A 72089-nucleotide genomic window follows, 5' to 3' on the forward strand; every position below is an offset into this window, starting at 1 on the left:
AAAGGGTGGTGACTGTGAATAAACATGCCTACAATCACATACCATTTCACCAAAACATTTAGTGTATGTTGCGGTTAAGCAATCCTTGAAATAATAAGTAAAGATCTTTGTTATCCGTCCCAAATATCTCTTCAGCTTTCCTCAAAGTTTCCTGAAGAGAAAAACAAAAATCATGTGTCCAATTAGCAAACAACAAAAGCAAGAGAGATCTGAACTGAATCAATCTAAAACATGCAACTAATTACCTCTCTGGATTGCTTTTGAGCATTTAATTCCTTTATATTTGCCAAAAACGCGCTAAATTGTTCGTATGATAGACGACTCCTAAATTACAAACAAATCCAAAAAGTCTGTAAAGGGCCCAACTAACTGATAAAAATCAATTGCTGCACAAAAAAAGAATCAAAATAAGAACTCACCTAGCTTGACGGAAGAACTCCTTTCCATCAATTCGTGGAGTGCGTGCTTAAATTTTTTTTATGAACAGTAGAGGAAAGGTCGATCAGAAGGGGAAAGGAAATAATCTAACATAAATTGTTAAAGAAGAATGTGCAATTAAATAGAGTGGAATCAAATATACGTAACCATTTTATTGATATGAAATTTTTTTAAAAATAAATGGTAGCTGCAATGGAGTTGGTGCTAACAGCTGTTGACAGTTAAAATCAAAGTACTGCCAAAGGACCACCAATACTGTTTAACGTGCACAAAGCTCTCGAAAATATAACTGAATTTGAAATAACTTTTTCTAACCTGGCCCTGAGCGTCCACGAGGAGGGGAGTTTGCAGCTGATGACTGCTGGCTTGATGGGTACCATGAAGACAGTGAACCTCGTCCCTCATATTGGCTTTTCGTGGGAGATGTAGCACCAGAAGTTTTCTGAGGAGATCCAGCAGCAGAATATCTTGTTGGGGATCCAGTCGTGGAAATGATTTTCGGAGTTCCAGTAGGAGTAAGGCGTGGTGTAATATACGGCGTCATAGAAAATCTTTGCCCAGCTTGCTTTGAGGCTGTGGGCCAAACAAGCAGCATAGATCATGGCATGAATAAAAAATATGCAAGCAAAAGCAATGCCAAACAAAGCCCTAGAATTTAGTTCAAATACCATCATAAGTTGTATATCCACTTTCTATAGAGCTGCTTCGCGAATGGTGAGCCATGTGGCCATTTAATTCCTCATCTACAAGTGGCAAGAGCCAAGAAAATTTTGTAGAATAAGGAAAAGAGTTAACAGTTTACTTGAAATAACATAAAATGAAAATCTTAACCGAACCAGGTTGTAAGTACCTTTCACAGAATAGGATTTGGGAACTAATTGGTCACATGTCACAATATCAACAGTTTCAGCTTGCTGTTGAAACGAGAACACTACAAATTAGTTTCTCAGGAAAAAATATATCTATATATATATTTTTTGCAAACAATTGTTTAAGGAGGAAAACAGCAACAAAGTCAACATAAAGGTTATGAACAACTATATTCAGTACTGAAATCTTACTGATAAATTATCATCATTTAGTGACTGCATCAATTGTCTCTTGAACGTCTCCAACTGTCAAAACAGCTAGGGTTAAGTTGTGCAACCAATAGATATTACAGAAACTAGAAATATATGGTTCTGACACCAGCACCAAAGGAAATTTGACAGAACCATGCACCCTGACTCAACTCCCTTGGCTAGAAAATGTGAATGTATCTTTAGTTAACTCTATGGCTTAGACATGGCCTTGTTACATATTCTTGCTAACGGCAGAAGGCAGAATATTTAAAATACATGGATGTTTCAAAACATGAACTACAGACACCATCACTAAACTGAAGAGAAGTGGGTCAGCTTCTCCTTTGGGTTTCACTTGGTAATGAGTTATTATTATTTCCGAAAGCGCAAAATCATAAGCATTTCCCTCTTAATCAGTATCACATTATATTTAGTAATTATCTACCTATAGAGTATGAGACAATAAATATGCGTTTTAAGCTTCAACTTCTCACAATATGTATGGTATATTATACTAGCCCAAAACAAAAGTATATGCATGAGTTAAAAGTAAACTTAGATCTCAAATTTACACAACAAATCCTGCACTTCAGCATGCAGAGATAGTTTTAACCTTAACTTGTAGATTTTAGGTTTTGATCATGTTTGTACTGAGACCCAGAGACATGAATGCAACAAAATCTTAACCCTCAAATGAACCCAAATCAAACCATTGGTAAAAATCTTGAAAGCTGACCAAAAACAATAAGGATATAATATTCAAGCTTGTTATGTTTCTATCCATTTCAAACATATTTTCTGACACTGAACATGCATGCAAAGAACAAGAAGAAAACACAAAATGCCTGATGAGAAAACATAGATAATACATCGATTTCATAGGTGGCAACTAAGAGCCCATAGAATGGAACCAAAATGTTACTAAATCCTAAATTAACATGCATTCTGATCAGAATTTCCATCATTGTTCTGATGAGAAAGAACCTTACATAAGTTATACATAAAGGCCGCTTCAAAAAATCTTATTTTAGAAGAGGTGAGCCAAGGTTCCATTAATAGGTTTCACCCTGTCCACAGGACTCTCTTAATTATGAAACGTAGTAGCAGCAAATTGATTACACAATGAAGGAATTGTTTTCTATTCTCCAAATGGACCATCTCAGAATAATTGACAAACAAGTAGATAAAAACCCAAATTAAGGCAAGAAAAACACCCAACATGAATCTCACCTTCGCCAAATCACGCCCTAGTTTCTTCGTTGTCATGGCCAATGAATCTCTCTCCTTGGAAAGCTTCATCTTTAATTTAGAATTAAGAAAACACAAATTCATTCAAAAAGAACCAACCATCAATAAAATTAGAAAGGGGAAAGAAAGAGTAGATACATTATCATCACGAGCGATCTTCCACCGCATATCTACTTCATGAAAGGCCTGTTCGAGGTGCGAGCCCTTCGCTTCGAGCTCCAATATCAATTGATCCTTCTCATAAAGCTTCTGCCTTAACCTCCCAACCTCCGATTCAAGCTTCGACACGCGAGATGCGATTGCCATCGAAGTGATCTTCCTGGCGAGATCAAGCTGATCGTAGGGATCAATGGGAATCACCGACAATAACTCATCGGGTAGATGAAAGTCCGGTCCGGTTCCGCTGCTCTGGGTGCTGCTGCTCTGCGACATCACCAATTTCAAACCCTAATTCTCTGTTTCTCTCTTTATATATACACAATAAGAGAATTAAGCTTGAAGCTGAAGAGTTTGAAAACAAATTGATTGAAATTTCAATTAACAAACAAATAGATGTACAATGTACAGACACACTCTCTCTCTCTCTCTCTCTCTCTCTGTGAAACCCTAAATATTGATTCAATGCAAGCGAATGAGAAGGAAAGAGAGGGAAGTTGCAGAATCGCAAATGGAGAAGACACATCACATCGATCGATGTGTGTTGTGTGTGACGTATAAATACAAATATGATTTATTATTTAATAAAAAAATTTATCGCTTTCCCTTGCATGTATGTGTTTGTTGTCTTCATTAATATAAGTGTTTTTGACTTTTGTGGGGTTGGTTGGTGGCTGAATTTTTGAAATTTTTTTGAGTTTCCCTCCAATTGTAGGTACATCATATGTATCTTTGGGAAAAGTTCTATGATTAATGTGTCAAATTATTTGGTCATTTACTTAAAACTAATAATATAATAAATAATAATTGATTTTTTACGATAATTATTAAAAAATTATAAATATTTTAAAATAAAAATATTTAAATAATAATAATTTCAACTACATATACAATCAAAAGTAATTTTAAAACACTAATTGAATATTTATTTTGAAAAAAAAAAAATTTGTAATATTTTCAATCAAATAAATTTAAAAAATGCTATAAATCCCAAATAAATTACAAAATTTTAGACAAATTACAAATAAAATCCCAAGGTTTAGCGTGTTTTGCAAATTAAACCCCAAGTTTTTAATTTTGACAATTAGAACCCTGTAATTCATTCTGCGTCACAATATAAGTTTCCCGTCCATCTTCGTTTCATGAAATAACAGAGAAAGTCATTTTTGACGCCTAAACCAACCCAAAACGATGTCATTCATTATTAGACCCATATAAAAACCCCCAAATCCGAAATTTCACCAATTATGGCTACAATTTGCCACAATTTCTTCGATTTAGAGCAATACGAATGACAAATCCACTATTGAACGAAGCTCCATTTCAACCATTACGAAATATGAGTGAAGGAAACAGTTGGAGTGGAAACAATTGGGGTGAATCGACTTGTTGCAGTTGTAGAATGAGAGCAAGAATCCAAACTTCATGGACCCATGCGAACCCAGCTAGAAGGTTTCTTGGTTGTCCAAATTATAGAGTAAGTTTTCCAGTCCCGTGAATAATATGAAATTTGTGTATATTGTTGTTTCTTAAAACCTGACTTTGATTAGTATTTTGTAATTTATTTACTTTATTTATTTAATTTATTATTTTTTTTCTTTTCTAGAAAAACGGGGCTTGTGGTTTGTTACGCCCTCACTTTAAGACATAAATCATTAATTTTCAAGTTTCATGAACATAAAGAAAATAATACATTTTCATTCATCAAAGTCTTCTTTACAAAAATATTACATGTTATCAACAAAGTAAATGTCCTACGAGCTTACAGCTTTCCAAGTTATCACTTGGTTACAACAAAAGAAGGGTTCTAACTCTATACATGAAAAGCCTTCGACTTGGATTTACATTTAACACAAAATATAAATAGCAAAATGGAGCCTTTAACTCCTAAACCTCCCATGCTAAGACCTTGAAGGCGGCATATCACCTGTACCTGAAAAATGGTGTCCCAAGTAGGGTGAGCCAATGCCCAGTAGAGATATGCTAAACAACATATGAGAATTAACTAAAACATTAACATTTGATAAATGTTTAACACTTATGAACTATCTTAAGCTTTTTTCGTAGTCAATCAACATTATTTGGATTCACTTCCGGTTATTACCCAAGTTAATTCATTGACATAATTCATTATAATATAAACAATTCAAAATGAGACTGCAACTCATTCGTCAGCACTTCAATCATAAACATTTTTCATACACTTCCATAACTTGCTATTTTACGGAATTACGTCCAAGGGAACCGGCACCCAAATATAAACAAGATTTCAGGACTTTTATCCTGAACACTCTGGCCAACTTAATTATCCATGAAGTCTATCCCCTATCTCCTCCCAAACAATGGAGTACATCTCATATCTCCTCCCAAACAATTATACATATACAATGTATTTAAATACGTTGTCATATATAATAACCATTTCAATCACATATACAATGTTTATTTCTAACCGTCATACTCAATGACATATTTAAATCGATTAGTTTCAATTTACCTAATCGACATGCAATGTCTACAACAATCATGGCTATCCTCCACCGATAGCCCAAACAGATATATCTAAACAGATAAATAAATGTCTCAACAGATAATTTATCACATTTTCCATAGGTGAGTGATTCATCAATCCAACTACACCATTTAATCATAATATCCTCAAATTTCATGATTTCCAAACCAATTTAATGTTTCCGCATCATTTTCATTATTTATGTAAATAACCTTTATAATTCAAATTAGGACATTTCTCCATTTTTCTCAAATAGTGCACCAAAGACCAAATCTCACCATTTCAACTTTTATACATCATTAACCCCATTTTCAAGGTCTTACATACACATACGGAGCCCAAACAAGGAAACCCTCTCTTTCACAAGTCCAAACTCAAACCCTAACTTTACCCAAACCAACTATTTATACAAAATGACCAACATTTATGTTAAAACCTATATAAAAGAGTAGAATATCCCTACCTCAAGAAGAGAAGACGAGCCAAGCAAGAGATGAGCTCCAAAGATGACGAAACCAATTTCCTTTCAGATGAAAATAGAGATCTTGAAATGCTCCAACTTTTTATCAAAGGAAGGAGAGTGAGAAGATCACTAGATCTAGGTCAAAATGTAGAGAGAGAGAGAGTATTTTAGAATGAGAAGCTCTCAACTTAGGGTTTTGGAAAGTTTTAGAGAGAGAAATGACAGAAAAAGTGATTTAAAATGTCACTTTCGCAACCTGATATACGTACAGTCCACTCGCGCAGAGAGTTTGACGCTCGAGCGTTAGACACAAAAATTAGACTCGTTCGAGCGCGACAAAGGTCGCTCGAGCGCCAAGAGACAACAGCAAGGCACAACCCGCTTGAGCGTAATGATACCCGCTCGAGCGTAGAATACACTCGTCCAGTATTTTATAGATTTCAGATAGTCGCTTGAGCGCCAGAAGAGCCGCTCGATCTCAGACCCGCTCGAGCGTAAGGAACTCCGCTCGAGCGTGAAAAACACTTCTGCAGTATTTCTTGTAGGCGCACAAAGTACTGAAAGATTGCAAACCCCGCTCGAGCGCAAAAGGACCCTGCTCGAACGGAAGACCAAAATTTTAGGCAACAAGGTTGCAGACCATCAACCAACCAACATGTTTTGAACACGCCCAAGACATCCCGAAACTCAAATTCAAAGAGTAAGAGGAGGAAGAGACATAACAACAACCTTAAACCACAAGGCTCGAGTCTGAAACTCCATAACAACCGAGCCAAAAACCGGGATCGCTATATGGTTTCTTCTATTGGTATGATCCACCCACTTGTCCTCGTGGTAGACAAGTGTTGCCGAAGTTGGTGGACAAGATTGCAAGTTTATAGGAAATGGTAATTTAGATTGCAAGATTGAAAGAGGATGTTCAAACTTATCGCCGTAGAGAGAAATGGATTATAGGTAGATTGCTTGTTGCAGTGATTGTAATTGGAATGTTAACAGTGAGCAGTTAGGGAATGTAGATTATTTAGTTAGCTAGGTAGTTAGCATTTCTGGTTTAGGAAATGTAATGCAACTATGCACTTGCCAATGTGAACTTAATGTATAATTTTGAATGAAATGATAAATCCTTGTTTTTTTGTTTGTAATGTGTGTTTGAATTGTGGTAATGTTTGTTTGGTTGTATATATTTTGTAATGAATTTGATGCATTTGCAAAGCCTGTGCTCTAAATGTGTTTGACAAAATGTCCAAGTGAAGGAAAAACATATAACAAGGTTGTAAAAAACATTGTTGAACCTGTTTCAAACCAATAGACAACACAATCCAAGCATGAATAATAACCATTCAATTGGTCAACCTGTTCCACCTATTCAACTTGTTCCAGGCATGTCAAAAACATATTAGTAACCATTGTTCAACCTGCTCCAAACCAATATACAGCACATTTCAAGCATATATAATAACCATCCAATTGGGTATATCATTGATGTCAACTATGTATAATAACCATCCATATATTGCTCCAAACCAATATACATCTTTCACTATTACAAAAAGAAGCAGTTCACCATCCATAATCTGTCTTCAGGTCACATGACCATTACAAAAAAAACTAATTCATAATTACAACATTCAGTTCACTATGTCTCTATTCACTCTAGCCTAACTACCTAAGGCTTGTTCAACTTCATCCCTTCTCATGGTTACTACTGGTGTTGATGTCCTCCTTGTTGATGCCTTCTGTGGTGACTACTGCTGTTGTCCATGTTGTCTACCAGTTGATGCTACCCCAGCTATTGCATCTAATCTGAATCCCATGAAAGTTTGTCGACTACTCACCTGTTAACAAAAAAATTGTTAAACCACAGTTTGAACATATATGGAGATCAATTACAAGTAGAGCATACCAATACATTACTTACATTATTTGATGAACTTGCAGCTCTATCATTTTTACCCTTGACAAGCCCATTGCATGTTCTTTGATTATGACCATGTACATCACACTTAGAGCATTTCAAGCTGGTACACTTCCTCGACAACTTGAATAGGTTCTAAGGCTCGTCTATGTCTCTAATTCTCTACTTTTGAGGCCTACCAATTGGCCTTTTCAACTTAGGAAGAAGTAAAGGCTCACAACCTGTCTTAGGCCACTGATCTTAGCCATTAAGTGGATTTATCAGTACTTCATAAGTTCTCAAGTAGGTCTCTTTTTTGAAAGTCACATGCACGTAATCCTCAACTCTCTCTTTTTGAAAGAAAATAGCAGTCACAGCATGAGACAAGGGATTCCAATTAGATCCCACTTGAAACAAGTGCATGTCCTATTCTCTAAGTTGACAACACAACCACTTATTCCATATCTAACTTCAAATAGAGCACCCCCTGTTCAAGTAGGTATCCATACTCTAGATTTTACCTTTGACCACTTAATCTTAGTTTGTATATTTGCATATATTGGCCCTTGGTACTTCATCATTTTGTCTCTACATTTATGTAGCCTCACCATCAAAGCCCTCCTGATCCACTCTAACATGGTGAGGATGGATCTATCTCTACCCAATTATTAAAAGACTTTGAAATATTGTTCAACAATCTATTACACTTTGTTCTGGGATTGAATGCATGCCTACACCACTGAGCTGGATTAAGTCTCATCATCCAATCATATGCTCTACTGTCTATACTATGCAACTTAGTCATATGCTTCTCCCAATCAACCCTTGTATATGCCTTTGCAGCTTTCCATACACAATTCTTTAGCTCTTTCCCTCTAAACTCCTTTTTAAAATTTGCATAAAGATGTCTGACACAAAACCTATAATGGCCTTCAGGGCATAATTCTTCAAGAGTTGGAACCAATCCCTGCAAAACATAAATGTCAAAATCATGAATAATGAAAAACATCAAGGAACATAACAGAATAATGAAAAAACCATTAAACATAAATATACCTTTTGTTGATCAGTGCTGAAGGTCCATCCATGCTCTGCGCTTGTGCCAATACATTCAAACAAATTCTCTACAAACCAAGTCCAAATTTCTTTATTCTCACTCTCAGCCACTGCATAAGCAATTGGATACATCATGTTGTTTCCATCCCATCCCACAGTAGCAAACAATTGTTTTTGACAAGGTCTTTTCAAATAACAAGCATCCAAGCCAATCAATGGCCTCACGCCAGTTAAAAACCCTCTTCTGATTCCATCAAGGCATACAAACATTCTCTGAAACCTAGGCTTAATTTGAAGTTGAGGCCTCCACACATTGATGTCAACTCTTGAACTTGGATTGGTCCTTATCAACTCAATAGCATAATCCCACAATTTTGTATATTGTTCAGCATTTGTTCCCTCAAGTTGCACCAATGCTTGTTTCCTAGCTCTGTAACATTTCATTTTGGATACTTCTTGTCACACCCCAAACTTGCCCCTAAAAGTTTGGGCATGACCTATTCAGAAATGGACTTTAAACCTGTTATACATAATATATGGGGCCTCGTCGGAAGCACAAAATATTAAAAGAATACTGAACCAAGCAAACTCCATTGAGCTACTTCTAATATGCCAGGATCTCATACATCACATGCACCATAATAGGCAGATAAAGTTTAAAAACATACTTTAGCAGTACCTATACACAAACACATATACATACCCAGCCCTATAATTGGGCATGTACAAACTATTGAAGTTATATACATTCAACCTTAGGTGGCCAATCAAAAGTAAGCCAACATTCAACAAACTTCACAAAATAAGTGGCCTTGGATAGTGCCTGGACATACGAAGGTTGACAAAAGAAACCGGGCGTCATGGGTTAGAACTGACCACCTGGTTGGTTACCTACAGAAACAGACATATAGAGAGTAAGCCAGGCTCAGTGAATAGTAATATTTAAATGAAACAATGCTTAACTTGAAACATGACATATATCAATACATATGGAAGTGCAGAGATCACATGGTTAGCTTGATTCTGTGTTCATTTCATAACGGCCTTAGGCCCAGACTTGAACATAAAAGCTTGAAACATCACATCTTAAATCATAATGGCTTAAAGCCCGTGAACATGGTGGCATAAAGCCCTTAAATATGCTTATACGAACCCAAGAGGTGTCTCACACGGATTCTAGAGGTAGCTCACGTCGTAGCACTTAGTTCCGTGTAGCACTTTGTTTCATATCATAACAACTCATATTGAATGGCCGTAGGCCCAGAATCTTATAGAAGGAAGGTATTCCATCTTTTCCATTTCTCTTTTTTTTTTTTTCTTTTTCATACATACACACTTGAAACATTAACATAGTTGCATACTTGAAGATTAACATAGTTGCATATCGTGCATAAACAAAATGCTAATAAGAATCATTAGCTATATGTAAAGCGGATAGTGATACTATTACTCATAGTGTTGAGATGACGCGTTACTTCCTCCCAGAGTGTGTCCTGCACACATTCAAAACTTATACATTAGTTCATTTTTCCTTCTCAATTTACCTTCTGTTTCACTTCACTTCGAAGGAGCGTATCAATATAAAAAAGGCCTCAAATATATATTTCGACAATATTAGAGGATTCTACACGTAAAACGGAGCAAACAGTGTTTTTCAGCATGAGCCGCACGTGCGACTGTGAGCCCCGCACGTGAGGCAAACTCCCCTGCACGTGCGGCAAACTCCCCCGCACGTGCGGAAAAATTCTCCCGCACGTGCGGAAAAATTCTCCCGCACGTGCTTTTTAAGCAGAACCAAACCTTCAAAATTCAACATTTGCCGCACGTGCGGCAGTGACTCCCGCACGTGCGGCGATTCCCCTGTTTTGGTCCGAAATTTGCAACAAAAACACAACTTTTGGTACATCATTTCAAGGCTCACTTTAGCATGTTCAATTGATAGTCAATAACATAAAATCCATGTTAATAGAACCCTCAAATACATACATTAATCTAGTTAGAACTAGTTCTTAAATTCTCACCCACAATCTAATTTCCTTTTTGCATCCGAAATCATACAACATCATAACTATATATATATATATATATATATATATATCTATACTCTTCATGACTTTCATGAGTAAATAAGACATAAAACTAGTTTCTCCACAAACATGCATAAGCAACTCAATTAAACATCACTCAATTGAGGAATTTACTTTCATCTCTACACACTCTAATTTACCCAATCATTCAAAAAGAGATAATTTGAGAGAGAACTCAACAAGAGAGGGATTCCAACAACATACATACCTTGAATCTTGAATTTTACAATCCCTCACAAGATTCTAATCTTCTCTTCTTGAGGATTTCCCCTTCCTCTCTAGTTTCTTCTTTCCAACAATATTTGAGATAATCACTAGGGCTAAAACAATTGTCTAAGGAGGAAGCATACATAGATAAATATAGGTGAATAAGGACGAAATTCAATTGTTTAAGCATTCCAAATTGAAATTTCACAAAAATGCCTAATATTACATAAAAATTATGCTGATCACATATATGAAATCATTTTCAGATAATTAAGCCCTTAAGGCCTCCAATTTCTGATTCAAACCTTCTAATGTAACAAATACTTTTCTTGTTGAACAGATAGACATCCTTAAACATATGGTTCACTTACTTAACTTTAATTCCTCATAGGATTTCACAATAAGCATTCAAAATCATAAAAGAGAATCCGAAAACATAACAGAGAACATGTACGAGGGTCGGGTTATTACACTTCTACAACACAGTCATCTTTCACAATGTCCTTAAATTCATTTATTTTCCAGGTAAGGGTGGTCTTGAATTTGTTCACATACTTAGATACCAAAAATGCACTAGTTACTTGTCTGTTCTTGTAACCTCTATTGCAAGTATGTGTTGGTTTGTATGTCTTAATTTGTAATGTGTTCTCTCCACTCATCTTAGAGGCATAAAACCTCCATTCACACCCATCACTACAGTTGACTTGAACCTTCCATGTCTCACTTTTAGTGAATTTGACATCATAGCCCCCTTTCACTGTATATTTCCTCACAGCATCTTTAAATTCAATGGCATTATTAAATAACATTCCAATTTTAAATTCAAAATTAACCTTATGAACCTCAGGCCTAAATTCAGTGTACTTTGGCTTCCCATTACCTTCCTCATCAGATCCTTTAGAGGTTAATAATTCCTCTTCAGATGAATCCTCATCATTCACAACATATTCCTCAAATGCATTGCCTCCTTCTCCATTTGGTTCCTTCTCTATATTACCATCAAACATGATATCATCATCAGTAGGGCCATCCTCACCCTCAGTACTAGCTAAGAAATCATTATCTGATCAGTCATCATTTTCCTCATCTTCACTGTTTGCTTCATCTTCATAGTCATGAGATTGAGGATGTTGAGCATTTTCATCAGCATTTACAGGGATATCAGTAAGGAACAAAATAGGGTGAGGGGTGTCTACATTGTGTGGCACATGATGCTCAACAAATAATTGTAATGTATTTGCAGAGCCTAGATATTGAAACATTTCTAAAACTTCTTGGTTAGTTCTAATTTTCTTAACCCTCTAATCAGATCTTCTGTGGGATTCCTATAAAAAAAACTATTTGTAATCACATATCCCTAACTTCTTCACCATATATATCAGTTCAGGCACATAAAATGTATCAACATCAACAGTATCAAACACATGTACTTTATCCCCAAAGTAACTCCTAGGCCCACCATCACTATCTATAAAATACCCACTATAATGTAAAACCAATTTCATATTTATATCATCCATTGTTGCATTCACAAATAAACAAATATATCACCAAAAAAAAAAAAAAAATGCATCAAAAATCAATGGACTGAACAAGTGGCATGAGACCAAAAATGGAGACAAAAAAATTGATAAATCAGTAGTCCATCACTCAGTCAATGCAGTGGTCCAACCACTCAGTTAATGTAATGGTCCATCAATGGAGATAAAAAATTTCATAAAGCATCCAAGACATTAAAGTAACCAACACACACACATACCATGCAATAAAGTAAGATACAAACACAGAGTTTGCTATTACTTTATTCACAGAATCAGAAAAAGAAAAAACAAAACTTCATGTACAAATTACAAGAAAGAAACAAAACAAATTGTATAAATCACTTACCAACACTCCAAATAACAGTAACCAGCAGTACTTCAAACTCTGGTCCAGATTTTCTTCCAAATCGCAACAACCCTTTTGTCTTAAATCGACGAAATCGAAGAAATTAGGGCAAATTGTAGCCCTAATTTGTGAAATTTAGGATTCGGGGGCTTTTATATGGGTCTAATAAGGAACAACGTCGTTTTGGGTTGGTTTAGGCGCCAAAAATGGCTTTCTCTGTTACTTCATGAAACAGAGATGGACGGAGGGCTTACATTGTGACACAAAATAAATTACAGGGTTCTAATTGTCAAAATTAAAAACCTGGGGTTTAATTTGCAAAACACGCTAAACCTTGAGGTTTTATTTGTAATTTGACCCTAAATTTTTTAGCAAACCTCTCACATGGGTGTGGGACCTACACAAATCACATGTGCATGGGTGTCACACCCATGTAAGAAGTTTGGTAGAAAATTTGGTAATTTATTTGGGGTCCCTAGTATAACTCAATAAATTTTTATGTTATTTTTTATAATAATAATTTTTTTGAATTGAATTTTAAAAAAAGTTTGGTCACGAGTTTTGAACAAAATTTTTAATAGACTATTGAATTGTGTGTTTGTTTATGAGTGATAAATTTTTGAATTAAGTTTTGAAATTTTTTTCTAAAACTCATAACCAAAAATTTCCCATTTCAAAAATTTAAAACTCAATTCAAAACTCATAAATAAACAAATTTTCTTTTTTCAAATCAAAATTCAAAACCTCACAAACTCATGGTGCAAATCTAGCCCCGGCCCGACCCATGTCAGGCTTCGTGGGCTCCTACCAAAATTCGAGTCGGGTTACGAGCCAATAAATTAGGCCCAAGCCCAGTGATATTAAGGCTTGGGCCTGGCCTCGGGCTTGGGTCTGACAAATTTTTTTTGTTTTTTCAATTTTTTTTTATCCAAATTTTATTATTTTTCACTAAAAAAAACACCTGGCCTTGGGTGGGCCTTAAGCGGTCCAATGGACTGAGCCACGGTCCGGGCTTCAAAATGATGGCCCAGGCCCAGGCCCAGGCCCAAATGGGCCTCAACAGGCCAGGCCCATCCCGGGTTTCAAGCTGCCCACAAACTGCAGGCCATTTTTGCCCTCCTACACATATTCAAATTATAACTCCGCACTCAAATTATAATTTCAAAAGCAAACCAAACGCTACTTAAAAATGTAAATAATATGACTAGGAATGGCAATGGGGGGCAATGGGGTGGATATTAATTCCCCATCTCCATTCTCCTATAATAAATTTTTTCCATTCCCCATTCCCCATTCTCCATGGGTACCACCCTCCCCATTTTTTAATGGGTATGGATTTTCCCCAACCCACTTTAATCCCCATTTTTATTTTTTATATTTAATGTTAACAACCACTTTTTATTTATTTATTTATTTTTTTTTAAGGTTCACAACAAAAACTAAATATACCTTCAATCTTTTTTTTTTCTTTTTTAATATATTTAATGTTAACAAATTTTTTTTTTTTTTTTTTTTTTTTTTTTTTTTTTTTTTTTTTAAGGTTCATAACAAAAGTTAAATACACCTTCAATCTTTTTTAATATATTTAATGTTAACAACCTTCTTTTTTTTCTTTTTTTTTTATAAAGATTTTAGCTAAATATACCTTCAATCTTTTTTTTTTCTTTTTTAATATATTTAATGTTAACAACTTATTTTTTTATTTATTTTTTATTTTTTTAAGGTTCACAACAAAAGCTAAATATACATTCAATATTATTTTATTTTATTTGGTTTAACAACAAAATCAAATACACATTAATTAATTAATTAAAAAGTTTGTTTTATAATAATCAAATATATAATTTTGAGACAATCAAATAAGTTTTAGTAATTGAAAAAAAAATGTGGAAGAACGTGGAAGATTAAAAAAAAATTACAACCATCTCTCTCTCTCACTCTCACTCTCTCCCCTACATGTTATAAGAACTTGATTACAATGTTATAAGAGCCTGTTTGAAGAAATAAAATGTGAAAGAACCTGTTTAAAGAAAGTGTTATAAGACTCATATTAAATTGTATCAGGGCATAAACAAGGAATTGTTTGTTGATCTCTTAGCCACGGACATTTTAGACATTAAACCATATTTCTCTTAGCAAATTTGAACCATTCATTTTAATTTATCCAAAATCTAATTATACCTTTAACAAATCTGAACCACTCATTTTAAGATATCTATGCATTACCACACCCAATCCATCCTCCATCTTCTTCCTTTAGTCCTCCACGAATTTTGTTGTTTGTTACTTTTAAAAAACAAAAAATATTTTTTCAATTAAATTTTTACTAATTTCACAACACTATCACCACTATTCTCACTTTCACTATCACACTACCATCACCATAGCCACTACCATCATCACTGCCGCCATCATCCCACCACTATGTAACAATCTCTACTTTCACCTTCGTTCCACCACCACTACTACCAAATATAAAAAAATATATTTTTAATTTTTTTTATAAAAAATATGTTTCATTGAACAATATTTTCTATCTAAATAAATGAAGCATAACATTGGGAAACAAGCTGATTTCAGTTAAATCTGTTCATAACTAAGAAAAATTCTTTTAATTTAAAAAAAAAATTATTTAGTAAGACTTTGTATCCCTTTTTTGTTTTTCTAGCAAATAAATCTTTGTACTCATCATTTCTAACCAATCACGACTCATGCTTGTTTTGATTCTCTACAATTTCCTTATTTTCAAATACATTCATATATATATATATATATATATGTTGTATAAATTGTGTGATAACATAAAACAAATAGATTCATACTCGTTAATTGAAATTTCAGAACAAGCAAACCATTCTGAAAATTACAATACATAACAAAATAAAATAACATACAAAAGCAAACTGAAACCTACACTAGACAGCGTCCTTAATTTTTTTAAATAAATTTAAAAAATTCTAGATATGCATAAAATTTGACAAGAATAATGTGACAATGTTAATTAATGTGTATTTGATTTTATTGTTGAGCCAAATAAAATAAAATAAGATTGAATGTATATTTAGCTTTGGTTGTGAATCTTAAAAAAAAAAAATAAATAAAAAAAATGGTTGTGAACCTTAAAAAAAAATATAAAAAAAACAAAAGAAAAAAGATTGAATGTATATTTAGCTTTGGTTGTGAATCTTAAAAATTAAAAAAAAAAAAGGTTGTGAACCTTAAAAATAAAAAATAAAAAGATTTGAGGTATATTTAGCTTTGGTTGTGGATCTTAAAAAAAAAAAAAAAAAATTGGTTGTGAACCTGAAAAAATAAATAAATAAATAAATAAAAAAAGATTGAATGTATATTTAGTTTTGGTTGTGAATCTTAAAAAAAAAAAAAAAAAAAAAAAAAAAAAAAAAAAAAAAACATATGGGGAAATTAGTGGGTACCTATCCCCAACCCATCCCCTGTGGATATTCAAAGAATATTACTTACCCTACCCAATAGATAAGAAAAAGAGGAGAAAACCCATGTATTTGGGTTGGGTCTCCATGGATACCCACAGGGTAGGTTATCCATTGCCATCCCTAAATATGACAATTGAATTTTATTGTAGATTAATTGAATTAAAAATCACATTCTAAATCATGAATATTACAAAACAAAATAACAAAAGATACTATAAAAATATGATTTTTATTTTGCGTCTCTATTCTCATCGACCAAACGGAGAAAATGAGGCTACGGAAATGAAGAGAGAGAGGAGGGAAAAGAAAGTGCCATGGGGACAATGGGTTTATAATTTTTTTTATTCTTCATTTTTAGTATTTTTTTTTCCAAATTCCCATTTTTTAAATAAGTTTTCCAAAAAATAATATGATACAGTATAAAGTTTGGATTAATACATTACATTACTTTATGTCAATCCCAAAAGAATAAAATTAGAAATATCATTCTTAATCGCTTACTTAAAATGAAAATAAATAGACACCATAAGATGATATGAGTGCACTTATATTGTAAATTGTAAACAAAAGAACCACTATTTCAAAAGGCACCATAATTGCATTTTCTTTTTCTCTTTTTTTATTTTTATTTTATATCAAAGTGATGTGTAAACAAAAATGTTTTTCAAAATTTTCAGGCTAAACACACGTAGAATTCACTTTTATAACTCAAATGTCTTTTCCCTCCCTTAATGAGAATGCTAGTTATCATATCTAGCGACCTATGAACTGGGTTTCAGACCAATGCTCAGTCCAACCCATATATTTAAGTAATTTCATTTATGACTAAATCAAATAAATGAAGAATGAACTAGGTCCTTGATTCAATCTTACTCATGTTAGAATTTTTACAATAATTGGATGTGTTACCGTAAATTTGAATTTGGTGTTAGTCAAGATTCAAGAATAATTGCCCATTGACATCACAAAAATTTTACTTGATCTATGTACCTACTTTTAAGCCATGCTTGTACTTGAATTTGAATAAGAATTTGTAAAGAAAGGAAAAAAGAAACAAAACATTAGCTTTTATTTTTGTCATTTTTCTTTTCTCATTTCTCATTTCTCTACAAATCCTTACTAAAATTTAATATCCAACATTCGATTCTGTCAATAAAGTGATCAGCAAACACTCACTCTACAAACCCCTCCAGGTGTATGATGCGACTCAATGCCAACATTTCATTTTAAAACAAAAAATCCATAATGGCTTTTATTTACAAGAATGACCTCATATCTCATCATATGCACACAATCTTCTGTCATTGAAGAATTAGGGCTTTCTAATTTCTCAGACACCATCCTGTCAAGGAAAGGGGTGGAAAAAATTGCAGAGAAAGGTGTTTTGTTAACAAATGTTCCCAAGCACAAGAAAATGACAAAAATGAAGAACACTAAATTTCACAGATTTCAAAACATCTTACCCATTTTAAAAACACTTTACAGATGTAAACCAATGCCCAGGAGGCACTGGTTAGTATTTTCCATACAAGAACTAAGAAAATAATGATAATGTGAATCTTCAGCTAACCTTGACATTCCAAATCTCACAATTGTGTTTGTGTCAATCAAAAGAATGACATGAAGTTCTCCAACAGAAACATGATTAGAAATGCATTTTCAGAACAAACTGTGAATATCAGTATGTACAGCACATACAATTGAAAAGAACATCAAAACTGCCTCTATTTAAATCATTAAAGTTCCTCAATAGATTATCATCATCATAATTGTCACCTCATCATCGAATTGTGTTTCACGGTCTAAAATATTTTGAAGAGATTAAAACCAGAGAAAACAACAGCCAACACCACAAATCCACTGAACTTGGATAATCACCATAGTTCCTTTCATACAAATTTCCCAAAGCCAGCTTAGGGAAAGCACAAACCAAACTATCAGCCTGAAAAATTAACTCCATGTTTTGTACTTAAATAATCCTGACCATAGAAATCATTACCTGTTGGCGGCTGAATCAAGAGAGACTTGAACACTCCAGCAAGCTACAAAGACACGCTCCGGCAAGCAGTAACCACCTTCTAGACATGACTTTCCGGTACATGCCTTTTTTGATCCCGTTCTGAGTATCCAATTCTGCCCAACCTGTTTCTATCTTCTGGAAATACATGGTGATTATGGTGGTGGGCCCCAGGAACTACATAATCATGCCGCTGCTGCTTTCCCTCCAGTGGTCTGTCTGGTGGGCTTCCCGCCTTTCTCTTGCGATTGCTCGACTTTGGTGATCGATATCCATGGCCAGCATCATCGAATCCCGCCAGCTCACCTTCTTCCACATTCTCAAAATCTTGTCCATGTGAGGACTGCCCTTTCATTCCTTGATGTGTATTCTCATGATCTGGCAAGTTCGAAGATTTGGACCAGCTTTGCCTCCTCTCCCGCTTGACCTTCTCACTCTCCGCAGCCATTTCAATACCATCTTCCAGTTCCCTCTCGATGAGATCATCCTCGTCCATCACGTCTGTCTTCCGACTTACATCACCACGAGACTTTCTCCGTTTCTCTAGTGCTGCCTTTACCTTGTCTTTGTCAATCTTTTTCATAGCTTCTTGGGGTGACTGGCCAAGTGTACCATCTCTCAGCTCCACATTTCGGACATGGGCTTCTCTTGTTTCACGTCTCCCAGCATTGTTCCTTTCTTGATCTTCTTCACTGTGTCCTTCCAAACCAAACCTAGAATTTTGGACTTCCTCCATGTTTTCCTGGTAATGTGACTGCTCTGATTCATGGTGTTGATTAACAACCTCACCATCACCTTTTTGGTCTGAAACACTCTTTATCTCGGTGCTTCCATAGTCATTGCTTCGATTTTGGATGGTTTTCGAAACCCCACCATGACTATCAGCGTATGAATGATCAGGGACAGACCGAGATGATGCTGGCTTCAAGGCTCCAGGCTTTGAAGTTGTACCTCCACCCTGAGAATTACTATTATTTGTTGCATGTTCATCATTGTCATAAGGATCTTTTGAAGGGGCTCGATAACTAACCGCAGCACCAGAACTTCCTTCTACTTCACTTGCCTGAGAAGCCGGTAATCTGTTTTGTTCATACAGTTCTAGCATTTGATTGCTAACCTCTGTACAGAATGAACAATTAGAGTAAGATGTCACATCCAATCTCCAATCAATCATATGAACAAGCCATAAAAATCATATAGCACTCCAATTGCAGTTAAAATTCCATGGATAAGTAGCATTGTACCATTACTGTGTTACCACAGGGTATACAGGAATTTAGAAAACAGTAATTTAAAATAAAAAGGATCAATTATATAAGAAATAAATAAATGTAAAAATCAACAAAGAATTTGCATAAAATTGTCAAACATACATTTAAAAAACAAAAGAGCTCGAGCCTTTATCTTAAAGATATATTATGAAAGATTTCTTTTTCTATACAGAAAATAATAATGGACCCTAAATAAAGAGCTCAAATAAACTTTTCCGCTCAAAGTTACACAAACCATTCAATTAAAAAGAGTTAATAGTTTAGTGTTAAATTGCATAATGTTTCCTAAAATTGACATAAGCAAGAAACAAAAATCTAATGAAACTATATTGAAAAAAAAAAATAAAAAATAAAAAGGTCCAAAAATAAACACTGAAAAAAAACAATAAATTTAATTATTGAGAAACTTGAGAGAGAATGTTTATGCTTTATACATATAGTACCATAAAATTGATGCTTGATACATATAGTTATGTAGAGATAGAGAGAGTAATGAAGGATGACGAACTATGGAAACTTTTCAAAATAAATAAAAGTAAAATTAAGTGATATATAAATACATATTTCATCTCAACTGACAAACATCACCACCAGTTAAGAAGAAAATATGATAATCTTATTTCTTAGACCCAAAAAGGAAATACAAAAGAAGTGAATACATAACATTAAAAGAAGAAAAAAAGGAGACGCTGTCTGTTCAGCGTCCACATGGTGGTGATTTAGGCCATATATGTATGTATGACGAGACTTTATCCAACTAAACAAGGAAGAATAGTGGGGAACTATAGGTGTGCAATATTGCTTTTCAAAGGCAAGCAAGCAACCAACCCTCCAATTGGCGCGGGGTGACATCAAACTCCTGCCACCACTTCTCACCGTCGGATGGGAGCTTTACTTTGAGAAACTTGGCAGCAAGGAAAATGGCACCTGCTGCAATGTGGTGGGGCATAAATTGCAAGCAAAGAGATGTCCGCAGCCTGCATGCCGCTTTCCCAGGTCAAAAAGAGACAAGGAAGAATGACCATGGATGGGCATTATATAAAAAGAACAAGGAAGTTGTCATTACCCATCATTGACAAAATTCCATGCAACTTGAGCAAGGGCATTTTGAGCAACCTTGAATTTCTTTATTGCCTCAACAAGGGGCTTATATGGATGATGCACATTAAGATCAAAACCTAGAGTTGCAAGTACAATCCTCTCTCCCAATAAAATTAGTTCTTTTTGTTGTTCATATGCCTCCTGCATGATGGATGTCAACATGTTAAATAAGTAAATAACTATGAAGTCTAAACAATTAATACTTTAAAAGATCACCAAATTTACTTAAAAATTAAAAAAGGGGCTAATTTCACTTTTATCCCCTAAACAAGTGCCATTTTTTCTATTTCATGCTTAACCTATCAACTTCATCTATTTAGCCCCACCTAGAGCTTTTATTTTAGTGAATATTGTCAGATTGGAGACCGCCCATCCAAACCAGTAACAGTGGAAGTCTTACCTAATGGGCAAAAGGGGAATTTTACAATTTGTACAACATAAATCATACAATTAAACACTGAACTTCTTACTCACGCCAGTCACACTATATTAGACAAATTATACCTTCAACCAAACATCCTTCGTCTTCTTCACCCAAATAGTGAGTAAAAAAGTGTTTCACTATATGGTTTAAGTTGTTCAAATTTTGAAATGACATTTTACCCATCAAAATAGGCTTTTTACTAATTTGGACAATCGTCTCCAATTGAACAGCATTAGCTGAAATCAGACACTTTAAGGACTAAATAGATAAAATTGATAGTTTAGGGATGAAATAGAAGGAAAAAAATGGCAATAATTTAGGGGATAAAAGTGATATTAACCCTTAAAAATAAGGTAAAGGAAAGATACATATGGCAATCATGTTATATTCTACTAGCAACTTAGCAAGTGCCATTAACCTTTGTTGTGCTATACGCATTATAAGAAGAGGGTACAGAAGATGGGCCTATAAAATATGGATCGTGACAAAACATGCAAGCTCAAGTGGAGAATATGTGAATAAGAGACAAATAAAAAATTAGAATAAGTAGAACAAGCACTCAACACAACAAACTGTACCTTTTGCTTGATCCTTTGTACTGCAGCAGGATCCTTTTTATGAATAATTTCATAAGAAACAAGTATAACATCCTTTAATGGGCGAGGAGTTTCTTCCACCTTCCCCGCAAGAAACATACATACTGTTGCGATAGTCTGCAAGAAATTTTTGGAGAAGTTAGGTGCCAGGATTAAACATCTGCCAAAAGCCATACATGAATTCAATGTCTTTCCTTCATCATTATGCCCATTTTGTTATTGGTGTGAGCATTGAAAAGGAACAGCAACATATAATGCAAGTAAATGCCGTTCACATTATATTTACTAAATGCCAATGTTCCCAGTGATATCTTGCCCATGTCATAGTTGGAACTAAGAAAAATCACATACCACTTAGTTAAGATTCCCAATTAGACACAAAAGGAATAGGCAGTTAAGTTCTACAAAGGGAGTGGCATTTGATGGAATTTTAATTCAGGGATAGTGGCAACTGCATCGAAACTCTAATATAAGTTATTTTGCTCACAGGGCAAAAGGTGTCAAAGAAATCAATGTCTTCTCTTTTATTAAAGCCTTTGACTACAAGTCTAGCTTTGTTCAAGAAGTCAGTTTTGAGCCATCTACTTCTTAACCTAGAAATGAAGATGATCTTGAGACTCAACCAAGGTGGAGCAGAAGAGGTGCAGTTGTAAAAGACTATGGCCCTGACTATTACATCTACAATGTCACGGTGACACTACATCCTTAGATGGGGCCTTATTATATTCGTATGCAGACCTTTGGAGAGAAGCCATGAATAATGGAATTGACTCTAATTTTCAATAAAACTTGGAAGTTAGTGTACTTACGAACAGGTTGTGAAAATATAAGGAGTAAATGTGTATTTTGGAGAAAATTAAAGCCTGAGGCACAATTAGTTCAAACAGCCTTCACCAGCATTAACTGTCAGGAATATTTTATTCATGTTCTATCTACCCTGTAAATGCCCTTCACATATTGTTTTACTAAATGCCAATATTCCTAGCAATATATTATTAAAGTCATTGTTGCAACTAAATAAATAAAAAAAATCTTATTAAAAGGAAAAAAATCAACCACTTAGCTAACATACCTAATTAGTAACCAAAGGAATAAATCAAATACCACCTTGCTAAAATACCTAATCAGTACGCAAAATAAGAGGTAGTTATATGCTACAAAGGATAGATAACTCACCCTCCTGTCATTCTTTGCATGTGACTGACGAAGGAAAAAACGATGACAGAAAATTATTGCAGTGGCTATTGTTACCTGAGGCCTGCATTTGAAAACATTCACTATCACATATGTTCAGAAAAAAATAAAAAACTTCAGCTGCATTAGTGGCATACAAAGTTACGAGACAAAAAGCAATACACAGGCTTTAAATGAGAGAACTAAGATGATGATTAACATCATTGCCTTATGTGCCATAGACATAAACCTATTAAAAACTAGACGTGGTACACAAAAAAAACTTCACCTCAAGTTTGGGACATAATCACTTATCTACTATGATGTTTCTAAAATGCCAGACCTTCATATTGTTAGGTTCTCTACCTTAAAGGTCATGATTTAGTTTCATTTATAATCGAATGCAGGGGTAAGGTATAAAAAATGTTCACTATTTGTTATCTCCTAGTTTTAATCTTCATTATCTCAAATAATTCTACAAAATCAATGGAGATCAAATCGATAGAATTGTAAAGAGCTTTTGAATTATATCTAATATTGTGTGATGTGATCCTTATCTTGAAGGTGTGCTTACATGAGTCTTTTCTTTCCATTTTTTCCATTTTTTTTTGGTCTACTAAACAACCCCCCCCCCCCCCCCCCAAAAAACAACCCACCCACAACGCAATCACCTGTTGCCCATATACTCCAAAAGCATATATAAGTTTAAACCCATTTGCCAACTCTTAAACATCTTATATTACAAGCCAAACCCCCTTCCTCCCCTCAAGCATTTATCGATAGGCTCAAAACTACAAAATAAGGTAAAAGCACTGTCTCAAGTACTGTTCATAGACCTAATCCTTAAGAACAGCACTTTAACAACCTTTCCATTCCCAAAACCTTACCAATTTGTCGAACATAGAAACTCAACCTAACAAGCCTCAATCCCAACCACTCAAAGTCAGTAACAAAGATCCATTTTATCCAATTGGCTTCATCCAAAGTAATATCCTCGATTGAGTTTACATCACTTCAACTCATGTAATTCTTAACCTTCACCTTGCCCTTTTGGCACCTTCTATGTGGATCATAATACTTCTCTTTCACAGATGTACTTATCCAAAATAAATAAAACACTCCTCAATATGAACGCAATTATATAATCAATGTTGCTCATGTCCGAACCACCCAATCATCTCTCTTATTTTATCTTCAATACAAGCCACTTCTAACATGAATGTATTCATTTATCACCCACATAAAAGCCAACCTCTATAATCTCACCAACCCTTCAGCCTGAATACTGAATAAAATCAATCTTATAAAGCCTCTTTCCATGCAGCTCTACATCAAATTTGGGGGAGAACTTATACTTGTCCTACAACCCACCACCAACCCCAAATTACTCCTTTATATTTCACAGCACCAGAATAGTCCATGAATCATCCTTCCATATCTAGTTGACAAAACAATATGCTAGCCTTTGTCACGTTCTTTAAACACTAAAACTATCTTTTACCATCAATTGCAGACATAAATCTAAAGTAACCATCCCTAAATGACACCCTTTCAATGCATTCACTTCCCAACATCATTGTATCAGTGGTTATAGATTATTATTTATAACTAACATATTTCAAAGGCCCAGTATACCCAAGGAACATACAGAAGAAGATGATAAACTTGATGACAAACTTTAAAGCTACTACTGACAGCTCAATCAAATTGCTTGACTATGGAATTTGGCTATCAGTGAATTTGAAAGACTTTGTTTACTAAAAATTTCCTTGCTAATAATAAAGGTGATGTTATTGGAAACCATGTCGATGCAATTGGAAATTTCTAAGCATTTATCATACAAGTAACTTGTTTCGTGCAATTATCAAGGTTAGTTCATTTACTCATTTAAACTAAACAAGTACAAACCAAAATAGAATTACAACCACCATATATCTACAGGTATGTATGTAATTTTAAGCAAGCAGTCAAAATCAGCAATTGCTTATAACCAAAGAAAAGAAGAGGGTAAACAAACTCATTATTCAAATTGCTAGCACAAGGACTTACACTTTAAGCCTCATGCCCAAATCTTGTAAGAATGTACAGTATGATTTGCGTAGGTAAGTCTCTTTCTTCAAATCAATGCCATCTCCTCTAGATGGGGAATTTTCTTCTATTTCCTTCCTAAAGAAATACCAACGGCCACCATCATCTGGCTTCTCCTGAGAAAATTTGTAGGGCCCACCTTCAGGCATTCCATGATGTGAAGGATCACCAGACAACAAACTAGCCATGTGTATCTCTTTCCGCCAAATGTATCTCTGATTTATATGAAAGCTCTGATTTTTTTTTCTTAAATGGGACACCTCACCAAATAATTGTTCTCCTTACCATCATCCAGTAGCATACTGTCTGCAGATTAACATAGTAAGTCAGGAAATTAGGTTCTCAGCAAATGAAATAGCTTGCAGAAGTTTCTAAAGTGAGCATAAAGATGCATAGAAAGAATAACTATCAAAACAAAACCATCCTAAACTCAAATATTACTGACAGTCACGTAAATTTCTTATTGGATGTATAACCGCACATTACACACTGGGCTTAATGCTAATGTTTTATCTTTTCACGAGGCTTAGCCCAAACCTGGAACTCTGATTTCCATAATTAAAATAACAATTTACAAAATGGGGGCTATGATACACACAATATGCAACATAGACCAATCACACTTGGGAGGCATTAAACAGGAAGGCAATTATAAAGTGTTGAATAATGTCAAAACCTCTTAAATTACTTTCATAGCAAAGGATGCATTATGAAAAAACACCTCCCACATTACCGCAAGTCCATCTTAAAGACTATTCCTTTTACATACCAGTTAGACTTCATATTTTCTAGTCTAGAGATGTTTATTGGCAAACAAAATTTCATTCATAGCACAAATGCAATTTCATTCTACACCACTTGCATTCATAACATAAATTCATTTAGTACCACAAAAATGAACAATGCAAAGGAAGTAAAAATATTAACATAATAAGCACACGAAGCCCTGCTCTCAAAATAAGGCCCCGTTCGGGGACTTGGGTTTGTAGCCAAAAAGACCAAAAGCCAGTATAAATTATCACATCACTCTCTCTACTTTTTACACATCTTTTTCCTAAAAAGACAAAAAAAATCAACTAAAATGGCCAATTCCCAAATGGGGCCTAAATAAACAAATAAAGATCCACTTCTGTTGGGTTTCCCTTTTTATACAAATACTGCTCCGTCTGGTTCAATATCAAACAATTTACTATGCTAAAGAGTTGTGACTATAAAATTTGTACAGGAAAATTAATTATTTGCCTCCTAGTTCTGGACATTTGGGTGATCCATTCATATCATCGAAGAGTTGATGGGAAGACCAAAAAGAACAGAGCAGAACAGAAATTAAACCCTAATTGAACACTGAAAATCGTGGAAGCGACCTGACCTAGGTTTCACAAATTGTACGCATATAATTATGGTTACGGCTAATTCTCACATAAACAACCTTTTCATTAGACCCTAAGCTTCCAATCTCTCAATTAGAAGAGATATAGGCATACTGAAGATAGAGATGCTGTAACAGAACGATTAAACAGAGAATCTGAGTCATTGTCGATACAGTACATATCAAAATATACACAAATACATAGAGAGAGAGAGAGAGAGAGAGAGAGAGAGAAGATCGACCTGGTGAGGGAAAATTGATCGCTTGGGAATTTTGCTGGAATCCCAAACTCAGAACCTCCTCTCTATTTGGGCTTCGAAGCAGTATCGAGGAATGAACTGTCCTTCCAACCCTAGCTAGCGCTATAATTGACAAATGTTTGTGTGTATTGTGTTTGTGTGTATGTGTGCCCAGTATGTAAAGGCAATAAAAGTAATCCGGTTCACCATTATAAGTCCACGGTCAAACCGGTTTCCGGTTCACACCAATCTTTTACTTGTTGGACAATTTATTTTTATTTTTATTTTTATTTTTATTTTTATTTTAGTTAAATTATATATACACCTTTTAAAATTTACTCATTAAAATACAATTTGTCTTTTGTGATTTAAAAAATCACAAATCGTCACTTGTGAGAAATTTTTATTTAACCAAATTAATTGAAAAAATAAAATTTTAACTGCTCTCTTATACAATAATAAAATTACATGAGTTGTTAATTGAAATAAATTTATAACATTATTAAAAACTATCAATTGCCTTAATGATTTATTAATAAAATTGATTATTTGTTATGAAATTATAAACTTCAAAGACGAGATGTAATTTCTATAATCACATAAGGCAAATCGTATTTTAAGTAAATCTCAACGGGTATATTTGTAATTTATCCTTTATTTTTGTAAATTATATTTTCCTTTATTTTTAAATTTAAAAAAATGGTTAACTTTCTTAAACCCGACAAATATGCTTTTTTTACTAATTTTTTAGATTTTACATGTTGGAAAGAATTATAGAATAGTTTTTTTTTAATCGTCACTTACATAGTTTCTAGGGATAATTTTTTTTTTTTACTCATCCAAAACTTGACAACATATGATACTAATAAAGCCACATAATTTCTTTGGACTTTCGATTTACTTAATTTTAAATTTTGTAAAAATTATTTGCATGCCCCACTCAATATCAAAAATAACCTCCACATTCACAACCCCTACCTCTAACCCTAACTAGGGTCCGACAAAATACTATTCAATTTACTAAAATCGCATCAATCCGTATCAATTCACACTATTTTGTCCACTAACCACAGTTTTAATTTTAAAATTTATAATCCGTCTTCAAAACCGTTCTACGTCGCTATAGTTAATATATATATATTTTTTAACCTATAATAAAATATTAAAATAAAAATGAGAGTGAAATAAATTTAAAATTTATTACAAATTAATAGTCATATATATAAAAAATATTATGTAAAATTAGTTTCTGTTATATATAAAAATAATATTATGTAAATTAATATTATATATTATGCAAAAATTTGATAACTGGTTAGAATATCTTTCAATTCGCTCCAAACCGTTCAAACCGCAATTTGTCAATCTGCTTACCCATCATTTAATTTATAATTTTACTCTCAAACCACCTGAACCACACCACGCACACCCCTAACCCTACCCATACCACCAACCACCGCTACTAAATCTGGTCATCACCCCCCAACCCATCCCTACATTCCATCACCCACTCCTCAACCCTTGTGGATAATGAAATCGTAATAGATAAACAGAGAAGTTACGAGGCAATAGAGAGTCACAAGTATAGAGATGTGATAAATTGCCAATATAGGGTCACTATCGTGGGGTTGCAAGAAAGGGGGGTTGTGGCGAAGGGAGGAGGGGTTGGGTGTGTGTAGAGGATGGAAAGAGGATGAGAGATGCTAGGGAGGAGCGATGAGGGGTTGGGGGAGACAATTGCGGTAAATAGGTAATTTGGGGAAGCTCACAGGAAAATTGGTGGAATAATTTCTCTTCTTTTTTTTTTGCCCTTTTCACTTTTCCTAAGTTCCAAATCCAAATTGATTGATTGTGGATTTCAGTGTGCAAGCCTTCTTTAAGTTTGCAGTTGTAGCAGCGCACACAAAATTTTCAGAACCGGTGCACATATGTGAGACAAAATCATTGTTTAAAGAAGACTTCACATTTGCATTCAAGTTCTATGAAAAATTCCACTTATTTGTCTCACATTTGTGCCCAGTTCTATGAAAATTTTATGTGAATGCTTCAATAATTCCATTGTATTAGGAGAAACATGCATATACATCACTGAAAAGCAAACTGCAATACATTCCATCACTAGTAATATCCTTCTCTGTACATGCTATACATGATACAAAGGTGACAAACTTATATTATACAAATAAAATAAAGGAAAAAGTCATTCATTTACAGTATAGTAATCTCATTTCATGCAATGTATTTGATGAGCAACGATCTCAGTTTTCTTCCCTTCAGAAATAGCAGCCTTCACCTACCTTCTCCGATGATCTCTTCAAGCGTAGAATTAGTGACATTTATCGGTGAATAATCTGTGTCAGCCGCCATTCTTGTTGTACTAGTCGATGAGCTGTAGTGGCTGTAGTCATTTTTTGCAGTATCAGCAGTATCATCACTCATAAAACTGGTTTTATCATTAAATTTCCAGTCAGTCAGATATCCGGGCCGCGAAGTTACATCACTAACTTCAATGTCTCCTGAAAGCATTGCCACTACACGGGACATGGATGGTCGTAGCGTTGGGGATGTTTGAGTGCACAAAAGAGATACTCCTATCACTCGTTTTACTTCTTCCTCATTGAATTCAGATAAATTTGCATCCACTAGCTCCACTTCATGGTTATTTTCATGTAGATTCCAAGCCTAAAAGGAGGCAAGATTAAAAACACGTCATAAGAATTCAAGATGAGAAAACCGTACATTATTTCTTAATCATGTAGTTGTAGTTGGAGCAGGGCATCCCATGTTGGGCACTTGTATTAGATGTGGATTGTGTTTGAATGAAAAATGGCAAAGATAAATTCAAAATTGGATTTGGAGAAATATGGAAATGATAACAGATGTATTGTTTCTCAAAGTACTTGAACGAGTAGCCTTTGTTTTTCATAGCATAGAACCGAGCCGTTTGTTTTCCTGATTGTATTTCTAATTTTATTTGGTTAGTACAAGAACTCAAGAAAAGAAAGTTTAGAAAAATCTTATATTTATTCGACGTGATAATTGTTTCCAAAAGCATGAAAACAACCATAGTTAAGCCCTACTGTTGCAGGATAATGAAGTTTCAACAACATAGTTTTTTCTACATTTCTTTAAACTAACACACTGTTTAAAACAGAGGGACTTATTCAATTTCCATGCAATTGGAACATTTCAAAGGATAAATGTGTATTGGGCGAAGAAAAAAAATGAATCATGATTCATACCCATTCAAGAAGATATATCTTATCATCCTCCAAGCTTGAGTCAGAATTTAGCCTTCCACTGACAATCTCGAGAGCTACAACACCAAAGCCAAACACATCGGCCTTTTCTGTGAGGTGCCCACGCATAGCATACTCAGGTGCAAGATACCCGCTGTATTAGCAACATAAAAGGCACCACTTTTAGGATATTACTTCAGCTGTGAACAATATCAAGATATTATAAATTAACTAATAAAAGGAGAAATTTATGGAGCTTGACTGATGAGAACTTTACATTGTCCCTGCAACACGAGTGCTTATGTGGGTCTTTTTGTCATCATAGAGTTTGGCCAAACCAAAATCAGAAATTTTGGGGATGAGATCAGAGTCGAGAAGAATATTGCTGGCCTTCACATCTCTGTGTACAATGCGAACCCGTGATTCCTCATGAAGATAAGATAGACCCCTTGCTACTCCCAAGCATATATCAAAACGAGTGGGCCAGTTAAGATACAAAGTTTTCTTTCCTGATTCATAAATGACAAATAAAGTTAAATATTTCCTGATCTCAATATTCAAAATTTCTACAATATATAGACATGTTAAGGTAATATCATTATACCAAATAGTGCTTGATCAAGACTCTTGTTTTCAAGATACTCGTAAACAAGCAGTCGTTTATCTCCCTCAATGCAGCATCCATATAATTTCACAAGATTTCGGTGTTGCACAGCAGATATTGTAGCAATCTCTGTGACAAATTGACTCTTTCCCTGGTGGGATGCCACAGAAAGTTGTTTAACAGCAACCACCCTCCCATCATTGAGTGTTCCCTGTTGAATACAAAAAACTTCAAAACTTGAGTTTATAAAAAAATTAAAAAAAAATAGCAGAGGTTGGGATTTTCCATAATGTTATTTATTTCTACAAAAATTACAATGGACTGTAGCCAGCTGCCATGCCACAATGATTTAAAAAAAGAAAAAGAAAAAAGAGGTGATTTGGCAAACTGTGATCTTCAACTAAGAAATTATGGAAACCCATAGAGGAACAGTAATTACAAGTCAGATGATTGGTACCAATTTATAAAGCAATATTAAGGGCTGGATGACATCTTGTTCTTAATTAGAATAATGACTTACCTTATAAACAGGTCCAAAGCCTCCCTCCCCGAGTTTGTTTGCAGGATTAAAATCTTCCGTTGCTGCCCTGAGTTCAGCATAACTGAAAGTGTAAGGTCTTGCATCAATCCCTAGGAGCTCTGCAAGTTCAATACAAACACTTGGTTGTGAATATCTTTAGAAGTCATAAGTATGTCTTATGAATTTAGTAAGCTTATAATGATGTTCATGATCCCAAAATGGTTTTTGCTTTAAACAAATTTTATGTAACAAACAAACAGCATTTAGGAAGCTTGATTTTGCATCTAACACATACACAGACACAGACAAGAAATTTTTAAGCAGAACTTAGACAGCATTTCCACTAACAGAGAGCCACAAATGGGCAAACAACATATCTGTTGTGGACAAAGAAGTCAGACTGCAATAATAAACTTGGCTTATTGCTTTTTTAAATTTGTACCTTCTTCCTCATTCATGTGCGCCCTTTTTCTTCTCTGGATGAAACAATATAACATAAATGCAGACAGAAAGGTTACAACTGCAACAGGAACAACTATCCCTACAATCAAACCGCTCTTGTTCTTACTGGTTGGAGTTGGAGGGTTGTTACTAACAGTGGGAATGAAATCTGTACAAAAGCTTAGTTGTCAAAAACTTGGCATCAAATTAATGTACTAAAATATCACATTTAAATTTCTGATCTCACTTCAAATATTTTTAATCATATTACCTGCTGGGGTGGCGCTGATTGCTGAAATAGAAGGTCCGTATGTAGCTTGAGTAGGTATACAACAAGTCCCTTTACCAGCCCAAAAAAGATGGATTTCAAGATAGTTTTCTGATACTCGAACCGTAAAATCCTTTTGAACAGCTTGGAAAGAGGCTCCACCTGCCTCCTTTCTTATGTCAAAATCTTTCAACACCCGATTGCCCTAGAATGAAGAAATTGAGAACTTAAGCGAGAAGAAAATGTAAAGAAGGAGATAATGATGATGATGAACAAGAAGTAAAAGAATTAAATGATGGATTGCATCAAAGCATGAATGTCTTTTTCTAATTGTTACTGAGAACTGAGAACTATATGATATTGAAAATTATTTGTAAAAAATAAATTGATGTATTATTATTTATTTGATGATTGATATTACAAGATTGTTATTATTGATAGATCTGTATTTTTTATTATTCTGTCTATTACAAATGGTTCCTTATATAGATGTAGGTGTAGTGGAGTAGGTGGTGGTAGGTGAGGAGTAGGTGAGTGTAGTAGGTGAGTGTGTGGTAGGTGATGGTAAGTGTGTGGTAGGTGATGGTAAATTTTAACAGCCCCCCGCAAACTCAAGGAGGATAGAAACTAACCAACTTGAGTTTGAAGAGAGGAACAAAACAAGAAAATACATAAAAAAAGGATAGGAGACACTGTATGGTCGTGTCAGACCGTTGGTGAAGACACTGTATGGTGGTGTCATAACGTTGTAGAGGACACTGTATGGGGGTGTCATAACCATGTAGAAGTCAGTTTATGGGGTCATGTCGGACCGTTGTAGAAGACAGTTTATGGGGTCATGTCGGACCGTTGTAGAAGACAGTTTATGGGGTCATGTCGGACCGTTGTAGAAGACAGTTTATGGGGTCTTGCTGGACCCTTGTAGAAACTAACCGGAATCAATGTCGGGACAGTTTACAGAGTCTTGTCGGACCCTTGTAGAAACTAACCGGAATCTATGTCGGGACAGTTTACAGAGTCTTGTCGGACCCATAAAGGAGCTAACCGGAATCAATGTCGGGACAGTTTACAGAGTCTTGTCGGACCCTTGTAGAAACTAACCGGAATCTATGTCGGGACAGTTTACAGAGTCTTGTCGGACCCATAAAGGAGCTAACCAGAATTAATGTCGGGACAGTTTATAGGGTCATGTCGGACCGCTTAAAAAGTCGCACCCTCAAAAGGTGTGCCCAATTTTTCAAAAGGCGTGCCATCAAAAGGCGTGCCCAATTCATCAAAAGACGAGCCAGACATGATGGCGAGGCACGTGGGCGCCTTGGCTTGCGTGCCCGTTTGTCGGCTGGTGGCAAGAGGCGCGCGATGCGCGTGGCTGCCTTGGCTATTTAACCAAGGCTGATGCTGAGGCTGAGGCAGAGAAAAGCTGCGAAAAACCTCTGAAAAAAAAACTTCGTTGTGCTGAGAGAGAGAGTCTGAAAAACTCTTCGTTGTGCTGAGAGAGAGAATCTTTAACACTCTGTTGCGAGAGATATTCTGTAACACTCGGTTACCCAGAAAATGGCCTCGTCCTCGTCTTCCCGTGGACTGCTCACCCTCTTTCCCGACCTCAACGAGTCAACAAGAGAGAGAACTGGTGCGGTGGCACTGGAACCTCAACCAAGCGCCCCGGAGTTTGCTCCGTTGAACTTTCCGATGCGGTCGGTGGAGCAAAGAATGACAGTGCAGTCAGATGTGGAGGCCAATCAGTATACTTTGAAGGCATGTGTGGAAAGCATGACGACGGTCACAAACTTGTCGAACCGGCTGCAGAGTAGGACAAATGAGGTGCAGCATTTAAATTCCCAGCTGGCTCTGCTCCAACGCATGTATAAGGATGCGCGAGCAGAGATCAGTGTGCTAAAGGCAGAAAACAAGGAGCTGAAGCGAAAGGCCACCGTGATGTTCCGATTTAGAGGGCTGCCATATGCTGCAGTGGAGGAGCAGGGAGTAGTGATCATGCCCAGTGGAGTAGGAAACACGGAGGCAACACCGGCAAGGGCTGCCCAGGACGGAGGCAAGAAGAAGAGACCGGCAGCAGAGTAGAGAAGAAAAATCCCACAGTGGGTGTGGGTTTTGGTTGTTTGTTTTGGTTTTTTTTTTTTTTTTTTTTTTTTTTTTTTTTTGTTTTTGTAAAATTGTGATCGGGGTTGATCCCTGAGATGAATAAAAATATGGGTTGTTGTGCAAATAGTAAATTGGTTTTTTTTTTTTTGCAAAGAAATAATAATGAGAAAAAAAAAAAAGTTTCGTGGCCCACGGTTGTGTGAAAACCGGCAATGGGTTTGATTTTTTTTTTTTTTTTTTTTTTTTGTAATAATAATAATAATAATAATTTTAAATAAAAATATATTAAGGTAGAAAGCATAGGCGTGGGTCTGATGGAGAGAAAAAGTAACATGAGAGAGAGGGAGTGGGTTGATTAAGAAAAAGTTTGGATCATAAAGTGCATGTGGGAGAAATGATTATGTTTTTTTTTTTTTGTTTAAAAAAGAAGAGATAAAATAAATAAATAAATAAATAAATAAATAAACAAAGTAGTAAAAGAAAAAAGTGGTGTTCTCTCTCTCTCACCACATTCAGCCCTTCGGGGAAGTTTGTTCAAATTGAACATGCCTTAACAGCTGATGGATCTGGCCAAACATCTTTAGGGATTAAAGCTGCTAATGGAGTTGTTATTGCGACAGAGAAGAAACTACCATCTATCGTGGTTGATGAAGCGTCGGTGATCGATGGCGCAAGTGGCGAAGCCGGACTTGGCGAAGAGGACGGAGATGTTACGGAGTTACAGATCGGTGTAAAGTATAAGCCGAAAACTTGTGACATTCAGGCACACAAAGGTGATAGAGTCAAAGTACATTATCGGGGTAAACTCACAGATGGATCTGATTCCAGCTTTGAAAGGAGTGACCCAATTGAGTTTGAACTTGGCAGTGGTCAAGTGATTAAAGGATGGGACCAAGGATTGTTGGGCATGTGCATAGGAGAGAAGCGCAAGTTGAAAATACCTGCAAAACTTGGTTATGGAGAGCAGGGGTCGCAACCCACCATTCCAGGTGGTGCAACACTTGTTTTCGACACCGAGCTTGTTGCAGTGAATGGGAAAACATCTGATGGAAGGTATGTGTAGAGGTCCGGCGGGCGGCCAAGGCGAGACTGCCGCCCGCCGGTGAAGTAGAATGACTAGGTTGTTAACCTTGCTCTGATACCATGTAAAAAATAAATTGATGTATTATTATTTATTTGATGATTGATATTACAAGATTGTTATTATTGATAGATCTGTATTTTTTATTATTCTGTCTATTACAAATGGTTCCTTATATAGATGTAGGTGTAGTGGAGTAGGTGGTGGTAGGTGAGGAGTAGGTGAGTGTAGTAGGTGAGTGTGTGGTAGGTGATGGTAAGTGTGTGGTAGGTGATGGTAAATTTTAACATTATTTCATAAATTTATGAGAAGAAATCACGGAGGCAGTTGTCATCTCTCATGTTTGGACAAAAATTGAACTAATATGATTAAAATTTCAGGGAAAGGGAGTGTGTGTTACGAAAACAAGAAGATCATGCAAACATTCTAGAAAAGGATTCTGGGAACTAATCTCAATGGGACATTGTCTGGTGCAATAGTAAGAGAATTAAAAATAGAACTCTAAAGGGTGACAAGACACGGGCTGTCAAGGGAGATAACATGGTTCAATTCTAAAGGCATCCATTTTGAGTGAATAAAGACCAGAGGATAGATCGATACCTAGTCCACCCTCCCCAGCACTCCGGGCTGATGAGACCAACAATAGATGATGTCCTATAGCATTTTCAACTGCTATTTCTAACTCTTATATTGATGAACAACAAACTTTAAAGTTGTGACATTAAGTTGAGTCTCTTGGATCACTTAATATACATTATCGAGCCCATTTCCTAACAGCTTAAGCTTTTGGGATAATTAGTGACTTAACATGGCATAAGAGCTCAAGTTGAGAGAGGTATTGGGTTCAAGTCTTTCCGTTGGCATTTAGTTCTCTGTTTATCACCCCACATGCATGACAGAGTTGCATGAGAGCGAGGGTGTTGAATATCTTGAATCTTGATATACTGTTGGGTTCATTTCTTACCAGCGTAAGCTTTTGGAATAATTGGTGACTTAACAGAGTCATGATGGTCAATCATAATTTACTACAGGGGTAGTGAACAGAAAGGTGGTAATGCAAGATTCAATTTAAAAGAAACGAGGAAAAGCACAGTTTCTAATCCAATTCCACAACTAAACACAGACCTGGATATATATATCAAAAACACGTCTTCCAAGACTTTTCCAAGTAAAAGGATTCAGGATAGCCATCTCTGCAAACTGAAGACTCACGTTATAATTACCATTCTCAAGCCCTAACCCATAGTATCTTAATGATCCGGCAGATATTCGTGCTGTCTGGAACAGCTCTGAGTCCAAAGTTTGTGTGAACTGAGATGAAGAGAAACTTATATACTGAGGCTGGTTGCTGTCGATGAAAAGTCCAACATTACTTACTGCCCACCTGTTTTCACTGGTAACATAATATGTAGCTGGACCCAGAGTCTCGTTATCCCTCTCGTAAATAATCTGCTTGTTAGATGTAATCTGTGGACCACCGCACTTAATTGAAAAGTTATAATCTGTTAATCAACGGAAAGAGAAAAATTATCAGATTGAATTCAATTAGCAAAAAGTAAAAATCAGCCATATCTCGTCGTTCATATATGTTTTATGGGTTCAATGCACTTTATGGCTGGGAATTCTCTCAACAATAGAAAGACACATTTGAGTCCATTCTGTCCATTATACCAAATTATATAATCTATGTTTCAAAATTGCATATTAAAAATTTATGAGTAAAAATTCATACACTGATCTCAAATAGATGTGATCCCTTTTATCCTCATATTATGGATGTACATATTCTACTCTCAGAATAATAGTTTAGGAAATTTCTAAACTGCACTTACAGACAGGAGAATTGCGGTTGCAGGGAAAATTCCTTTGAAGACAGCTCAATCCTGAAGGCAGAACACTGAAAGCAGAGGAAGAATGCATATTATTGTAATAGTTTCCTTTAGTTGTCAAAAAATCATAAAAATCTTTAGTGTTTCTTTAGTCATCATGCAATCATATCAATCCAATACACAAGACCATTATAAAGAATGCAAAAGAGAAATAATGTATACTAAAACACAAAAACATAATTATAAACAGTAAATCCAATTCAACTGCATACAAAAAGAATGGGAGGAGAAAAAAGTTCTAGACTACAGATAAGATCAATGAAATATTCCATATCTTCAAAACTAGAAACGTGCCATCATCATTTTTTCACATATATTTATGAGCACATATCAGCATCATAAAAAGTTCAAAAAACTATTGCATTCAGCAGCACTGTCACGCATGTTTGACTGCTCAAGCAGGTGCTGGTAACCAACTCATGTTGTTCAATGCTAAAACAATTTAACGGGAAAGAAACTAACTTTTGTTTAGTGTTGTTGTTTCATTGAATGTTCAGAATCGTATGTAATGAAACAAAAGCATACAGCAGGGAGAGAATCACCTGTTGTTTGAACTTTCTACTGTGAAGTTATTGGCCACTAAATTACTGCATATTACACCCCAGAAAATCTCAATGTCAGTTTCAGTTTCAAGGGTACAAGTCAATGTAGAAGACATGCACAAATGATGCAAAATGCAGTTATAATAAAAATTTGGAAGAAGAAAATCTTAAAATTTAGAAGTCGGCTGCCAAACTATTGCAGGATACCAGGATGGTATACCATGACTATTGAAAATGAGAGAGAGAGAGAGAGAGAGAGAGAGAGAGAGAGAGAGAGAAATTGTATTTACATACAGTTGCAAGTCTTGTTTGCTGATCCAAGAAGGAAAGCTCCCAGATAATTCATTGTATGACAAATCTCTACAGACAATAACATAATGGGAAAGTTCAGTTGATATTCCATCCTATGACCAATAACTTGGTTATTTTAATTTAACTTTGCTTATTTGTTAATTAATTATTATTATTATTTTTTATTTCTCTCCATACATATGATACATGTACACATGTATACTAGGATTGTTGCCTTGCCTATTACATGATTTTCTTGCACACATAGCAGGGTTGTCTAAAAAATATGTTGCTGTCAACAAAAATCAAATGGAAAAAATGATTAATCTCATTATGCTTTTGAATCTATATATAATCATGAAACTTGAGAAACTGTGTAATAGAAAACAAACATCTATTGATAATTGTTATATACCAAAGAAGGAATGAACTTCAAAACTTACAAAAGGAGTTTGTTGATAACACCCATTTACATGTGTTTAAATTAATCTATGAATGGTTATATAAGAAATACTTACATATTCATGAGAGATGTACTCATTTGGGCAGGAAGGGTACCAGTTAATTTATTATTCCCAAGAAACCTGAGCATAAAGAAATTAGTTCAAGGAATATAGAGTACATGCTGGGAGTTTTTTTGAAACGACAGGGCAGAAGATGTTTATTACAAGTACGAGAGAGAACTCAAATTGAACAGTGCAACCGGAATCTGTCCAGTTAAATTGTTGAAGCTCAAATCCCTGGATAATTACATAAACTGTGGTTGTAACAAAGAAAAGGTAAAATGAACTAGATAATAAAGTAAAGGGTCTTGTTTTGAATGTGCCATAGGGTCACATGTTAAGAAGGCCTAAAAAGATTGTACATTTTTATTGCACGTATTTCAAACAAAATGTACAATCTTTTTAAGTTTCTTAACATATTCACTAAGAGCATACGTTAACAAAATCTTAAAGCAAAATCATTAACAAATGTTTACATCATAGAGTTGGCTGGCTAGTTTTGATCCCCTCTTTCCCAACCAGATTATGAACTGGCCAGTTTTTAGGTTGAAGTATATGGGACCAACTCAAAATCAACAGCAATAACTTACAGATGTTTTAAACTTTGATAATCTCTGATATTGGATGGAATAGAACCAGAAATATTGTTATTCCTGAGAACTCTGCAGGACATGGAATGTTATTTCGTAAAAGAGCATTGGAGAATAATGAAAATGAAAAAGTAACACAGCAGATTATTGTACTATAACCATTTCGCCTTACAAGGTGCCCAGAGACGTCAGATCCTTAAGAAACTCCAGCGAAGAGCTACTGTTAGATAAATCACTTATTCTCCTACATTAGTACACGTTACATTATAAGAAAGAATATTAGCTTTATTGATATGCTAAATATGAACAAAATCTATTGAAAGAGTTAACACTCACAAATCTGTCAACAAGGTTAAGTTGGAAAATGTGGATGGGATCGCACTTCCGAATGAGTTTCCCTGAAATCTCCTACAGAAAGTTAAGATGCAACTGATTTATAGATTATGCAATAGAGGTTGCTGAATATCGTTGTTAAGTACCAATTTTTTTTTTTAGGTACATAATATAATATGGATGCGCAGATAGGCTAGTCTACACATCCGCTAGGGAGCATTGCCCTTAATACCCACACACATCTGCCGAAACCAACACCGCACCTACGTCTAAGGTTCCAGTGTACTCTGGGTATTAAGAAGTAGGTGGAAACCCAATAATCCGTTATGGGGGAGACTTGAATCCAAGTGTTAAATACCAAATTTTACATCTCAGTTACTATACATTGAAAATGTAGTTTAACATAAAGCCATAATTTGAGTGTTTAGTATTAACTAAAGAAAATACAACATGCATATTGCTTACAAGGTAGTAAGCTTTGACCAATTCCCAATGAAGTCAGGTATGCTGCCATTCAGTTCAGTATCTGAAGCCCACCTGGGATCCCCAACATTCTTCCTCGGTAAATTTGAAATATTTAAATTGAATGAAATATTTATCCAATAAGTTTCTTAGAAAAGGAAAAAAGATATGTCAGAAAGCTCTTACACCGTTTGCATGTTTTGTAGAGCAGCAAATGATGAAGGTATAGCTCCACTAAGTCCAGAACTATCGATGTAGCTGTCAAGGTGGATAATGTTCATCAAAAAGATGATACAGGTACAAGTACGACTCACAAGATGGGTTACACATACACAAGACAACCATGATGCTCTCAGGTCTAAGGATTGCATGCACAATTGTAACTAATGAGCATCTATTTGACAAGTACAAATCTGTATAGATATTCATAAATGGTTACATTCAATGAACTTGCTCTTTAACAAGCACCCACATGTTTGCCTCAGTGTTTCCACATTAGTGACTTGAGACTAGCCACTCTCTCAATTGAACCAACATAACATGTACTAGTATTACCAAATTATTAATTCCCAATTAATAACCCCATGATCAGTTCATTTAAGAATAACGTATAGAGAAGTAAAAGTCTAATATTCTTAACTTTTAAGAACATGTATAGTTAACCCAATTTTATGGATTTATCGTGTAAAGAATAATATACACAGTAAACATGACAAGAAAACTTGTCATATGCTTTGATTAAATGATAATACTATTTTACAAAATTGTACCAACCATATCTTCTAGATTGACTTTTAGGGCACAAGACTAACAACACCAACTCAACATCTAAAGCTAAGGCTAAGTCAGATATAAATCTCATATGGCCAAAATATTGGATACACAGACTTAAGGACAGGACCACTTTTAGAGGTAAGAAGAGGAAAGTGAACAGGAAGAAGGTATTGGTGCTCTTTCACATCTAAACAGTACACACAACTATGACATCTTCAGATATATGATGAGCATGATCAACATATATATGTATCTCTCAACTCAATTACAGTAACACAATAATAGTTTATTAGAGGGCATTATACTCTACCGTTTACGAATCCTATTCATATGGATACCAAATGTAGTCCAACAAGAGAAGCAGCATTCTTTTGGAAAATTAAATAAAAAGTGAGCAATATCTCAGCACTCACAGTTGCTCTAATTTTGCTAAATTCCCAAGATCTGATGGTAGAGGGCCAGAAAAGTTATTTGAACTAACGGACCTGGAAAATAGCAAGTAAATAATATCAAATAGTTTGAATTTGTTATCTGAACGGGATGCAGGAAACAGGTATGTCATTAAATTACTTGCATAAGTGATTCAAATGTTCCATTCAATTAGATCCTGAATACCACTATAGCAAAAGACTAAGATTTTAAAATAACAATCAAGAATAGCAGAAGGCAATCATGGAGAAAAGTATTTGTTGACGCACATATATTGGGAAATTCTATTCACACTACAGAAAATATCAATACACACCATTTGTGTCATTTGGATATGAAAAGTCAAATGTTTGGACATAACATTCCAAGCAAAAAATAGTTGCTCGTATATAAACTATTGAACGTAATGTATATCTGAACAATTCATTTATGTTCAGGAAGTTTATGTCCAAAAATTTGATTTTTGTTTAGAAGTTTATATCTGAACAAGACAAATGGTGTGTACTGAGATTTTGATATCCAAACAACCGTTTTTTGTTGAAAAGTTTATGTCTAAACATTTGACTTTTGTTCAGAAGTTTATATTCGAACGACATAAATGATGTGTATTGAGATTTTACATGGTGTGTGAATAGAATTACCCATGTATATGTGCTTAAAAGGTGGCATAAAGTTGCCTTGCAAGTTGCAATCAATTGAAATTCAAAACATCAAGCTGCCTCTAAAACACATACAAAATTAAGAATAACATACAGTGATATTAAATTAGTAAGTTTTCCAAGTTCCACTGGAAGCTCTCCCGATAATGCATTAATACCCAAGCTCCTAACAAAATTAAATGAGATATCAGAACATTACATATAGAATATTAATGACCTGCAAAATGTTAATAGAAAGTGAGGTAACTTTACAGGTACTGCATGCGAGTTAGATTGCCAATGGATGCAGACAGGGGACCTGTCAGATAATTTTGGGCTAAATTCCTACAAAATATGAAAGAAACTTTAGTCTCATTAACAACAGTAAACCACTGAGCTGCACATAACACATGCTTCACTGGCAATATTCTACGTCACAATTTCATGGGCTGCAGTTTGACACTCCTTAGTTTACACAGAAAATGTAAAATGATATAACAAGGAAAACGACAAATTTGTGATTTTTTAATAAAAAAATAAAATTTAAAAAAAAAAACAATGAAGAACCATACAAATTGACGAGGTAAGTCAAAGTCCAAAGCTCATCCGGGATTACACCAGTAACGTCTAATGCATAGACTTTCCTGTAGAAAATGGGGGGAAAAAGGTAAGTAGTAAGCAAAATAATTGAACAAGCAGTATTAAGTGCTCAAGTTAACAAAATCAAGGTACTGAACTTTCAACTACTTAGTGTAAGTTTTCTAAACACGACTGTATATTAGATTGAATTGAATTGAACAAAGAATACATACATCATTTATATAGAGTACCACTAATTCCTAATCCTACATGAATACATCACTGAGATATATAGAAGTCTAATAGATATAGGACACTTATTCCTAATCCTAGGAGAACACATATTCTCACACTTAGTACATAATATTGCCTCGTATGGAAATTGATGGAAGACTTAAAAAGTTCACACCACTTGGAGTGAATTCAAACTTTGGATTTGAATCGACTTTCACTAACTTGTAGCAGGAAATGAGGGTTTTTTTTTTGGGTGACAATTCGGTGTCCAGGCTAGCTTATCCGCACGTCAACTAATTCCAGGACCCACGTAAAGTGCCCCCTCCACGTAGATCGGGCAAATCTCGAGCAGAATTCACAAGCGTGGCCCCAATGAGTTGATAACACCTAGTGAGAGTTAAACTTGAGACTTGGAGGGAGCACACCCCTAGGCCCCCAAACTGCACCCCCTAGGCCAACCCTTGGAGTTGTAGGAAATGAGTTTATGAGAACAATAATCTCGATAATAATTTGTCCTTTTTACTTGAGGTCTTCAATTGGTACTACTAAAGCAATATTCTTAACAATCACATCCATTTTTATTGCCTCAAACCATGTTGTTCCTAGCCTTCTTTTATTTCTTTTACCATCTTCAACATGGTTCTATGTTACAAATGGCCATACCTCTCAAGAATTTTTCGTGCATTTTATCTTCAATCCGTACCACTTCTAAGAGGAACTCCACTAGTCATTGCCAAAATAGCAATGCCAAACCGTCAATTTGACATGCTTCAATGCCAAAGTGCTAAATTTTGTCTATGTTGCTCCATTGGTGCAAATGTCATTTTGACATATCCATAACATTGCTTATTTCCATTCATTGGACTTTTTACATCCAAACCATTGATCAAAACCCTCTCTTGGGTGATTTGAGTTGGCACAAATAGCATTGTCAAATCTCGTGCCAAATCAAGCACAAGGTTTGACAATGCCATTTTTTGGCAACTCTTTTGGCAGGCCATTGGAAAAGGTTTCTTTAGTAGATTTGCTATAAGCCACTATAGCTGCTGGCAAAGTTGCTCTAATGTAGCATAAATTTATTATTCTATGCTTTCTTTATAATTCTAATCATACATCTCAATATTTTCCTTCTAGCTACACTAAATTTAATATTCTAGCTACACTCAATTTTTTAACAAGATACTTCTTTAACTGTCCAACATTCTACACCACACATTATAGCACCAAACCAACCAAACCAAACCTTAAGTCTCATCAAATGGGGTCGACTAAAACAACGTCCAAGTAGTACACATTAATGTATGTTTGGAAGGGGAAAGATTGAGTACACACCTAACCTTTAACATAATACACAAACTATGGTCCCAAGACTTGAACCCATAACCGCAAGGTTATTATTAGGCAAAGTCTTAACCATTGAACCAATGGTCACCACACATGATAGCAGATCTAAATTAATGAGAAATTTAACAACATGGTAAGGAAGTTGGTGATCATATTGAACAAATTGCAGCTTTAATATACCTATATATGAATTGGACCATATGTCAAACATGCGGGGGTTACGTGATGAAAATCCAAGCATTTGCTACTTACAAGTGGGTAATGTGGCAAATAGTCCCATTGCATTCGCATTGGATTCCAGGATTGTAATTCCCATTGGAGGTCTCAATGCTGGTTCCGTCGATGGCAGCTCCACTACATGGTTCTCCACTTATGTTCCACTGATTTGATGCTGCCACTATTGCCCATTTTTTGAAGATGGAATTCAAAGCAGTCACTGCCAATCAAATTCATAAACAATCTCAACAAGATTGAACATCTCTTATAATAAAATAAAATAAAAATGTATATACATTTTAAGCTTTGTTAACCAATATTTTGTGGCAGCCCCATTCATAATCACACCGTACATGTTATTGATTATACATTACTAGAAGTAGTGACACACACATTGCATGTATGTGTGGTACAACTAAAGCAAATTCATAATTTGGGAGGATGAATAATTTTGAATTGGTGAATTTTACAATTTGAGATAAACATAAATTTTTTACACAATAAAAAGTTTTTTTTTTTTTTTTGTTGAATTATTTTAAATAAAAATAAAAATCATACAGCTTCAATTTAGAGTTCACACTAAACTGGCATGTTCCCTCTATGTAGTAGTATAGTATAGTTAGCTGTAAATCTAGCCATTAGAGACATCTATACCATATTATGAAGTTGACAATTTGGGAAAAATCCTTTTGTTTGAAGGAATTTTGTGTACATATTGTTTAGAATTTATAACTTAAAATTAAGATTCATTTATTCATTATCAATCAATTATGACACCAAATATACTTAGGCCAAGTTTGGGTAGTTTAAAAAAAGTCAAAAAGTCAAAAAGTTACTCAAAAAGTTAAAAAGTTATCACTATTCACCAAAAGTCAACAATTACGGCTGCACAATTCCCAATTCTAATTTTCTCCTACAAACTAATTTTTACAATTTTTTATTACACATTTTTCCATAAAAAGTCAAAAAGTTAACCCAAACATTCATATTTTCAACCTCAACTTTTTAGTCTAAAAAGACAAAAAGTACACTTATTTAGTCTTCCCAAACTTGACCTTAATTATGACACCACAAAATGCACTGCATTTTAAGTTCTAATTTGTCTTATTAAATAAGGTTTTATAGAATACCTCTACCTCCTACTTGCTTGAATATGGAGTCCCTCAATGAAATTAACATAAAATCGTGAAACTTCATAACTAAAATTAAAAATTAAAAATTGAGAAAGAAGAAGAAGAACAATAAATTATTCAAAATATATAAAGCAAAATTGTGTAGGGTGAAAATGTCAATAAAATCTTGTTTCATTTTTAGAGAAAATTTGACATTTGCAAATTTGAAATGGGCATACAATTCTACTTGATGGTGAACCAATTCGTTGAAGACAAATTTAAAGAAAGAAAGTTATGTTTGAGATGCAATCGAGTTTGACTTTTTAAATTCTCAAGTGAGGAAAAAAAAAAAAAAACAACATACGTGGAATTATTGTATTACTCTTAAAACTAGCATAAAATGGCATGTGCAGTGTTGACTAATGATTACCCAAAATAAATTTTTTTTTTTTTAAAAGAAAATAGTTTGACTAATGAATAAAAATCTTACTTGCCCCAAAGAAAAAAAATGACAGCAAATAAAAAAACCTATTCACATCATTACAAAATCAGACTCTGGAAATATTCAACCAATGTTAAATGGAGATTGCGGAAATGCACACAATAGTTCTTAAAGTTAAAAAATCCTTGCCTAATAATGAAAACATCAAATTAGCCAACCAATTAACCAATTGTGTCAATCTTTATAGCCCTGGGTTCGAAATTTCTATTAGCGATCTCTTTATAGCCCTTGATGTTGAATTGGCTACAGATTCTGGAGGTCACCCCATGTGAAAGGGGTGATCCTCATGTCAACAATGGAAGGCCACCAACCTCATGTCAACAATGGAAGGCCACCAACCATGTCAAAAGTCAAAGAATGAGGGCTCTCCCACCTACTCCTTTGTGTATAAATAGAGACGGGAGGGAGAGGATATAGACATCAGATGTGGAGCTGAGAGGTGTGAGTTGAGAGCAAAGAGAGAGAGAATTACAGAGAGTGTTGTAATTCACCATTTTGTTCAATATAGTGAATCCGCTGCCCGTGGACGTAGGCGACTTGCCGAACCACGTTAAAACTTGTGTGTTATTGCTTGTTTGAGTTCCCTGGTGTGCCCCCGATCCTCAACAATTGGTATCAGAGCCCGGGTGGAAAAAAATCGAGTTTTTTCCGAAAGTGTCCAGATTTCGAAGTGGTCGAAATCCACTTCTGAGCATACCAGGAGGAAGGTCAGGAGGAGAGGAGTCCAGAACAGCAAAAACAGAGCCCAGAAGCCTCTCCACGCGCCCTCACGCGCTCCTAGAAGTTGGCGCGTGAGCCACAGTCTCGACACGCGCCCCCACGCGCCGTTAAGGCACCCGGCGCGTGGTCCCACTCTCATCCACGCGCCCCACGCGCTGACGGAGGAAGAAGACGAGTGGGGGAAGGCGCGTGTAATACACGCGCGTACCACGTCAGCCGACACGTCAGCCACGTGTCAGACACGTGTCAGACACGTGTCAGCCCAGTCAGCCTGAGCCGCTGACCAAGCCGGGTTGACCAGCCGTCAAGCCGTTGACCGCGCCGCCGATCCTCCGTTGACCGCGCCGCCTGCGCCGTTGACCGAGCCGTTGACCAGCCGTTGACGGGAGAAATTATCCGGTGCATCTCAGCGCACCAGATTCCGCAGATCTGACCCGTCCAAAGTATTTTTGCCAGATCGGAGCCATTCGGAGTCCGTTTTTGACGATCCAATAGTGCTTCCCAACTATTTGGAGTATTCCGGACACATCTGTACGGTCAGTTTTTTGAATTGAAGTTTCTAAAAAATGGCAGAATCTAGAGCATCCGAGTCCGTAAGTAATCCAGCCAGTACAAGCACTTCTAGGCATTGGACCCCGGTGTCCCATGCCAAGTTCGAGGTAGAGAAGTTCGATGGAAGCAGCAACTTCGGCATGTGGAGATGCGAAGTTAAGGATATGCTTGTCCAAATGAACCTGCACTTCACTCTGGGAGACAAACCAGATGACATGGACGAGATAGAATGGGAGAGGGTGAATCTCCTGGCCTGTAGTTCCATCCGACTTTGCCTTGCAAAAGAGGAGAAGTATGCCTTTACAGAATATGATATTGCGAAGAAGCTTTGGAAGGCGCTGGAAGATAAGTTCATGACAAAGAGCATTGAGAACCGGCTCTACTTGAGGAAGAGGTTGTTTCGTTTCGACTACGTTAAAGGTATTTCGATGAACGAACACCTAAATAACTTCAACAAAATTATTACGGATTTGAAGAATTTGGATGATCATGTTGGTGATGAAGATAAAGCACTGTTATTGTTAAATTCCTTGCCTGACTCGTATGATCATCTCACTACTACTTTACTGTACGGTAAAGAGAAGATCAAGTATATTGATGTTGCAAACGCCTTGGTGAACAATGAGTTCAGAAGGAAAGATAAGTCTGCAAACAGGGACTTAACATCCGAGGCATTAACAGTCAGAGGCAGAACAAATAACAGAAGAAATACAGGGCGAGGAAAGTCTCGCTCAAAATCCAGGGGGAAACCTTCAGACAAAAGACGTCTTGCAAAAGACGAGTGTGCAGCTTGTCGCCAGAAGGGGCATTGGGCAAAAGATTGTCCAAATAAAGACAAGACAGAAGAGAAGGTGAATATTGCACGAGATGGAGATAATGATGAAGGAGGAGCCTTCACAGTTTCATCATATGGCCAGTCGGATGAATGGATAATAGATTCCGGATGTTCATTCCATATGTGTCCTAACAAGCAGTGGTTCTCGAGCTTACGAGAGTTCGATGGAGGAGTTGTGCTGATGGGCAACGACCAAGCTTGCCAGACAAAGGGGATTGGAACAATTAAACTGAAGAGCCATGATGGAACAATTAGAATTCTTGAAGATGTACGGTATGTACCAGATCTAACCAAGAATCTCATCTCAGTGGGAGTTTTAGACTCCAAAGGTTACAGAATAACCATGGAAGGTGGAGTCCTTAAAGTTGTTCGAGGAGCATTGGTTGTAATGAAGGGTACTCGACAGGGAAATTTATATTTCCTAGATGGCTCTACAGTCACAGGGAGAGTGGCTGTCTCCACCAGTTCCAGCTCAGAAGATGATGCATCAGACACTTCCAAACTTTGGCACATGCGCCTAGGGCATGTCGGTGAGAAGGCTTTACAAGGATTGGTAAAGCAAGGCCTGTTGAAAGGCGCCAAGACGGGGAAGCTTGAGTTCTGCGAGCATTGTGTATTGGGCAAGCAAACAAGAATCAAGTTTGGTACTGCAATTCACCGTACCAAAGGGATTCTAGACTACGTCCACACTGATGTATGGGGTCCTTCCAAGACTGCTTCGTTGGGAGGTAAACACTACTTTGTGTCGTTCATTGATGATTTCTCTAGAAGAGTTTGGATTTATACAATGAAACACAAAGATGAAGTCTTAGACATCTTTCTTACGTGGAAGAAGATGATTGAGACCCAGACAGGCAGACGGATCAAGAAGCTCAGATCTGACAATGGTGGAGAATATACATCAGATCCCTTCTTTGAGGTTTGCCAGAATGCAGGGATAGTGAGACATTTCACAGTTCCTGGAACACCGCAGCAGAATGGAGTTGCAGAACGCATGAACCGCACTTTGGTGGAGAAAGTCCGGTGTATGCTGACACAGTCTGGATTGAGCAAGGCATTTTGGGGCGAGGCATTGAACTATGCTCGTCATCTTGTCAACAGACTACCTACTGCAGCATTAGATGGGAAGACTCCCATGGAGGTATGGTCAGGAGTCCCAGTTACTGATTATGATCAGTTACGTATCTTTGGATGTCCAGCATATTTTCATGTTACAGAATCTAAGTTGGATCCAAGAGCCAAGAAAGCCATCTTATTGGGCTTCGGTGACGGTGTCAAGGGATACAGACTGTGGTGCCCTGAATCAAAGAAAGTTCTCATCAGAAGAGACGTTACCTTTGATGAGTCTGTAATGCTGAAGCAATCAGATCCTCAACAGAATGAGGAAGCATTGAAGAAGTCAGTGCAGGTGGAGTTTGAGACTCCAACAAAGACTAGTCAGCCAATCAACCATCCTGAAGAAGTCTCAGAGGATAGCTCTGAAGAGAGTTCAGATGAAAATGAAGATCCAGAGGCTCCGCATCAATCAGAACCCATTGCAATCAGGAAAGGGAAAAGGGTGACTAAGAAACCCAGTTGGATGACCGATATGGTAGCCTATGCACTTCCAATCATTGAAGACAATATTCCTTGCACTTTCAAAGAAGCCGTGCATAATGTAGAAAGTGTCAAATGGAAGGAGGCTATGGATGAAGAGATCGGGTCACTTCACAAGAACCAGACTTGGGAGTTGGTGCAACTTCCAAAAGGCAAGAAAGCAATTGGGTGTAAGTGGGTTTACACCAAGAAGGAAGGCATTCCAGGCAGAGACAACATCAGATTCAAAGCTAGATTGGTAGCTAAAGGCTATGCTCAGAAGGAAGGAATAGACTACAATGAGGTATTCTCACCTGTTGTGAAGCACACGTCTATTCGCATCTTGTTAGCTTTGGTTGCACAGTTTGATCTCGAGCTCGCCCAACTCGACGTCAAAACTGCCTTCTTACATGGAGATCTTGAAGAGGAGATATACATGTCCCAGCCAGATGGTTTCAAAATTGCTGGAAAAGAGAATTGGGCCTGTAAGCTGAACAAATCGTTGTACGGATTGAAGCAATCCCCGAGACAGTGGTACAAGCGATTTGATCGGTTCATGATAGAGACAGAATACACAAGAAGTCAATTTGATCATTGTGTATATTTCCGTAAGCTTCCCGACGGTTCCTTCATCTATTTGCTCTTATATGTAGATGATATGCTGATTGCATCTACGAGCAAGGTGGAGATTGACAAACTCAAGGCACAGTTAGCAAGGGAGTTTGAAATGAAGGATTTGGGAGAAGCAAAGAAAGTTCTTGGCATGGAGATCAAGAGAGACAGGAAGAAGGGCACGGTTTGTCTGACACAAACCCAGTATCTGAAAAAGGTGTTAGACAGATTTGGCATCAATGGGAAAACCAAAGCTGTAAGTACACCATTGGCCCCTCATTTCAAGCTTAGTGCTTCGTTGTCTCCACGCACAGAAGAAGAACGGAAGCATATGGCACAGGTTCCATATGCAAATGCAGTTGGTGCATTAATGTATGCTATGGTTTGTACACGGCCTGACATCTCGCATGCTGTGAGTATGGTAAGCAGGTATATGCATGATCCAGGAAAAGATCACTGGCAGGCAGTGAAATGGATCCTAAGGTACATACATGGCACGGTCAATCTGGGATTGAAGTTCGAGAGAGATAACCGACTCGGGCAGAATTTGGAAGGATATGTGGACTCAGATTATGCTGGTGACTTAGACAAACGCCGGTCAACAACAGGGTATTTATTTACGCTTGCTAAAGGGCCGGTAAGTTGGAGGTCAACGCTTCAGTCAACGGTGGCTTTGTCTACTACAGAGGCAGAGTACATGGCAGTAACGGAAGCCTTTAAAGAAGCTATTTGGCTACATGGGTTGATTGAAGACTTGGGAATTGTTCAGCAGCACGTTGAGGTGTTTTGCGACAGTCAGAGTGCCATTTGTTTGGCAAAGAACCAGGTTCATCATGCCCGCACCAAGCACATTGATGTCCGTTTCCATTTCATCCGAGAAATTGTGAATGAAGGGGATATTCTGCTTCAAAAGATTGGTACTGCAGATAATCCGGCCGATATGCTCACAAAGGTAGTTTCTGGGATCAAGTTCCAACATTGTTTGGACTTGGTCAACATCTCTCGGAACTGAGCACCTTCGGGTGCATGGCAGTGTTGATCGATCACTATGTTGGATAAGAGAATCCTCGCCAAGGTGGAGATTTGTTGAATTGGCTACAGATTCTGGAGGTCACCCCATGTGAAAGGGGTGATCCTCATGTCAACAATGGAAGGCCACCAACCTCATGTCAACAATGGAAGGCCACCAACCATGTCAAAAGTCAAAGAATGAGGGCTCTCCCACCTACTCCTTTGTGTATAAATAGAGACGGGAGGGAGAGGATATAGACATCAGATGTGGAGCTGAGAGGTGTGAGTTGAGAGCAAAGAGAGAGAGAATTACAGAGAGTGTTGTAATTCACCATTTTGTTCAATATAGTGAATCCGCTGCCCGTGGACGTAGGCGACTTGCCGAACCACGTTAAAACTTGTGTGTTATTGCTTGTTTGAGTTCCCTGGTGTGCCCCCGATCCTCAACACTTGACTGCACTTTGGGAGAGAGGGATGGGGTCGTTGCCATGCTCCCCGGGTTGGTTTGTAGGGTCAGGTCCAGGTTGGTCTTGGGGGTTTCTAGGTCACCAAATAGATATATATTTTTTCGTGTCAATCTTTCTTAATGTTTGCAGTACTTTATCCGTAGACCACTATTATTCCAAGCAATGAAATCCAATACTCCAATTATCCATGTTTTTCTAACATCAAATTAGCTAGACAATTTATTTAATTTAAAATTTAAAATCACATCCAAAAAAGTTGTCCTTCAAAAGGTTCTGGTATATTTGTTTGTACTTCTAAAATTTTTAGCTTATTTGTCTAGTTTAAAAAGCTCAAAAAAAATTAAAAAACTATTTTGAAAAAATAAGTTTTTACTAGTGGATGGGGTATTTCCTCACCAGGTGTTAAAAAAAAGACCTTAAAAAACTCAAAATAAACTAAAAAATCTATTTATTTATTTGTAGATTGATTTATCTATAAAAAAAAAAAAACTATTTATTTGTGTAGAAAATATTTTTTATATTTTTTTGATGTTTAGTAGAAAGTACACGGAAAATATTTTGCATGATGAACAGAAACAAATTATATTTTCAATCTTGTAAAACTGGAAACGTTTTTTTAGACTAAATTCTTTACAATATCACCACACTATTACCACCCCACCCTTACCTCCACCACTACACCACCATCACCGTTGCTATCACTACCGCCACCGCCTCACCATCATACCACCACCTCCACACCTTCGTTTCACCACCACCACCACCACCAAACATAAAAAAATATTTTCTGAAACAAATTCTCTATTTAAAAATATTTTCCACTCAAACAAACAATATATTTTTTTGATTTATCCAGTAGAACACGGACTGAGTCGGTGGAAATATAGAATCATATCTGATTGGTTCGGCCCGGCCCAAATGCTTAGATTTCCCAAACACGACAAGAAAATGACTTGTCCTCTGATAGCACACAGCTTTGTTCGATTCGATCAAATAAATCAAAACACACGCACACAGAGTCCAAGATCGAGCTCGAGATCGAGAGAGAAACACAGTTTTGTTCGATCAATTAAATCAAAACACACACACAGAGAGAGAGAGAGAGAGCACCTTCAGAAGCAGGCGTAGTGCCATTTTGAGCTCGAGCAATCTGAAGAAGGAGGAGGAGGCCGAAGGAGATGCAAAAAAAGTAGTGAAAGGCCTGCATCGCACTACACACTTTCATCTTTCTTCCTCAGATTGCTTCCTAGTATTCTCATGCATTCATATCACCAGTACAATGAGAGAGATAGATACAGAGAGAGAGAGAGAGAGAGAGAGGTGTTTTTAGAGATCAAAGTGGAAATGCAATCATATCATACCTCCATTTTCTCTCCTGGTGTGGTGGCCTAGAGATAAGATCGAGGCCATTCCACCAACTCCAACTCCTAAAACATGTGCTTTGATTATTTTACTACTATTATACGCATACTTCAAAACTCTGCCACACGCGCCTCGTACGTTCCAAAATAATAGTCCTAAAGAAAAATATTTTGGAGCACTAATTAGTGTTCCCACTAATTAGGTGGTAGTGGGTCCCGTCATTAATGATGTGATGTTTTAATCTTGGAGTTATATTTTTTTTAATTTTTTTTAATGCATTAGTGTTATTAGTGGTGATATTTTTAGTGGGATGAATCATTGCTGTAGTCCTAAATTCAATTTTTTATGGTATAATTATTATATTTTAAAATATTAATTTTTTAAAATTATTTTAATTGCATAATTATAATTTTTATGTTATTAATAAATTTAAAAGAATGACAAAATAGTAAATTCATATCATTTTATTTCTTGGATTTTGAGAAGAGTTGGGTTGGTTTGGAGTGTATTAAAAAATTACACTTTTTTATCTTTTTTATATCACATCACTTCTTTATTTTTTTGTATATCTTTTTTCTAAAAAATCAAAGAAGCTAAGTAGTGCTGTGCAAAATACCGCTAAATTCGCACCGATCCGCATCAATCCGCACCACTCTAACCGCTAACTGTGGTTTAAACTTTAAAATTTATAATCCGCCAACCGAACCGTTCCGCTCCGCTATAATTAATACATATATATTTTTTAACTTCTAATGAAATATCAATATAAAAATGAGTGTGAAAGAGATTTAAGATATGAAATTTATTACAAATTAGTGGTTATATATATGACACATATTATGTAAAATTACTTTGTGTTATATATCTAAAAAATATTATACAGATTAGTGTTATATATTATACAAATGTATAATAATTAGTTAGAATATTCTTCAATCCGTCAATCCGCCAAAAACCGCCCAAACCGCAATTTGTCAATCCGCTAATCTGCTAACCTGCCATTCAATTTGTAATTTTCCTCTCAAACCGCCCGAACCGCACCGCACACACTCCTAAAACTAAGGCTCTGTTTGGAATAATTTCCAAACTATATTTCTACCCTCACAAACTAAGGCTCTGTTTGGAATAATTTCCAAACTATATTTCTACCCTCACATTCCAACATGATGTTTGGATACCACACTCAAATCATATTTCCACAACATTTATAAAACTCTGTACAAAACTCTGTCTGAGGCACGATTTTCAATTTTTTTTTATTATCAAATTTGGCCTAACTGGTCGTCCCACCGCGGTTGTATTTTTTTATTTTTTTTATTTTTTTTTCCATTGACATATGTTAATTTTTATGTATTTGAAAAAAATATTTTCTAAATTTTTAAATTTTTTTACATGTTTTAATAAATTTTTGAGTTGTATGTTTAGTTATGAGTTGTAAATTTTTGTATCAAATATCATATGTCACATCAAAAAATTCTCACTCAATTCAAAATTCTTTTCAAAACTCTTTCATCAAACAAAATTTTCACACTCAAATCATAATTTCAAAACTCACAAACTCAAAATACAACTCATACTCTCAAATCATATTTATAAAATTCTACCAAACGCAACCTAATATTTTTAGATAGAGAGAGTATTTATTATTATCCACAAATGTTATCATATTATTTTAATTTAATAAATGCATAACGATACCAAAATTCAGTTACTCAAATAAGGTTATGAAATTTATATATTTATAGTGACAGTTGATCTATGTAATGTACTTGTTATTTCTTTTTAAAAAAATTTGATGGTAAAATGTGTGTTATAAAAGAATAATTTTAATTTTAATTTAAAATTAAAATTAAAGTTAAAGTATAAATTTTATTGTTTATTTTGATAATATTAGCGTTATTGTTCTAAAAAATTGTTACTGGAATACTTATATATATTAATTTTAGATAAATTATTTATGTATTTTGATAATTTTAGTTCTATCATATTATAAAAGTGTAATTATCATATAATAATTTTGTATGATATATTATTAAATTATAAAATAATAAAATAAATACTCATTTTGATATTTAAATAATAGTTAAATTAGAAGAATAATTAGTAACATAAATTTAAAAGTAATTATAACTATTTAATTTTATTTTATATTCATTTGGAAAATAAAAATATATAGAAATAGAAATTATATAAAATTTATTAAAAAAATTATGTATAAATATGTTAAATTTGGATTGTCATATAATGATTTTATATGATATATAATAAACATACTTAATTAAATTAAAATATCAACTATATAAAATATTTTCAACAACGACTAATCAATAAAGAATCACATAACAACATGTAAACTTAAAAAGAAAAATAATAAAAATATCTAAACGATAGATACATCTCAGTGTATGAAGTGATTAATCATCTGTAATATGATGTCAAAATATAAAAGAATTTACTGTTCAACAATTGAAAAAGTAACTCGAGCAGTAAATCCAAAATTTAGAGTTTTCTCGATAATATCATTATTGTACAGGTTTTTCCTCCTATGAGTTATAATGAATATCATTGTTGTGCAGGTTTTTCCTCTTATGAGTTGTAATTATATAAAATAATATAAGAAATGAAGTGTACGGGGAGCAAATATTTCGGCAAGCCCGTACTCCTTTCTTCCGAGCTCCGTTTCTGTCCAATCACCTACGAGCAAGTAACGGTGAGCTACCCGGCGGTGTGTGGCCGGAAAAACCCTCCGACGATTAAGTTAGCGCACACCTTAGGATAGAGAGAAAAAGAAAGGGATGTTTGAGTGTAGGAATTCCTTACAGAATGTTCGTCCCGCGTATGGGGGGCGCAGACATGCTTATATATCCTCTGCGCCCCATATCCACTCCCAGTCATCTCCTGACACGTGGCTCCGCTATCCCATCTGTCAGCGTAAACCTTGCTGAACATCACCTAATCTCAACTGCTTGCCTTCTTAGCTGGAGCTCGGCAGCCGAGCTGCTCTATCCACGGCCGTGCTGTGCTTCATACCCAAGCACTTCACTGGCTAAGCCCAAGGAGGACCGGGCTAGACGGCATCTCGGCAAAGCCTAGCCCGGGGCACCTGTAATGACCCTCATCACTGCTTACCGATAAATATTGATTACCGTCAAACTGAACTGATTATGATTGATAATTGAACTGATTAAACACCTGAACTGACTGACTGAAAACTGGAACTGAATTGACTGAGTATGTGTGTTAATCTGTATTCTATCTGTTTGATTGTTTACTTGATCTGTTCATGTTTTATGTTTAAATTGCTAATTGAAGGCCTTATCGCCGGCCAAACCGGGAATTGAATGATGTTTTATGATCCTCATAATTAATGTGATCTTATGGTGTATTTATCTGAAAACTGATTAGGTATGATTAAATTAGATTAAATATTGATCAATTGCTAGAGTTTGACTTAATTACCTTAATGCCACTTAAGTGGCCCACTACTTGAATCATCTTTGAGCCTTATACCTGATATGAACATTTGCTCAATCATTTCTTTTGAGCACATCACCGACTAGAGAGAGGGAAATAGGGAGTTAGAGTGAATTCACCTTGAATTGCTTGGAAACTTGAAGAATTGCTTGGTAATTGAAAGTGTAGATTGCTGAATTGAGCTCCTAGTCTTGCATTGGAGACCTAAGGTAGAGTAATTGCCCTCTTGTTTATGAATTGAGCTAGTTCTTGCATGATTCATGCTTCATTGTAGAACTAAGTCATGTGTTTGGTTCATTGTTGTTGAATTAAAGCTCAATCCTTGCATGCATGGTTGTATTGTAGATGTTGAGTTGCTTTCATGGCAAAATGGTACTTGCATGTTCACAATTATGTTTAAGTCCATGATTTCATCATGTTTTGGAAACAATTGGCTCCTTAGAGCATCAAATTGAAGCTTTGAATTGATTTGAATTCATGCATGTTTGCATGTTCATCCTGTTCTTGAAAATGGTCTGAAATTGGGTTTGAATTAAACACCCTTGGGCTTTGATTTCTCAATGTTGAGTTTTGAATCATGTTTAACTATGTGTTTACAAATGTTTTCTGGAAATTCATCCCAAAATGTCGAGTTTTGAGTTGTTAAAACTTGGTTTTTGGCTCGGAGGTGCAATCTGGGTTTTCTAGATTTTGCACTTCCGCTCGAGCGGGGACTAGTGACGCTCGAGCGTGGAATCCGAGCATCCAGTATTTTCTCTGCACTGTTTTATAGTCCGCTCGAGCGGAGGATTGGGCGCTCGAGCGGAGGCATGTGTCTCACGATCGAGCGGGCGTCGAGCGTCCGCCGAGCGGAGGTTTCACCCATCCAGTACTTTTACAGTACGCTCGAGCGGGAAAGTTGACGCTCGAGCGTGTACCTTGTTGCATATCCGCTCGAGCGGGTAAAACCGCGCTCGAGCGGGACTCTGTTTTTCTGAAAAATCTGAAAATGCTTTTAAACGTGCATCTTTGCATCCTCATCCCATTTTAGGCACTCTTAGGCCTAGTTTAAGACATCTTCATGAGGGCGTAGATGTAGAACACACCAAGGCATTTAGGGATTAAGTTACTATCTTTCCCAGCTGTGTAGCTTAGTGTGTTCACTCTGTTAACTATGTAGGGTTGGCGACTGGGGAGACACGCTCTAGCATACTGTAGCCCAAACTCTGTGAGTAACGATTGTGTAAAGATATGTTCACAAATGATTATCTTCTGAACAACTGAACTGTACTGTTTTCTGAACTAGTTTACTGTTAACTGAATGAATGTATGTCCTATATTCTGAACTGTATTGTGGCATCCTTAGCACCTACTGTTTACTGTTACTGTGACAGAATTCTCTGTCGGTTCCCTTGTTGGAACCACTACTGTTTACTGACTGATGGCCATCATTACTGCTCGGTCTTTTAAGACCTACTGTTTACTGTACTAATATGCTGATGGATGTACCACATATGACTGTACTGACTGAATGACTGAAATACTGTTTAAATGAACTGTTTTCATACTGTAAGGACATTCATACTTAACCTCTTTACGCATTATGTTATTCACTGGGCTTTAGCTCACTGCTCATATATATATATGTAGGTGTTCAGGCACCAGACCGTGGCTAGGAGCGTCAGGGTTACTCCAGTTTTGTTAAGCCAGCCTATGTGCCTCACTGCGAGGTTCCGAGCCTATCATGTTAAGGCTTAGGGGTGTTTTACAATTCCCCCTTCTATACTGTCTTACTGTTTTGTATAGACCGAATGCTTACTGTACTGTGATGTAAAGGGTTGAGTCCCTAGTCCGAATGATTGTGCATTTTGTGCGTACTGTTCTATACTGATTATGTATATATGTATGAAAGTCTTTTTGCATACAGACTGTCACAGCTCATTGGACATTGTTTATTTACTGTTTTGGCTTCCGCCAGGCCCTGTACTCTGTTTTACTGTTCTACTGTTCTGCAGGCCTTCGGTAATCTCGGATTACTGGCCGGTTACGGTGCTAAACCCATAGGGCCGGGTTTGGGTCGTGACAGCACCTCCTGTGGTCGACCTTCCTGCCGATCAAACGATTACCTCGGCTGACCACGCCTTTCCGGGCGTCGGTCACTCAGCTTGACTGGCTCCACCATCGCCTGAGCAAGCAGCTCGGTCCAACCGAGCACTGCCTTGCCGAGTAGCTTCTTTACGGTCTGGGGCGGCACATACTTGGCCCAACTCCTGCCCGGCCCAACTCCTGGCAGCCCATCTCCGGGCGGATCGCCGGTCATCTCGGCCCCATGCACCATTAGGCTCTCAACCTGCTCGGCCGTTACCTCGGCCAAATTCCAGATCATAAATCTCCCTCTCATGAAGTATAATTTCATATATAGAATCACTATAAAATTTACACGATAAATCCATAATATAGAATTAATATTGGGTATATAATAATGTACGAAAAAAAAAAGAAAAAAAAAGACAATTTAGTATTAAAAAAATTCTAATACCTTTCAAAGAATAAAAAAAAAATGTGAAATGCAAAATTGGTATTGGTTTGTGAATTATCTCAATTTATCATGAAAAATATATATAAAAGAAATATTTGTCAAATAGAGTGCATTTTATATAGGTAAAATTAATATAATTTAAATTAGATTTGGATTGTGTAAAATAGTTAAGAAAATATATACTGAGGTGACTTTCTTAAAAAGAATTAAATCCTTATAATGACCTTGTTTGAGAAAGGTTAAAATTTGATTTTTTAAGTTAAAATTCACAAAAAAAAATATATACTAAAATAATTAATAAGATAAAATATCACATGAAATCTATAATTATTTTTTTTTCTGTTATAAATATCATATCAAACTATAAAAAAATTTAATTATCTTTTTAAATATGAAAATTTTAATTTATTAAGTTAAAAAGTAAAATAAACCTATTAAAATAATTAACTTCTTAAATAAGGTAAATATGTCATCTATTTATGAAAAAAATATTATTTTTAATAATATATATATATATAATTAATAACATTTGTAAGCACGCGCCTCGATTGAGTGCAGGGCTCTCTGCACAATTTAATGAAAATGTTTAAACAAATAAAAATCGTTAATTAAAGGGCAAATTACATATACACCCCTCGAGGTTTGGTTAAATTACAGATACCCCTGAGGTTTCGGAAATTACATCCCGCCCCCTGAGGTTTGTATTTTCATAACAATTTACCCCCTGAGGTTTATATTTCATAACAAATTACCCCCTAATTTCTTATGCAAATATAGTATTTAGGGGGGAATTTGTAATTTCTCAAACCTCAGGGGTATTTATAATTTAGCCAAACCTCGGGGGGTGTATATGTAATTTGCCCTTAATTTAAACTGGTACTTTACTTTTAGCCTATAGCCACTTCAAAGTTGGCGGCTCATTTTCTCACTCCCCCTATATTTTTAAGGTTGTTGGAAATGATGTACGCCTCGTTTGAAAACATGTTAATTTATAAATTTTTTTATTATTTAATTAAAATATAAATTAAAAAAAATAATATATTTGAAATAATTTTTTATAAAAAAAATATGTAAAAACTAAATATTTTTTTTGACTTTTTAATATAAAGTATTAATTTTTTAATTTTTTTAATAATTTTTTAAGGAAGTTTTTTTAATAAATCTATTTTTTAAGAGATTTCTTTCATCTAACCCATATTCTTTTTTACTATTCCATTAGTTCCTATTTGAGATAAGAAAACCAAAATATCATTTTCATCTACTTATGTTCTATTTAGTTCACATTATTTTCTTATATTTCAATAAGTCTTATGAGTGACATAATTACTAAAATACCCCTAATGTGAATGTTCACACCGTCAATGTGAATGTTCATATCTTCAATATATAGGGGCCCGGCCCATGTCGATCCTCGTGGGTGCCCAGAAAAATTTGAGTCAAGCCGAGGCGGGCCCGGCCTATTGACAATGTGAATATTCACATTGACATGTTAACATTCATATTAATAGGAGTGTAAAATTGGCCCGCGTCCCGTGGCGGCACGAAACCCTCCCGCAGCCCATGGGCGGCCCGGGGCGGGCCCGGTCCGGCCCGTTGACAATGTGAATATTCACATTAACATATTAACATTCACATTGATAAGAGTATAAAATTGACCCGCGACCCATGGGCAGCTAAAAACCCGCCCATGGTCCGGGGCGGGCCGGGCCGGGCCCGTTGACAATGTGAATATTCACATTGACATGTTAACATTCATATTGATAGGAGTGTAAAATTAACTCACACCCCGTGGCTGCCCGAAACTCGTCCACGGCCCGTGGACAGCCCCGGGCGGGCCCGGACCAGCCTGTTGACAATGTGAATATTCACATTGACGTGTTAACATTCACATTGATAAGAGTATAAAATTGGCCAGCGGCCTAGGGCGGGCCCGGCCCGGCCAGTTGACAATATGAATATTCACATTGACTTGTTAACATTCACATTGATAGGAGTGTAAAATTAGCCCATACCTCGTGGCTGCCCGAAACCCACCCACGACCCGTGGGCGGCCCTGACCATTTTTTTTTTAATTCTTTTTAATTTTTTCTATTAAAATTTTATTACTTTCCACAAAAAAAGACGCTAGGCCTTGGCGCAGGCCAGACTTCAAAGTGATGGCCTAGGCCCTAGACTAGGGTCTCGGACTAGGCTCGAGCTTGGGCCCAAACGAGCCTTTCCCAGGCCGGGTCGGGCCGGCCCACGAGCCAAAAAACTAGGCCCAGGCCCTAGCCCTAGCACAAGAGTATTCGGGCTTTGGACGAGCCGACGGATCGAGCCTCGGGTCGGGCCGGTGGCCCTAGGCCTAGCCTCGAGCTTAGGTCGGGCTTGGGCGGGCCTGACCATTTTTTTTTAATTCTTTTTAATTTTTTCTACCAAAATTTTATTATTTTTCACAAAAAAATACATTGCGTCTCGGCGCGGGCTGGGCCTCGGACCAAGCCTTGAATGGGCCTTAAGCGGGCCAATGGGACGGGCCAGGCTTCAAAGTGATGACCTAGGCCCTAACCTAGGGTCTCGGACATGCTCGGACCCAGACCGAAACGAGCCTGCCCCGGGCTGTGGGTGGGCTTCGGGCAGCCTACATGCCTCGGGCCAATTCTACATTCTTATCAGTGTGCATTTTAACATGTCAATGTGAATATTCACATTGTCAATGGGCCGGGCCGGGCCTACCCTGGGCCGCAGGCAAGTTTCGGGCAGCGGGCAAATTTTACACTCCTATCAATATTAATGTTAACATGTCAATGTGAATATTCACATTGTCACGGGTCGAACCAAGCCCGCCTCGGGCTGGAGTCGGGTTTCGGGCCGCTCACGGGTTACGGGCCAATTTTACACTCTTATCAATGTGAATGTTAACATGTCAATGTGAATATTCACATTATCAACGGGCCGGGTCGGGCCTGCCCTGGGCCGCTAGCTAATTTTATACTCTTATCAATGTGAATGTTAACATATCGATGTGAATATTCACATTGTCAACATGTCGGGCCGGGCCCGCGCCATAGGCCATGGGCGGGTTTTGGGCAGCCATGAGGCGCGGGTTAATTTTACACTCCTATCAATGTGAATGTTAACATTGACATGTTAACATTCACATTGTCAACAGGCCGGGTCGGGCCCGCCCCGGGTTGCGGGCGGGCTTTTGGCCGCCCATGGGCCGCAGGCCAATTTTATACTTTTATCAATGTGAATCTTAACATGTCAATGTGAATATTCGCATTATCAACAGGGCAGGCTGGGCCGGGCTCGGGCCGCCAATGGGCCGTGGGCGGGTTTCGGGCAGCCACGAGATGCTGGCTAATTTTACACTCTTATCAATGTGAATGTTAACATGTCAATATGAATATTCACATTGTCAATGGGCCGGGTCGGGCCCGCTGGCCAATTTTATACTCCTATCAATGTGAATGGGCCGGGTCGGGCCCGCCCTAGGCCGCTGGCCAATTTTATACTCTTATCAATGTGAATATTAACATGTCAATGTGAATATTCATATTGTCAACAAGCCGGGCCGGGCCCGCCCCGCGCCGCCCATGGGCCGTGGGTGGATCTCGAGTTGCCACGAGGCGCGGGCTAATTTTACACTCCTATCAATGTAAATGTTAACATGTCAATGTGAATATTCACATTGTCAACGGGCCAGGCCGGGCCTGCCCCGGGCGGCGGCTGGACTTTTGGCCAGCCATGGGCTGCGGGCCAATTTTATACTCTTATCAATGTGAATGTTAACATATCAATGTGAATATTCACATTGTCAACGGGCCGTCCCGGGCTGTCAATGGGCCGCGGGCGAGTTTCGCATCGCCACGGGACGTGGGTCAATTTTACACTTCTATTAATGTGAATGTTAACATGTTAATGTGAATATTCACATTGTCAACGGGCCGGGCTCGCCCGGCTCGCGGGCGGGTTTCGAACCGCCCACGGGCCAATTTTACATTCTTACCAATGTGAATTTTAAAATATGAATGTTCACATGATAAAATTGCTAACCGTTCGAAAAATATTTATAAAGGTATCAAAATTAAATATAAGGGCATAAGTGTCTAAGAAAAAAGTGTAAATCAAGAAAAATGACTTTATAGAATAAAACTATGGCTCCGTTTGGGAAGAAAAAAGCCAGCCTTTTTTGGTTAAAATAGCCACAAAAAACAAAATAGGCTATTTTAGTCACAAAAAATAAAATATCAAATCCAACTCGTAATCATTACAATTCTGTCTTACAAAAAAAGTCAAAAAAATCAAAAAGCTCTTCCCAAACCAGACTAAAATAGCCCAGGCTAAAATAGTTAAAAAATCAAAAAGCCAAAAAGTAACCTACTTTCCAAATGGAGGCTATATATACATGGAACTAAATGGATTAAAAAATTCCTTTATAAATTTCTTAGATTAAAACATTTCTAAGGCCAAGTTTGGCTACAAAGAAAAAAGTGCACTTATTTCATCTTTTTATCTTTTTTGGGTCACATCAATCAACATCTCCTCTCTACTTTTTTTACACATAATACAAAAAAGTCAAAAAATACACTTATTTAGTCTTTCTAAACTAGGCCTAAATATAATTTATCTATTTTTTAACTTTTTAACTAAACGAATAACTTTCCAAACGAACGCCCTAAACCAATCTCTTTCCGTCTTTTTTTTATCTTTATCTCTCGTATCTTTCTGTCTTTTTCTCATTTAATAATGCCGCAGCCTCTATTTCTCATTTAATAATGCTACAGCCTCGGCCCTAACCAAGCCCAGCCCCCAACCACTAGTGGGGTGTGCCACTGAACGAGTGATTGAGGTTAAGTTTGACATATTATAAAAAAAAATAAAAAATAAAAAATAAAATAATAATAATAATAATAATAATAATAATAATAAAAGAATAAAAAAAAATTAAAATGTTAAAAATTTACTAAAAAAGTTAAAAGTTAATATTATTTATTAAAAATCAACAATTACGATTGTACGATTTTTAATCTTAATTTTTCTTTACAAATTAATTTTTACAATTTTTTATTATATATTTTTTCATAAAAAGTCAAAAAGTTAATCAAAATATCCATATTTTCTTCTTCAAATTTTAATTAAAAAAAACAAAAAATACACTTATTTAGGACACCTCACGCAACCCTTGAGTTTAGATTCTCGATAGTACATTTATGGGCATGTAGGCCACGTTTATCTGGCGCGCTAAATGGATTGGTTGATAAAGAATTATTAATGAAGAGATTGTTAATATGAAAATTGTTACTTAAATAGTTAAATAAAAGTATATTTATTTTAATGATAGTATATAAGATAATTAGTAATGGGATTATTCAATTACTTTTATATAAAATAAATAAATAAATTATTTATGTGTTAAAAAAATTAGAATAAATATTAAAATAAACATGTGTATTTGATAAAAAAATTTAAAAAAATAATTTTTTTATATAAAATAGATTAAATCTTCTCATTATTTTTCTAATCTCACCTAAAATTCAACCAAACTAATCCCTCCATGTAAGGATATTCATAATCCCATGGGACAACTAATCCTCTTTTATTTTTGCCAATCAAACATGGGTTATGTAGGACCCACAGGATTGATAGTCCAGTCTCCCCACCGATCTAAATTTAATTTTACCTTCTAATTTTATTGTGGTATTTGAGTAGTATTTTCAAAAATTAATTTTATACCCATTTTAAAAACACTTTTACCCCGTCATCTTTTTAGACGTTTCTCCATACGTTCGGTTGGTCAGTGTTAGTTTTTTTTTTTTACACCTGTTATTTTTATATTTTAAATAAAAATATTTTCAGAAATTTTAAAATTTTTTATGAGTTTTGAATAGAATTTTCAATTGTGTGTTTGATTATGAGTTGTAAGTTTTTGAATCAAATATCATTTGTCACATCAAAAATTTCAAACTCAATTCAAAACTCTTTTCAAAACTCATAACCAAACAAAATTTTCACACTCAAATCGTAATTTCAAAACTCACAAACTCAAAATACAACTTTATTCTCAAATCATAATTCTAAAACTCTTCCAAACACTACTTAACATTTTTATTTAGAAGTTTATGTTTCATTCTTTTTAAAAAAATATTAGAAATTCTAAAAATTCTATCAAAAATTCTACTAAATATTTCATATGAGTGTAGGACCCACATGTTAGATATTTGGTAGAAACGTTGATAGAATTTTTAGTATATCTAGCATTACTCTCTTTTTTTTTTTTTTTTTTTTTTTTTTTTTTTTTTTTTCATGTCGACAAGTTTTAAGAGATATAACCCTTTTTAGCAATTAGGTTAAAAAGTCACTTTATTAATTTTTTAAATTTTTTTCATATATATTTTGAAAAGAATTTTTTTTTTAAAAAAAATGTAAATTTAACTTTTAATGCCTTTGAGTAGGCGGATTAACTTGGCTAGGTACAGGGTGAGATTGAAAAAATAGTCTAGGAATTAGAGTATATTTGGTCATCCACTCGGACTTCTGACCGGTTATTTGGCCGGTTGATCGGAACAGTAATTTTTTTTAATTATTTTATTTATTTATTTTTTTAACCATATGTGACCTGTTATTTTTGAATTTTTTTTATATTTGTTTAGATTTTTTTACATAAAAATATATATTATTTTATTTTATATAAAAATAATTTAAAAATTTATTCACTAACAATTATTATCAAAATAAATACATTTTTATTTAATTTTTTTATTAATAATCTCTTCACTGACAACCTTTCCGTTAATGATCATATCCAACTTTATCCGGCCAACATACGTGACCTAAAAAGATTTACAAAGGATGTGAACTCTCCCACACACTATCCCAGCCCGTCGTCGGTGTCATGACGTAAGATAGCACTGTAATGGTCCTGAAAGGATGTGAACTCTCCCAACACACTACCCCAGCCCGTCGTCGGTGTCATGACGTAAGATAGCACTGTAATGGTCCTGAACTTAGGCCTATTTTCGTAATGCGTAAAAAGTTAATTTTTAGATTTTTTAATTTTTTTAATTATATTATTCTTTTATTTTTTATATATATTTTTAAAAAAAATCAAAAATTTAATTTTTAATTTACTTTCCAAAACAAGATTAGCTTATTAAGTGTTTTTATGAACTAGTTTGATTTGATTTTAAAATAAATTAAAGTTCACACTAATGATTCTTAAATTATACCAAGTAAATACAAGTTCCGTTGAAGTAATAGTTTAGTTTTTATAATATATATGAGTTTATTGAATCAATTAATAAAGTATTCAAATTTATTTTAAAATTTTGATGAATTTTAAAATGTATCTAATCTTAATTTGATTTCATTACAAATTAATTTTAAATAAAATTTTAATTAATCAAACATCAATCAAGTTGGAATGACTTGGTCAAAAAAACACATTGATTAATGTATTAGTGATAGAGACTCACGATTTAATTATATTACTTTGTAAATACATTCTATTGCTTTGCTTTCTATCTCTAATCATATAAAAACCGTTATCTATCTATGTGGTTGCCAAGTTACAAGTCAAATGATCTGTCTATTTCTGCTGAGTGGTCCACCCACGACATGATATATACACTTGTCAATATTTATACTAATTTGTATGGATTTTTAATGCCAAATTGCAATGATAAGTCCACACCAAATGGTTAATTGTAGTACTAATTAATTTGAATTGTAGACTCTCAATTTCATTGTCAAGTGGTTGACATTTTCAAGCAATTGGTCATGACGGTATATTTGAGTATCAATGACGTAATACTCTAGGATCAAACTAACAAAGTATCGTTAAGATTATTATAATAATTTAATTTTGTTAACTTATATTAACAATTTATCGAATGGCAAAAGAGGAGAAAAAAAATAAAATAAAATAAAATATTAAGCAGTTATGTCATGTGCTTGCTTAAGTTATGTCTCAAGAATTGTCCCTGATAGAGAAGACAATATATATATTATTTAAAAAAAATTCATTTTTGAAAAGGGAGATTTTAGCCTAATTTAGATTAAAATTCACAAAAAGATAAAATAAACTAAAATAATTAATAAGATAAAATATCACATTAAATTCATTATCATTTCACTTTTTTTTTTTTCATAAATATCACATCCAATTACAAAAAAATTCAATCATCTTCCCAAATATAAAAATTTTAACTTACTAAAATAATAAAAAACTAAAATAGCAACTTTCTAAACACCTACATTATTAGTTTGTGATTATGGGCAGCCCCACTCTCTCACAAGTTGTGTTTAACCCACCGAAAATATATATATATTTTAAAAATATTTATTCATAGAAAAAAATTAATACAATTGATATCATTAAAAAAGAAAATTGAAAGTATTCATTTGTTTTATGTTAGAAGTTTGCTATGTTGAATAATTGTGTTATGAATCATTTTTAATTTTTTTTCCCTAAAAATACTCCTTTATATTGAATTATTTTTAAAATTTTCAGAACAATTTAGCACAAAATCAAAACGATGAATGTTTTCAAAATTTTCATGTGTTGTTTATGAAAAAAGAAAAAAGAAAAGAAGAAATGACATCAATTTTTTATTTGAATGACACCATTAACAAAATTTTCCAAGTCACCGCACGGAGAAGTTATGGGACACTGAATAAAATTTCTAGTGTGTTAAGAAATTTATCTAGATTTTTTCTTAGGTTTCGTTTGGAAAGAAGGGTTGGGTTGGGTTAGGTCTGAGGTTATTTTAATTACAAAAAGACAAAATAGGCTTTTTAACCCAATAACATAAAACATCATATCCAATCCATAATCATTACATTCTTTCTCTCACAAAAAGTCAAAAAAGCCAAAAAGCCCTTTACAAACAAGACTTTTTAGCCGCGACTAAAATAGTGAAAAAGCCAAACAAGTTCTATTTTAAATAACAAAATCTTACTATTTCACATTATATCAATATATAAAAAAAATTGTGTGTGGATGACTTTTGTGCCAAAAGGAACAATCGGATTTTGATAAAACTTGGGTCTCGTTTGGCAAGTGGTGATTTTAGTTAAAAAGTCAATAATTTATACCAAAAAATTAAAGATTCTTTTCTCTCTTTACTTTTTACACACCTTTTCGTAAAAAACTAAAAAGTCATTCCAAATATACTAAGTTGTGTTTGGTTGTATTCTCAAAATATATTTCCCCCCGTACATTTGCGCTTCATGTTTGGATACAATTTTCAAATCACAATTCCACCATACAATTCAAAATATATCTCCATTTCCTGTTTGGCAGATTTCTCCCTTCATTTCTCCACTATAAAAAGCTTCCAATGGTACATACTCTGTGTATTCGATATTCTCCATTTCTGAAAAGCTTCACGTGAAAGAAATTTAAAGTTGAACTTCTGAAAAGATTCACCTGGAAAGAAATTTAAAGCTAAACTTCACGAGCCGTCTTCTTCTCTTTCAACAATCACAACTCAAGATTCTTCACGGGTCGTGTTACTCTCTGTGAACTGAGACCTTCAAATCTAAATTATGTCTGTAAACCCCCTCTCCACCCATAAAATTGAATCTACCAGCTCCCACAAATCAAGTAAGTTGCAATTTGTGCGTTGTGGAAGATTCATTCTCCGAGCAACAAAACAACGACAAGACCGAGGTCAACTATATCACAAATTTCTCTCAAATTTTAAGTTACAGCTCACTGATTTCCTCAAGCATCCCCAAATTCATTCCCAATTTATGTGTGTCAGGCCAAATTTGTGAAGCATATTCTCGAATCAAAAGCCTACTGAAGAAGTGCACATCTATCCACTGTACCCACTCCGTCACTGGTGACAACTATTCCACTTCTGTTACTCTGGTACGTATATCTTTGAATCGATCTGCTAGTCATATATCCTTCAATCGATCTGCTATATAATAGCTAAGAAGTAAAAATGGTTCTGATCTGTTAAACCAGTCAACCGCCAAGACAACTGGCCGATCATCCCACCGGTCTTTCGGCCAGTTGATCGCTAGCCTAACTCCCTCTCCTCTGGGTCGACCGTCATTTACCCCCTTTGATGCTTCTCTTTTTCTTATGCTCTCCTTTTGCTTATTTCTGCTTATTGTCTACTGTATACACTTCTTTCACTAACTTTTTGCATGCAATATTCTGCTTTTTCTTGTTATATCTGTTTTTTCTAACACTGTTAACAACTTCAATTGATGAATTTTTTTTCCTAACAATATTTTGTTTTTTCTTGTTGTATCTGTATTTCCCAACACCGTGTAGACACCCCATTTTTGACCGACCTTAACACTCAGACATCACCGATTGAGCGCTTGGTGATGACTCATATTGTGCTCCTTCTGAGGTTTCAGAGTCTTGATTGCGAGCTTTGCCTCCAAACTTCGGGGCTCTTTTGTGCTTTGCCTCGGTTTGCGAACCAGGTCTTGTTTTCTCTGTTTTCTCTTCCCGAAGGAAGGGAGAGGTCTCGTAGACCATCTCTCAGTGGCCGTAGGCTACGTTTCGTGGCCGTAGCCATTTTTCCCGTTTGGAGCCTAGTTTTCAATTTTTGGCGCCGTCGGCCGTGTGCCTCGATTCGGGACCGCTTAACTACCTCCGTTTGCTCCGGTTTTTGGCACGCACCTTGTTTCCTCTCTTTTGAGGGACATTGTGGCCCGAGAGACCACCTTCGTGGTCATACGCCACTTCCAGTGCCTAACAGCCTATTTTCGGGGCCACAGACTGCGCGTTTTGGCCCCCGAACCTTTATTTTGCATCCATCTTGGTCCATTTTTGGTAGGGACCCTATTTTCATTGCTAGGGAGGTGGTAGTATGGTGGGAGGCCACCTTTTCCCCTTGGAAACCAATTTTCTCTTTTTCTCTCTCCTAAAGCCGATTTTTCTAACAAAAAGCTAGTTTTTCTCACTTTTGAGCAATAATTTCTGGCTTTTCATACCACCATTGTGTTGTGCTCATTTGGGAGGCCACCAATATTGGTAGGCCTGTAGACACCCCATTTTTGGCCGTCCTCAAGACTTGGACGTCACCGTTTGAACACCCGGTGATCATCCATGTTTGTGTTCGTTTGGAGTTCCTAGAGGTCTCGGCTATGCGTCTTGCCTCGGGATCTCCGAACTCGCTTATTTAGTGTCTGGTTTTATACTAAACACTTGTATTTTGCCTTGGAGGGGCAGGGAATGCCTTGTGAGGCATCCCCACACATCACTAGCTGTTCAGGGGTGCCACCGGCCTTGGTTTCTTAAAATTAATGGCCGGTCGACATAATATACTGCCGATCGGCACTTTTCTTTGCCGATGAAATCTTTTGCTGGCCGGTGTGACTCCTTTGCACCCTTGAGGCATGGTGCATGCCAGCTGTGCCAGCTGGAATGCACCATCACTCCTCCCCGTGCAGTTTCTGGCTGGTATGAGCCTTTGAACCCCTTTGGATCCTTCTAGAAGGATGAACCCTTGGATAAGCTTCTTGGAGAAGCTTGGCCAGCTGTTTTAGCTTCTCCAAGAAGCCTAGACTCCTTTGCACCCTTTGCCCCTTTCACTTGGCTTCTTGGAGAAGCCAAGAACCATTTGCTTAGGCTATATATAGAGCCCTCCTCCTCCATTGTTTAAGGTTGGGAGTTTTTAACCTAAAAACCAGAGCTTATATACATATATCTGCTAGATATATCATCTCTCTCTATATTTCCCTCTCTCTCCTCCCTTAGTGTGTGTTTGGAAGCCTAAAAGTGCATTTTGGCCTTACTTTTGCACTAAAACACACACCATTACACCTTGCTCCGAGATTGAGAGGCTTGGAGGGTTGATTCTTGAGTTTTTGGACTGATTTTGATCAAAAGAAGAGGGCTGCATTGGCTGTTCTTGAGGTGTTCTTCAAGGGTAATCACTTTGCTTTAGTTTTCCCAAACTTGCACTAGTTTTTTACCTGTCTTGCTTGCTAATTTAGGCTTTGTGCATAACATAAAAAAGGCTTATATTTTCATGCTTAAGAACTTTCATTAAGGTTGTTTTGTGGTTTGAGTTCAAACTCACCCTCTTAGGCCTTATTTGGCCTTTTTGGTGCCTCCTTTGTGAGGCCTTGTTTGCTTGAGTGTCTTGGTCTTCTCACCACTGAAAACCAGTGGATTTTCAGTGGTGAGGAAGGTGGTTTGAAGTCTTGTATAGGGGAGGGACACCCCTCTCCTTTCATTGCTTCATTTCCTTGTCTTTTGGCTTAAAGGGTAACATGCATGCTTGATTGATTTTGGCCCTATTTTAGAGGTTTTTGGGTGTCTCTAGGTCATATATCATCTCTGTTTTTGGTCGGATTTGTGCCCTTTTGCATGCTTAACATACTTGCTTTACATTCCTCTATTTGGTCTAGAAATGCATCTTGTGTTTAAGCCATGATTCTTGCATGTGTTAGCCTGATTTCATGAAGGTATTGGCATTATTCTACCATGTTTAAGGCCTGTTAGCCATCTGTTTCAGTCATGCTTGCCATGCTTGGTGTCATCTTTTTGTGTTTTGGCTTGTAAGCCTTGAGTATATTGGCCTCTAACATGTGTAGCTTAGACCATCCTCATGATTTTGTATCATTTAGGGTCGTATTTCAGTCCATAAATCATGTTTGTATGCCTGCATATGTGACCTCTTTTATGCTTTGAAGATGTGCCCTTTTATGCCTAGAAATGAGTTTTGGTGCATGCATCTCATTGGAGCCACTTAAGCTGCCATATTAGTGGGTCTTGAAGTCCATTTTTGCATGCTAGAATTCTGTTTTTGCTTGTCTAATTCATGCCATGAATGCTCATGTTAGTGGAAGTAAAGTGCTCCCTTTTGTGCCTTAGTCTTAGGTCCATTGGCTTGCGTGTTGGCATGAGTGTTTGTTCACCATTTTGGGCACTTTTGGCCGCTGTTTTGAGGTGGATTGAGGTCTGCCCTTTTATGGTTTAAGGCCACCATTGCATGCTTGTCTCATGTTTGTTGCATGATTGCTTCATTAGGTGTTGTAATATGATGATCCTATTGCTTAAACCGTCCATGTTTGCATTGCATTTGCATCTTGCATGCCTAGCATTGCATACTTGCCATGGTAGTTGAATGGCATTTGGCATGCCTTGCATCTTAATCTCATGTTGCATCTTTGAGTCATGTTTGCATAACATGCATTGCATTACTTGGTTTGGGGTGTCAAACCAAGTGTGAGGGTTAAGGAGCGTTCATACTACAAGTGATGTAACGCGTCTTAACTCTCGGTCACCGGGGCCCTTGACTTCGACATGATAGGGTCTTGGTCCTCATTTGTGTGTTGCATGCATTTTTACATCAAATGGCAACCTTGATCTCTTAGGCTATTCATGCACAATTGATGGCTCGAGGATCGAGGGCCATGCTTCCCTGAGTTCAATACATGATGGGGAACATGACTATGCCCACATGTGCCTGAAATCCCATGCCATATACTGTCTGTCCTCTGCTGCTGTCAAAACTGTCTTCTGCAGGAAGTCTCTACCGACCGGCAGTGTTCAGTGCCGACCGGCAATCCTCC

At 36.0% G+C, this 72089-nt stretch overlaps 3 protein-coding genes across 7 annotated transcripts in view; all 3 read right to left on the reverse strand.

The window, feature by feature from the left end:
- Positions 1-3512, reverse strand: part of LOC114280292 (uncharacterized protein At4g15545) — a 3963-nt gene extending 451 nt beyond the window's left edge. Inside the window, exons 1-9 of one of the 2 annotated variants that reach the window (XM_028222639.2) lie at positions 2886-3512; positions 2730-2798; positions 1500-1553; positions 1289-1352; positions 1107-1181; positions 754-1011; positions 420-465; positions 246-324; positions 43-151 (exon numbers count right to left, since the gene is read on the reverse strand). In XM_028222639.2, coding sequence (XP_028078440.2) covers positions 59-151; positions 246-324; positions 420-465; positions 754-1011; positions 1107-1181; positions 1289-1352; positions 1500-1553; positions 2730-2798; positions 2886-3179 — 1032 coding nt within the window. In that variant the 5' untranslated portion in view covers positions 3180-3512 and the 3' untranslated portion in view covers positions 43-58. The remainder of the gene's footprint in view (positions 1-42; positions 152-245; positions 325-419; positions 466-753; positions 1012-1106; positions 1182-1288; positions 1353-1499; positions 1554-2729; positions 2799-2885) is intronic. The other variant, XM_082881735.1, reaches the window with a different exon arrangement.
- Positions 3513-18161: 14649 nt separating this feature from the next.
- LOC114280293 (cyclin-T1-3) lies at positions 18162-26908 on the reverse strand. Of its 2 annotated transcripts, none has more exons than XM_028222640.2 (7): positions 26743-26908; positions 25093-25437; positions 23047-23128; positions 21853-21987; positions 20816-20991; positions 20578-20726; positions 18162-19597 (listed from the first exon to the last, which is right to left on the reverse strand). In XM_028222640.2, the coding sequence occupies exons 2-7, from the start codon at positions 25317-25319 to the stop codon at positions 18540-18542; spliced, it is 1827 nt and encodes a 608-aa protein (XP_028078441.2). In that variant the 5' UTR covers positions 25320-25437; positions 26743-26908; the 3' UTR covers positions 18162-18539. The 2 variants fall into 2 exon arrangements, with proteins under 2 accessions (XP_028078441.2, XP_028078442.2); XM_028222641.2 differs by having other exon boundaries at positions 20626-20726; positions 26743-26902.
- Positions 26909-28820: 1912 nt separating this feature from the next.
- On the reverse strand, positions 28821-52730 carry LOC114319288 (putative LRR receptor-like serine/threonine-protein kinase At1g56140). Of its 3 annotated transcripts, XM_082881736.1 has the most exons (25): positions 52564-52730; positions 52313-52448; positions 43853-44036; positions 42016-42087; positions 41717-41788; positions 41559-41630; positions 40790-40861; positions 39789-39860; positions 39606-39677; positions 39144-39215; positions 38980-39051; positions 38808-38879; positions 38383-38454; positions 38233-38298; positions 37718-37783; positions 37424-37468; positions 36825-36889; positions 36118-36494; positions 31815-32016; positions 31545-31712; positions 31103-31221; positions 30583-30793; positions 30256-30487; positions 29982-30132; positions 28821-29421 (listed from the first exon to the last, which is right to left on the reverse strand). In XM_082881736.1, the coding sequence occupies exons 2-25, from the start codon at positions 52425-52427 to the stop codon at positions 29029-29031; spliced, it is 3114 nt and encodes a 1037-aa protein (XP_082737862.1). In that variant the 5' UTR covers positions 52428-52448; positions 52564-52730; the 3' UTR covers positions 28821-29028. The 3 variants fall into 3 exon arrangements, with proteins under 3 accessions (XP_082737862.1, XP_028122089.2, XP_082737863.1); XM_028266288.2 differs by lacking the exon at positions 52564-52730 and having other exon boundaries at positions 52313-52563; XM_082881737.1 differs by lacking the exons at positions 39144-39215; positions 52564-52730 and having other exon boundaries at positions 52313-52547.
- Positions 52731-72089: the final 19359 nt, after the last annotated feature.

This window comes from Camellia sinensis, chromosome 7, assembly GCF_055761805.1.
Source record: "Camellia sinensis isolate YWXY chromosome 7, ASM5576180v1, whole genome shotgun sequence".
Taxonomy (NCBI): Eukaryota; Viridiplantae; Streptophyta; class Magnoliopsida; order Ericales; family Theaceae; genus Camellia; species Camellia sinensis.

What these genes read in the sequence shown, in the direction of transcription:
- LOC114280293 (XM_028222640.2), bottom strand. Translation starts at nt 25,319, where the DNA reads ATGGCTAGTTTGTTGTCTGGTGATCCTTCACATCATGGAATGCCTGAA. An exon ending in TTGGGCATGAGGCTTAAAGT is followed by an intron (nt 23,129 to 25,092) that starts GTAAGTCCTTGT and finishes TTTCAAATGCAG; the next exon opens with GCCTCAGGTAACAATAGCCA. An exon ending in TGGAATTTTGTCAATGATGG is followed by an intron (nt 20,727 to 20,815) that starts GTAATGACAACT and finishes AGCGGCATGCAG; the next exon opens with GCTGCGGACATCTCTTTGCT.
- LOC114319288 (XM_082881736.1), bottom strand. Translation starts at nt 52,427, where the DNA reads ATGAAAGTGTGTAGTGCGATGCAGGCCTTTCACTACTTTTTTTGCATC. An exon ending in TTAACCTTGTTGACAGATTT is followed by an intron (nt 39,052 to 39,143) that starts GTGAGTGTTAAC and finishes GTACTAATGTAG; the next exon opens with GAGAATAAGTGATTTATCTA. An exon ending in AGCAAACAAGACTTGCAACT is followed by an intron (nt 37,469 to 37,717) that starts GTATGTAAATAC and finishes TGTAATATGCAG; the next exon opens with TAATTTAGTGGCCAATAACT.